Source organism: Mesoplodon bidens (genome assembly GCF_964165515.1).
Source record: "Mesoplodon bidens genome assembly, chromosome: 4".
Lineage (NCBI taxonomy): Eukaryota > Metazoa > Chordata > Mammalia > Artiodactyla > Ziphiidae > Mesoplodon > Mesoplodon bidens.
The window spans coordinates 144,683,150-144,750,347 of record NC_138160.1 but is presented as its reverse complement, the minus strand read 5'-3'; the positions used below and the strand labels follow the sequence as shown (position 1 = coordinate 144,750,347).

At 52.2% G+C, this 67,198-nt stretch overlaps 5 protein-coding genes across 14 annotated transcripts in view; 2 read left to right on the top strand and 3 right to left on the bottom strand.

Moving 5' to 3' along the window:
• The window catches only part of ATG4D (autophagy related 4D cysteine peptidase), a 6,175-nt gene extending 3,370 nt beyond the window's left edge, over positions 1-2,805 (top strand). For 2 of the 4 annotated variants that reach the window (XM_081232199.1, XM_081232198.1), the window contains 5 exons: positions 51-181; positions 1,249-1,327; positions 1,404-1,480; positions 1,558-1,677; positions 2,266-2,805. In XM_081232199.1, coding sequence (XP_081088325.1) covers positions 51-181; positions 1,249-1,327; positions 1,404-1,480; positions 1,558-1,677; positions 2,266-2,448 — 590 coding nt within the window. In that variant the 3' untranslated portion in view covers positions 2,449-2,805. The remainder of the gene's footprint in view (positions 1-50; positions 182-1,248; positions 1,328-1,403; positions 1,481-1,557; positions 1,678-2,265) is intronic. The other 2 variants (XM_081232200.1, XM_081232201.1) reach the window with 2 other exon arrangements.
• On the bottom strand, positions 2,476-11,259 carry KRI1 (KRI1 homolog). Of its 2 annotated transcripts, none has more exons than XM_081232158.1 (19): positions 11,153-11,259; positions 10,982-11,055; positions 10,112-10,217; positions 9,280-9,388; positions 8,973-9,027; positions 8,837-8,886; positions 8,444-8,540; positions 8,276-8,353; positions 7,857-7,984; positions 7,274-7,400; positions 7,093-7,188; positions 6,820-6,990; positions 5,909-5,984; positions 5,725-5,813; positions 5,513-5,639; positions 5,297-5,427; positions 4,316-4,380; positions 4,122-4,220; positions 2,476-3,370 (listed from the first exon to the last, which is right to left on the bottom strand). In XM_081232158.1, the coding sequence occupies exons 1-19, from the start codon at positions 11,244-11,246 to the stop codon at positions 3,031-3,033; spliced, it is 2,112 nt and encodes a 703-aa protein (XP_081088284.1). In that variant the 5' UTR covers positions 11,247-11,259; the 3' UTR covers positions 2,476-3,030. The 2 variants fall into 2 exon arrangements, with proteins under 2 accessions (XP_081088284.1, XP_081088285.1); XM_081232159.1 differs by having other exon boundaries at positions 8,837-8,883.
• A 454-nt stretch (positions 11,260-11,713) lies between these two features.
• Positions 11,714-14,221, bottom strand: CDKN2D (cyclin dependent kinase inhibitor 2D). The gene is made up of 3 exons (XM_081232261.1): positions 14,124-14,221; positions 13,711-13,866; positions 11,714-12,673 (listed from the first exon to the last, which is right to left on the bottom strand). The coding sequence occupies exons 2-3, from the start codon at positions 13,849-13,851 to the stop codon at positions 12,314-12,316; spliced, it is 501 nt and encodes a 166-aa protein (XP_081088387.1). The 5' UTR covers positions 13,852-13,866; positions 14,124-14,221; the 3' UTR covers positions 11,714-12,313.
• A 1,202-nt stretch (positions 14,222-15,423) lies between these two features.
• Positions 15,424-25,594, bottom strand: AP1M2 (adaptor related protein complex 1 subunit mu 2). Of its 3 annotated transcripts, none has more exons than XR_014015695.1 (12): positions 25,484-25,594; positions 24,183-24,339; positions 23,930-23,997; positions 21,588-21,718; positions 21,330-21,477; positions 21,109-21,235; positions 20,467-20,615; positions 20,315-20,386; positions 18,041-18,199; positions 17,407-17,488; positions 16,465-16,540; positions 15,424-16,033 (listed from the first exon to the last, which is right to left on the bottom strand). XR_014015695.1 is itself a non-coding variant. In XM_081232214.1 (12 exons), the coding sequence occupies exons 1-12, from the start codon at positions 25,523-25,525 to the stop codon at positions 16,011-16,013; spliced, it is 1,278 nt and encodes a 425-aa protein (XP_081088340.1). In that variant the 5' UTR covers positions 25,526-25,594; the 3' UTR covers positions 15,424-16,010. The 3 variants fall into 3 exon arrangements, 2 of the variants coding, with proteins under 2 accessions (XP_081088340.1, XP_081088341.1); XM_081232214.1 differs by having other exon boundaries at positions 17,407-17,532; XM_081232215.1 differs by having other exon boundaries at positions 17,407-17,532; positions 20,467-20,609.
• Positions 25,595-34,695: 9,101 nt separating this feature from the next.
• Positions 34,696-64,739, top strand: SLC44A2 (solute carrier family 44 member 2 (CTL2 blood group)). 4 transcript variants are annotated; one of them, XM_081232153.1, is made up of 22 exons: positions 34,696-34,824; positions 49,901-49,949; positions 54,050-54,123; positions 54,247-54,331; positions 54,915-54,999; positions 55,194-55,304; positions 55,384-55,444; positions 55,532-55,655; positions 55,775-55,858; positions 55,952-56,064; positions 57,710-57,841; positions 57,944-58,043; positions 58,128-58,220; positions 58,398-58,482; positions 59,094-59,356; positions 59,442-59,536; positions 60,108-60,211; positions 60,317-60,390; positions 60,479-60,549; positions 60,727-60,815; positions 62,550-62,634; positions 63,509-64,739. In XM_081232153.1, the coding sequence occupies exons 1-22, from the start codon at positions 34,794-34,796 to the stop codon at positions 63,613-63,615; spliced, it is 2,115 nt and encodes a 704-aa protein (XP_081088279.1). In that variant the 5' UTR covers positions 34,696-34,793; the 3' UTR covers positions 63,616-64,739. The 4 variants fall into 4 exon arrangements, with proteins under 4 accessions (XP_081088279.1, XP_081088277.1, XP_081088276.1 ...); XM_081232151.1 differs by lacking the exon at positions 63,509-64,739 and adding an exon at positions 63,100-63,491; XM_081232150.1 differs by lacking the exons at positions 34,696-34,824; positions 63,509-64,739 and adding exons at positions 49,277-49,429; positions 63,100-63,491.
• The last annotated feature ends 2,459 nt before the right edge of the window (positions 64,740-67,198 follow it).

The window sequence follows — 67,198 nt, the reverse complement described above, 5'->3', positions numbered from 1 at the left end:
TGAGGCTTGAAGGGCCGGAGAGAATGTGACCTGCTGCCCTGTCCTTCCAGTGTACAAGGCGGATGTGGCACGCCTGGTGGCCAGGCCAGACCCCACAGCTGAGTGGAAGTCCGTGGTCATCCTGGTGCCAGTGCGGCTGGGTGGTGAGACTCTCAACCCCGTGTACGTGCCCTGCATGAAGGTAGGTTCTACCAGATTCTACCATGCCTCCTCCCAGGAGCCCTGCAGACTTTTTCAGCTTGGGTTAGGTGTTTATGCTTCCTTCATCTCTTCATCGGTTTATCCAGTAGTTATGGAGCACCAATTATGTGCCAAGAACTGTCCCAGCTGCTGGGGATTCAGAGGTGGACAGGCAACAACTGATGCCCTCTGGGAACAGACGTTATAATGGGGGAATAACAGGCAGTGTATGTGGAACCAAATTGACAGCTGTGGTGTTACAACTCAGACTCTAAAGGAACCAAAATTAACACGATGAAGGGCAGATGTGGGTGGCTGCACAGCCTAGGAAAGCCCCTCTCTAGCCAGAAGCAAGAGAGAAGCCAGAGGAGGAGTGTTCCAGGCAAAAGAAACAGCAAGGCTGGAAAGACCCTGATGTGTTTATACCCAGAATAAAGGCCAAAGATCTCTCCACAGCCCACAAGGCCCTGTACCATCTGCCCACATTCTACAACTCACTTCATTCTGCTCCAGCCACACAGGCCTCTTCACTGTTCTCAGAGGACACCTGCCTCAGAGCCTTTGCACTTGCTGTTCCCATCACTTGGAGCACTCTTTCCCGAGATGCACTCTTTATTTTTTTTAACATCTTTATTGGAGTATAACTGCTTTACAATGGTGTGTTAGTTTCTGCTCTATAACAAAGTGAATCAGCTATATGTATCCCAAGATGCACTCTTAACTCCCTTAACTCTTTGCTAAAACATCATCTCTCAATGAGGCCTTTTCCTGATTCCCCTATTTAAAATTGCAAAGCCTTCTTCCCGCCTTTATTCTTTCTCCAGAGTGTCACCGCCTTGTGACATGTGACCTAACTTGCTCATCTTGTTCCTTGTTCTCCCGCACTAGAACATCAGTTGCTTAAGGGCAGGGTTTTGTCTATCTTGGTCACTGCTACCCCCCAGGGCCTAGCACAGGCTTGGGTTTGCACACACTGGGCCTTTGCTATGCATTTGTTGACAGTGCTTACAGTGCTCACTGACAGCACCTGCTGTGGTTCCTTACCTTCACCCGCTTTCTTCCCTGCAGGAGCTCCTGCGTTCAGAGCTGTGCCTTGGCATCATGGGGGGCAAGCCACGCCACTCGCTGTACTTCATTGGCTATCAGGGTAGGCCCACCCCGTCCTGCTTCATCCCATCCCACCTTACCCTCTTCCACCCCTGCTCATGCTTCCTCCCCTGCAGATGACTTCCTCCTCTACCTGGACCCTCACTACTGCCAGCCCACTGTGGATGTCAGCCAGGCTGACTTCCCCCTAGAGGTGAGCTGGGATCCCCAGGGTGGGGTTGGAGGCCTGTGGAGGGTTCCCCCCGAGCCCCCCTTGTTTGTCTGCCCCAGTCCTTCCATTGCACCTCACCCCGCAAGATGGCCTTTGCCAAGATGGACCCGAGCTGTACTGTGGGGTTCTATGCTGGAGACAGGAAGGAGTTTGAGACGCTCTGCTCAGAGCTGACCAGGGTGAGCAAGGCATGCTGGAGGGTGGGAGGCAAAGGGCAGGGCTAGGGTAGAAGAGGAACAGAGGCTTTGAGGCCAGCAGGCCTGGCAACGCCACGTCCAGGCTATGTTGTTAAGATTATTATCCTGACCACAAGCTGCAAGAGCCCAGCTCTAATTAGAGCAAAAAGAGGCATGAAATGAAAAATTTAAGGGGACAGCTGCTTCCAGGGGGTCAAGTGGTAGGACCCTGCCTTGTCCTTTGGCTCTGTTTTCCTATCAAGGCTTTACCCTTATGGTGGCAAGAAGTGGCCACCAGGCTCTCTGGGCACCTACTATTTAGTTGAGTGGAAAGGGAGCCCCACCTTCTCAGCAGATAGAGAAAATCCCACAGCTGTGGTTCATTGGCTGCAGAGGGTCATGTGCTCATCACTGAGCCAATCACTATAGCCAGGGCACAGAAGGTGCTGATTGGCTGGCCTACATCACTGCCCTGGAGGGATGGAAGTTGAGTTCAGGAAGCACCTGATAAACATACCTGTTAAGACAATTATACCTACTAGGATAATTAACATGGCTTGGGGCCTGAGCTGTTCTCTCTCCTCCCACCAGGTCCTCAGCTCCTCCTCAGCCACAGAGCGATACCCCATGTTCACCCTGGTTGAGGGCCATGCTCAGGACCACAGCCTGGACGACCTCTGCTCCCAGCCCTCCCAGCCGACACTGCGGCTCCCTCGCACAGGCCGGCTCCTCAAGGCTAAACGCCCAAGCTCTGAGGACTTTGTGTTTTTATAAAGGGAGGGGATGAGGGAGAAGACATGACCCTATTTATTTTTTTATTTATGTCACTCTGGGTGTGGGAGCTTGAACTCCCCCCCTGACAAGTGCAGCTGAGAGCAGTCCAGGAAGCCTCCGGGCCGGGGCCATTCAGCCAGGAACAGAGCCTGCACACCTGCCTCCCACCAGCCAGGCCCTCCTCACTGGGCAGGGAGGGAGGGCCCCCGGGCACCCACTCAGGGCCTGACTCAGTACTGTAGTTTGCACTGGACCGTCCATGCCCCTCACCGGTCCCAACGCCCCCATCCTGCCAAGGGCTGGTGGGAGGGAGGAGGGGCTGTGACCAATGGGGGCTAATAAAGCCGTTTGACTTGACCTTGGCTATGGCTGGGCCCAGCATTTGAGGGATGGGGCTCAGGGTATGTCTCGAGGTGAGGTTCCAAGTCATCTGGAGAAGCTTATTGAGTAGGCCTCAGGTTTCACATCTCTAAGATGGGAAGACTCCCTTGCCCACAGGTAGATTAGAGGGTCTATACAGTCGATAAGAGGGGGCTTGATTGAAGGGGAGGAGCCCCAAGGCCCCTGCAGGCTCCCTTGAGCTCAGGGGTGGCTCTTAGGCCTCTGCTGCTTCCTCCGTTGCCGGCCCAGCTGGCGGAAGTGCAGCCGTTTGGGGTTGAGGCCAAAGGCCTGCAGTCTCTGGCGGCTGAACTCACATCCACCAAGTGTTACTGTGGGGCCCAGGAGACGTGCCTTCTTGCCCCTCCTCTGCCTCTGGGGGGCCGGCTTCTCGGTGGGTGTCACAGGGGCTGCCTCTTCCTGTACTGGGGGGCTCTCAGGCTGGGGCCACTTCCCACAGGCCCCATCGGGTGCCAGCAGCTGCCCCTGTGGGCCAGCTTTGTCTCTTTGTGGCTTCCCTGTGGCTTCTGTGGGCATCTCAGTCCTGGAGGAGGAAGGCGTGGCTCAGCCCAGGCCAGTCACAGGCTTTCCATCCCCCATTTTTACAGATGTGAAAAGGGGAGGCTCAGAATTCGGGGGGCCTGGACTTCCTTGGTGGTCCAGTGGTTAAGACTCCGTGCCTCCACTGCAGGGGGCGCGGGTTCAATCCCTGGTCGGGGAACTGAGATCCCACATGCCGCATGGCGCGGCCAAAACTAAAAAAAACACAATTCAGGGGCCTGCCTGGGACTCAAACGTGGGTCTGATGCAATACCAAACTGGGATTTTTCTATTGAACTCTGAGGCTGGATTGTGTCACTGATAATTTTGATTGTTGAGCCTGAGCCTGCACTAAGCTCTTCACACAAATTAACTCATTTTAGCTTTACATCAACTCCATGAGCTTTTATCACTCCTGATTTATAGATCAGGAAATAACAGGCATAATAACAAGAGCTAATACCTATCCAGAACTTGCACTGTACCTGAATTAACTTAATCCTCAAAAAAAAGAAAAACCCAACAAGAAGTGAGCCATCTTTATCTCCATTTTATAAATAAGGAAGCAGGCCCAGAGAGGGAAAGTGACTTGCCCAACATCACACAGCTACAGCCCAGCCAGGACTTGATACGCAGGTATCAGAGAAGAGAAACCCCATTCCCAAGGTCATGTGACAGATGGCTGACAGCATGACTCAAACCTGGGCCTGGCAGGCTCCCAAGCCCACCCACCCCCTACAACCAGCAATACTTACTCCTCTGGGCAGAGTGACTTGAAGATCTGCCTCTTTTTCCATACGTTCTGGGCCTTCTGGCTGTACGCCCTCCTGTCAAGCAGCTCCTCCTGCTCCGACCTGCAGGCAGCTGGGTGCTCTGGGTGGTGCCCATGCTTGCCTTCAGCCTGCCCGCCCCTCCCCCCGGGGCACCTGGCCCAGTCCCACCCCATCACCTGTACATGCAGGTCTTCTTCAAGGAGCACCACCGGTTCAGCTCCTTGTCATCGGCAGTGAGGATCTGCAAGGTCAGGGAGAGTGGGGTCCTGCTCGTGAGCCCCATGGGGCCCTGACCCTTAAGCCTTAGTCACCTCATGGGTCAAAGCAGGGTAATGCTAGTTCCACCCAGCAGAAATGTCATGATGGTGAGAAAGAACTGATTTCTGCAGAAGCTAATTGATTTTTTTGTTGTTGGGGGCATCAGATGGGGAAACTGCGGCTCAAAGAGGGGATCCTTGCCCCAAGTCACATGGCCAGGAAGTGGCTACTCTCAGATTACAATTTGGGCCCTTGAGCCCTGACCCCATGCACTGTGGTCCCAGCAGCCTCAGACCAGGGCAGGGGTCTCCATGCCAATGACTGGGTTTGCTAATTACAGATGAGGCCCAGGTTCCTCACTTATGAGTTGGGCACCCCCTTAGAACCTACTGGAAGGTCATCAGGAAGATGAAGTGAATGCAGATGTTATAAGCTCAATAAACATCGTCTATTTTTACTGTCAAGCATCCATAACCATTGTGGCTAAGGCGCAAATGACATTCAAAGCATATGTTTTTCACATCCACATCCATGAGGTGGGGCTCTTATGAGGCCCATTTTACAGACGGGGAAACCCAGGCACAGAGGCTCTAGTCACATGTCCAAGGTTATACAGCTGGTGAGCGGCTGAGCCAGGATTTGAACCTGTGTCAAGTCTTAATGGTCACCCTGCTGCCGATATACGGTAACAGAATTAAAACTAATATTTACTGGGGCCTGCTGTGGGCAAAGCACTGTTTCAGCCCCTGCCTCACAGAAACCCCTTGAGGCAGGTAATATTATTAGTACTGTCATTAGCACTATCATTCCTATTGTTTTCGAGATGAAAAAACAGGCCATGTCACAGCACAGATGGCTCCAGGCTCCCCCTTGCCTAGCGGGTGCCCCCAGGGTCCCACCTCCTCGGTGCTGAGCCCGAAGTCACAGGGCACCACCATGCGGTACTTGAAGCGACAGGGCAGGTCATCGATGATGTCCTCGTAGTCCAGCCGGTAATACTCGTCCAGGTACTCCTCAAATGTCTTGTCCCCTGAGCGGGGACAGAGCCAGGCTGCCAGGGTGTGCCGGGCCCTGTGGAGCCCCTGCCTGCCCACGGCCACCCACCCGGGCCTCACCAGGGTCAAACACGGGCTTCTCCTGCCCCACGGCTGTGGCGAAAGGCGACTTTCGCTTCTTCTTGCCCAACGAAGGAGCCTTGCGCTGCTTCTTCTGAGGCTGGCTGGGGTCATAGTCGGCATCCATCTGTCGGGATGCGCAGGTCAGGCCTGCCCTTGCGGTCCTCGGGACCCTCTGAGGACCCCCAGAGCCCCGCGCCCAGGGCACCTACATTGAAGTCGGGGTCCTCGCAGTGCGGCTCCTGCTGGCTCCAAGCTCCACCCTGCTCCGGCCCAGCCCACGTGTCCCAGTTCCAGTCGTCTGATTCCAGAGGACAGGCAGGCAGGGGTGGGCCGGGGGGGTCAGGTCAGGCCAAGCAGTCCCCGCCCCCAGCCCACTGCCCCAGGTGACCTCACCTTCAAGCCCTTCCTCTTCCTCAAACTGTGGCTTCTCCTCCTCCATGGTTCCATAGAACTTGTCCCCGAAGCACTTCTGCAGGGTTGGGGCCGCGAGGGTGAGCAGGGCCCACTCCCCCCAGATGGCAGTACTCCTGCACCTTACATGGCCTCGCAGCACTCCCCTCAGCTCCTGATGTCGGGGGAACCCTGTGTGTCTGGGCCCCTCCACACCCACTTTTGGCTCATCTTGTCCCCTTGACCCCCGTGCTCTCTGCCCCCTGTTCCACTGGCTGGCAAAGGCAGATATTGCTAACCATGCCATTTATAAGCACCTACTACATGCTGGACGCTGGGCTGCATCTCACTATGTTCTCACAAGCTCCCCAAGAGACAGAAACTACTGCCAAATATTGAGAAGCTGAAGCTCAGGACTGAGAAGCTTCTAGAAAGTGAAGGCTGAACTCCAACCACACAGCACTCACACACTCCAGTTTTCACCTGGCCCACCTATGCATCCTTAGTCTCCTTCCTTGACCTCCCAGGCTTAGTCAGGGGCAGCTTTGCGGTGCCTGTGATCCCCAGTGCTCTCCCATCCAGCCCTCATCGCCTGTTCCAATGGCCTGAAGCTGTGTTTCCCCAAATCCAACAACAAACACTAACGGCTCAATGAATGAGTTTAAAGGAAATACCATAACCCACAGTTCCTTGAGCATTTACCAAGTTAATTAACATTTACTATTCCTCTCAGGCTATCTTTACAACAGCCCTGACGTAAATGCTGCAGTTAGACTCACTTTATAGACAGAGACACAGGGTCAGAGAGGTCAAGTCACTTTTCTGAGGCCACACAGCCAGGAAGGGACTGCTGATTCCAGAGCCACGCTCTGAGCACTCGGCTGCACAGCCGGGCTGGGGCTCTGGGGCCACACCTGCATGAGCTGGTCGTGCTGGGCGGGGTCAAAGTCGTCCTCGAGGTCCTGCTCCTCAAAGCCCAGTGTCTCGTTGCCTGTGACCTGCCGCAGCCTCTCCAGCTTGGCCAGAATCTCCTTCCTCTTCAGGTTCTTCAGCTGCTTGAGTTCCTCCTGCTTCTTCGCTTTCTCCTGCAGGCGGCAGTTCACGGGAGAGGGAGGGAATGGGCTCCCCCCTCCCCCCGCAGGCTGGGCCCCGCCTCCTCACAGCGCACCACCCCAACAGACACTCACCCTCCTCTTTCGCTCCCGTGTCTCTTCCCTCCTCTCCTTCCTGCGCTCGTCCTTTTGGCGCACGGAGGATGCGATGTTCCGAGGATAGGTCTTGACCTGTGGGCAGCAGAGATGATTCCAGGCTCTCCCGGCCTGGACCCTGCGGGCCAGGTCCTCCCCGGAGCTGGCACTGGCCACCCACCGAGGCAGCGTCTGGCTCCTCGAAGCGGAAGTTGTACTTGTGCTCAAAGTCCTCCTGTTTCTTCAGGAACAGCTCACCCTCGTCTGAGGAGTCGTCCACGGCCAGCTGGACCGGGGGGCCAGGGACCCTGAGGGACGAGATGGGATGGGACTGGGGGCGTCAGCCGAGCTCCTGCACTCCTGTGTACCAGCATATTAACTCATTTAATCCTCACAAGAACCCTCTGCTAGGGTGCCGCTGTTACCCCCATTTACAGATGGGAAAACCGAAGCATGGAAATCCAGTGGCAGGGCCCCCTGGCTCCAGAGCCCACACTCGGCAGCTTTTCCTCAAGAAAGGCTAACTCTGGGGAATTCCCTGGTGGTCCAGTGGTTAAGACTCACACTTCCACTGCAGGGGCCACAGGTTCAATCCCTGGTTGGGGAACTAAGATCCTGCATGCCACACAGCGCAGCCAAAAAGAAAAAGAAAAGAAAAGAAAGGCTAACTCTGCTACCATCTATGTGAAAAAGTGTAAACGCCTGGTGCCTTTTCCCTTCTGGCCAGTGCTGGCTCCAGGCCCCTGGGGGACATGGCTACTCACCCTTCTTCTCCTTCCTCCTCTTCCTCCTCATCTCCCTCCTCCTCATAGCGTTTGTTGAGGATGTAATCCCGCAGGAAGCGCTCCCCCTCATCCAGCTCTGGGTTGTTCCAATATTCCTTGAGGTGAGTCTAAGGGTAAAGGGGGGGTAATAGGACCCGGATCAGGGACTCGGGGACAGGGAAGGAGCACAGATGTGGGCACCCAGTGGATTTGAGTGACTGCAGCTTCACAGCCGGCCTATGAAGTAGGTGGGCTAATCCTCGTTTTATAGATGTAGAAGCTGAGGCCCAGAGAGGGACACACCCCATCTTTGGAGAATGTGCTCCTGGCTACCCTCTCAAGGGCCGGTTTCCAGGGAAAGGTTGGATGGAGGCAGACCAGGTAGTTCAGTGGGTCAGGGACCAAGAATGGGAGCTCACCAGTTCTTTCAGGGTGTCGGGGTTCTGAATCTCCTTCTGCCCCTTCAGCCACTCGATGTAATCAGCATCCTCCTGGGCCTGGGGGGAAGGCCAGCGCTGAGGGTCTGTGGGAGCCCTGGGGCCCCCTCTCTGCCACCAGCCCCCGTCTAGCTGGGCCCCAGCACCCACCTTCTCCTCTCTGCTTTTAGCGCGTTTCTGCAGCAACCCGGAGCCACCTTCCCCGGCACTGTCCTCGTCCTCACTGTCCTCCACAAATGCCCGGAAGCTGCCCATGCGAGAGAACAAGCCTCAGAACGGGTGGGCTGGCCCTGCCCGTTGCCCCAAGACAAGCCCCGTCTACTAATCCCTGAGCTCGTCCTGACAAGCCCAGAGCTGTGCTGTGACATAGAGCCCATGACCAACCCCATATCACAGATGCAGAAACTGAGGCCCAGAGCTAGCAAACGATGTGCCCAAGGGCACACAGCCATTAAGGGACAGAGCTGATTTGAACCCAGGCCCACCCAACCTCAGAGCCTCAACTCCTTTCCATCTGGCCACTCAGCCAGCCCCAGGGCTCACCTTTCCTTCAGCTGTTTCTGTTCTTCCACATAACTTTTCGATGAGGTCTGCTGCAGAGAGAGTGACATGGGCCTCAGGCCCAGCCCTGAGGCTCCAAGCGCCCCCAAGCCCCCCACCCAGCCTCCACCCCACTCACTTGGAGTCTCTGATTGGAGGCCTCCCCGTCTGAATTCTCCTCATCGACATATTTGCTGTGTGAAGAAGGAAGAAGGCTTCAGAATAGACGCCCCATGGCCTGTCTGTCCCCATGGGGTAGGGGGCTGTTAAGAGCAACAGCTGGTGGAGGGGGCAGTGGGGTGCAGGCAGGTCACCAAGGCTCCTGCTCTCCAGGGTTCCCTCAACTCTGGTGAGTCACCAGCTTCTTCCCACCCCTGCCCCTAAGTGCTTGATGTGTCCACCTACCCTAGGAAGGTGGGAGCTGAGGGGTCAGGCTTTCTCCTTACCCTCCCTTCTCCAAGATAACCTTCCTCTCGTAGTCCTTCAGGTACATGGGCTGCACCTTCTTTTGCTTCTCTTCAGCTGCTGGCTCCTCCTTACTGTCCGAGGACGATGCTGCGGGGACACCAGAAGACACCTGCCATCACCCACATCCACAAACCCCTTCCTCCCCCAGGCAGAGAGTAAGACTATGCTGGGCCAGAGTCAGACCGAGGTTTCAAATCCCCGAGCCACTAGTTCCCAGCTATCAAAGAGGCATCATACTTACTACTACCTGGAAGTACTTGGCAGTGATCATTCAGTGAATAATTCACACTCAGAACAGGGCCAAGCACACAGCCGTTATTAATAACAACAGGTCTTAACCTAAGACACTCTGCTAAGTGTTTTTTTTTTTTTTTTTTTTTTTTTGCGGTAGGCGGGCCTCTCACTGTTGTGGCCTCTCCCCTTGCGGAGCACAGGCTCCGGACGCACAGGCTCAGCGGCCATGGCTCACGGGCCTAGCCGCTCTGCGGCATGTGGGATCTTCCCAGACCGGGGCATGAACCCGTGTCCCCTGCATCGGCAGGCGGACTCTCAACCACTGCGCCACCAGGGAAGCCCTAAGTGGTTTTTTTGTTTTGTTTTTTTTGCCTTGCCGCGTGGCATGCCGGATCTTAGTTCCCCACCAGGGATTGAACCCGTTCCCCCTGCAGTAGAAGAATGGAGTCTTAACCAGTGGACTGCCAGGGAAGTCCCTTTGCTAATCAGTTTTGATGTGTGTGGAGATCCATTAAACAGTCACAACCGCCTATAAAGCAATGAGGAATCTGGGCCTCAGGAGAAGTAGTCCCAGACCTGTTCTCTGATAGAAGGTGGCATCTTTCTGATAGATGCGCGGATCCTTCTTCTTCAGTAAGGAGAGGGTCTTGTAAAAGTCACGCTCCTGCTGAGTGTCAAATTCCTAGGGCAGGAAACGGGGTGGGGACAGACTTCAGAAAGGGGCTGTGACGGGGGCAGTAAGCAACCGGGGCAGGTGGGCTGAGAGTGTGTGGGAATTAGTGTGCATAGAGGGGTATATATTAGGAGAAAGGGGGGGAATCCGGCTGGGTAGAGGCAGGTGGGGGTGGAGGGCTGGATGTGAATTAGGGTGAGTGATCAGTTAGGTGGAGGAAGGAGAGGGGACCTCTTGGGGGTGGGCCACACATAGGTAACGGATATGAGACAGAGGAAGGTAGCAGGCAAGGGGGTGGGTGGTACTTTCTGGTATCAACAAGGGATAGACAACCTAGGGGCAAGTGGACAGAGGGCACATAAGAACAGAGAGGAAGGGCTGGACTGCTCAGTGAGGCTGGGAAGATCAGGGCTGATATGGGGAAAAGCTGGGTGCCCCATGTGGCAGAGGGATGCCCCACTCTGGGAACAGAGGCAGACACGGAGAAACGGTTAAACTGGTAGGGACGAAAATGTGGACACAGGGTTCACACCTCACAGATCAAGATGGGCAGGTAGATCCGAGGTAGGGGAGGGGAAGTAGGGGAGATCTGCCCACTCCCTGGGGATGGGGAGGGCGCTGTCGGTCCCTCATGGAAATGGGGGGTGGGAGATGGACGCTCCCGTTCGGCGCGATGGGGTTGGGGGCTAGCCGCCCCATATAAGTCGGGGCCGGGATGCGGTGGGGGGCTTGGACACCTCCCGCAAGTCCGGGAGGGAGGCGGGGAAGCTCACCACGCGCTCGTCGCCGGAGTCAGACTCGGAGCTGGAGTCGCCGCAGCTGTCCCTATTCCCATAGCGATCTTTCACTGTGGGGCACAGATGGGATCCCCCCAGCTCAGCCTGGGGGACCAGATCAACCCCCACTTCCCGACCGCCCTGCACGCGCCGGCGCCCCGCACTCACGCCGCTGCAGCTCCTCGCGCTCCCGGTAGCGGCCGTACCGCGCGGCGAACGCCGCGTTCACCCGCAGGGGTGACGACCCGCGCGGCTCCGGCATGGCGGCTCTACGACCCACTGCGCACGCGTGTGGAGAGGCCCCACCCCCCAGAAGGCGGGGCTACTCACTAGCTAGCTTTAAATGGGGCGGAGCCTCATGGGCCGCACCTAACCCCGCCCCGGGTCCTTCCGGGATCCCTAGCCCGGTGACCGCAGTCCCCGCCCATGGGCCACGCCTCTGCGGGGAAGGCTGCAGCCACCGCCCACCCCACTCCCCCACCCGCCGGGGCTCCCGGCACCCAGCTGACATCTGGGGGCCCTTTCTCCACTCGCGGTTTCCTGCCTCCCTTCCGTTCCGACAGCGCAAACCGCTGCCCCACCCAGCTCACTCACGGTGGCGCCCTGGGAATTACCACTCTCTCCCCTCCCCCAAAGCATCCAGGATCCGCGACCCCGGTGCCCACCCCCACAAACATCCTGAACACGCGACATCGCAGCCTCAAAAATCAGAAGCCACCGGCGCTGTGATCATGCACAAGTCTTAATTTAATGGGTAAAAACATTAAATTACACACACAACAATTTCTTCCATAAATCATAATAAATAGACTTTTTTTTTTTCTTTAACGCTGTACAAGGGACTGGAAACCAAGCTTTCAACGAAATATGAATGAACTCATACTACCCTTTTATTGATTTGGAACACTCCCCCCTCCCCCATGCCGGAAAGCAGTGTGCACACTTGAGGTCTCTCTCTGGGTACAGCCAGCCAAGGTCGACAGGTTCCAGGAGCCTTGGAAGCGATGACCTCACTCTAGGGCTGGGGCTTTAAACGCTCTGCCCTTGGGACTCGTCTGTAGCCCCAGCAGTCGGGGCGTGGAGGAAACCGAACCGTTTAGGTGGCTGTTGCCTGCAGGAGCCCTTCTCTGCCCAACACACCAAAAGGGGTGAGAAAAAAAAAATGAGAAATGTACCTCGAACACACACACCCCAGAAATCAACACCAACAAGCCACAAACTGGTGCCCCTCGGCAGTGGGCAGGAGGAAGAAAGGGAGAAAGTGTTTCTTCCCTCCTCTTCTGACACAGAACCCAGCCGGGTCCTGCTGCCGGAGTGGGTGGCCCCAGGTCACAGTGGTGCCACCGTGTGCCACTGCAGTATGTCCATGAGATCCTTAGCGCCTCTTCCCCTTGCCAGCTCCAGAGGTGTGAGCCCCCTGGCGTCCCTGTGATGAAGATCGGACTCGGCAGCCAGGAAGCCGACCACAGCCGTGTGGCCTTCTCTCACTGCCAGATGGATGGGGAGGGCCCCGGTGCCATCAGGTGCATTGACATCAGCGCCATGCTCCACCAACACTTTCAGGGTGTCAAGGAATCCAGTGCGGGCTGCATCATGGGCTGGAGTGGTGCCGGAGGCATCCTGGACGTTGGGGCTGGCACCTTGCTTCAGGAGCTCCAGGGCGATGGTGGGGCTGCCAAACATCATGACCTGTTCGGGGGGTAGAGGGTCAGGGGGTCTCCAAAGGAGGAGGTCCAGGAAAATGGGTGACTGCAGAGAGGGGTCATTCAGGAGTAGAGAATGCCAGAGACGAGGTCCTCTAGCGAACGAGAAACTTCAGGGAACATAAACTCCCAGGCAGCTGTTGAGACCCCACAGAAGAAGATCTGGGAATAAGGACCCTCAAAAAACTGGTCACCCCCCCAAGGATAATACACTCCCCCTAGGGTATAGCCCCATGGACACTTTCAAGGAACCTGAGACCCTCCCCCAAGGAACCAGAGACACTTCTCTCCACAGATGGGAAATCATCAGGAAATATGAAACTCCCGCCAGGAAACAGACCTCAGAGAATAGCCCCCTCAAGGGAAAGTAGATGGCCAGGGAATTTGAAACTCCATCTCCATGGAATTTCCCCCTCCCATATAGTGAGGATGCTCCCAAAGGTACCTGACCCTCTCAAGAAATGGGGTTCCCCTTTTGTAAATGTCCCCAAGAGAAGAGGGACTCCCATGCAATCTGTAACTATTCCCTTACTGGGATCCCCCCAATAATATGCCAATATGAAAATCCCGCGGGAATGGAGATTCCCCGCCCCCCCCAGAAACTGGATACCTCTCAGAGAACCCCCCAGAAAATGAGGACACCCTGGAAACATGAATCTTTTCTTCCTGCGGTCGGATCCTCCATGCAAGCTCCAAGAAACCAGAGCCGTCCTCATGAAACCGGGATCCAAAGAAGCTGAACGCTCACCCAAGGAATACGAACTTCTCTAGGGAAACTGAATCCTCCGCAATCAGAGAACGAGGAATACTCCAAAGATGGAAAGTTCTCCCCTCCCCCAACCTAACCCCATCCACCACCCACCTAAGAAAGGGGACATCAGGGAGCCAAGTCAGCCCAGCGATGGAGGAACAGACCCCAGTCGGCTACCAACGGGAACAAGGGGAGAAGAGGGAAAGTGTCTGGGGTCCCGGTCCTCGCCCCGCTCCCCTCCTCGCCCTCGCTGCGGGCGGGCCGGGCCTCACCTGCAGCGCCGTCTTGCCAAAGCGGTTCAGGGCGTCGGGGTGCACCAGCTCGCGGTGCAGAAGGCGGCGCACCTCCTGCACGTCTCCCCGGGCCGCCGCCCCGCTCAGCCGGTCGCCGGCGCGGACCTCCTCCAGCAGCATGTCGATATTTGCGGCCTGCGAAGCCCCCCGCCCCACCCCGACGCGGTCAGTGCGGGGGAGCCCACCGGCGCTGGCCCGAACAACCCTCCCACAGCGTCCCCGGCCTGCGCGAGGCTCCTGGTCCGACTCGCCAGTCCGGGGCTCCTGCGCGACCCCCGCCCTCTCAGCCGGCTCCTCCCCCTGTCGGCCGGTGGGCCCGGGCCCAACCCTCCGAGGCCCGCAGCGCCCGGCCCGGCGCCCGCCCCTTGGGGGCCGGGTCACCCCCAACTCACCCTCCCTCCTCCTCGACGGGCGGGGTCTGTTCTGAGCAGACGCCGACGCCGCAGCCGAGCCGGCCGCCAGGGGGCGGAGCCAGCGCGCTTGGGGTCCCGCCCCCGGACGCCGCGGATTCGTTTTCTTAAGAACTCTCTAGGTTGTAGCCCAGCTGCATTGCCCAGCTCTGGACCCTGTAGTGCCCCGCCCACTCGGCCAGCGCAGCCAATGGCCACGCATCGCCAGGGAGGCTGTGCGCGCCGGCGTGGGCGGGTCCACTTCTGATTGGACGAACTGCGGCGACCGGTAGACCGCCGGCAATGGCGGGGTTTTCGGTTTTTCAAATGCGCCGGGCGGGCGGGAAAGAGGGCCGGTTTAACTGACCCAGGGGAGAAAGGTCAGGAGCAGAGTAGCGCGGGCCGCTCCGGGACCTCGGCACCTCCGAGGGAAAGGGAGGCAGGGCTGCGGCCGCCCTGTTCGGAGTTCTACCGTGCGATAAGTATTTATTAGCTCTTACTGTGCTGAGCGCTTTATTTGATTCATTCACTCTCTGTGCAGGAACCGTTCTCTGTGTGCAGGAACCCGGCGCTGGGGAGCGCACATTCAAGCAACTAAATAATTTTAGATAGTCTTAAGCACGGTGAAGAAAATAAAACGTGGAAATAGGGTGGGTGAGGAAGGAATCACATTCGGCTCAGATGGGGCCAGCCGGGGCACAGCAAGTGCAAGGGCGTGGAGGAAAGTTCACGCTGCAGGTGCCACGTGGGTGAGCCTGGGAGGCGAGAGTCGCGGTTGGAGGCTCTTAACAGAGACCTTCAAACATTTACGGAGCACCTACTGTGTACTAGGCGGCCAAGTGGAGAGCAAGCTGGGTGCCTCCTGCTGCAGGACGCCTACGGTTTAAGGGCTGGAGAAGACAATAATTACATATTTTCAGAATGGTATACACTGTGGAGCTGACAAAACGGGATAAGTAATAGTCTTTTGGGAAAAGAAGGCAGTTGAAAGAGAGAGGTCGGAGAGGGCCACCCTGAGGAGGTGACATTTGATTTGAGACCGGAAGGTGAGGGAAGGAGCCATGTGGATATCTGGGGGAAAGCATACCAGGTGGAGACGCTGCAGATGTAAAGGCCCTAAGGTAGGAGCACGCCTAGTAAGTCCAGGAGGAGTGAGGTATAGAGGGAGAGAGGGGGCAGGAGGTGAGGGCAGGTAGGTGAGGGGGAGGGGTAATGTTGATCAGGCCTGTGGGCTGCTGCGAGCGCTTGACTTTTACTTTTTAAAAAGAATTGAGCCATGATCTGATTTAGGAGTTAACGGGCGCCCTCTGGCGGCTATGATGGTAACTGGCTGTCGTGGGGGAGGGAAGCCCAGAGCCCTGGGAACCAAAGTGGGGGCAACTGCGAGGGCCCAGATGAATGACCATCGGGAAGAGAAATGGATATGTGTTGCTCACGCTTATCCCAGCACTTCAGGGACAGCCCTGGCACCCCCAGCCCCCAGCCAAGAAACACATAACAGCAGCTAGATTCATTTTTAATGCCATCCTAAAACTCAGAATGGGCCAGCGGGGCCTCTGGGCTCAGCAGCTGTGGAGGGGGGCCTCCCCACACCTCTTAAGGCAGGTCACTGCAAGAAGGCACTCGTGAGGGGGACTTCAAGCCCTTTTTCTATTTCTTCATATAAAATGGGAGGGAGGAGGGGCGGGAGCCTGGAGACAGGGAGAACATCCCTCCCAGCCTATGGGTAAAGGAAAAGGCTGGGAGGGAGCCAGCCAGCCCTTAAGAAACTGCTAATTCAGGGACTGCCATCACACACACGCATCCCATCTTCCCTCTCTCTCTCTAGAGTTCGCAGTCGGGGCCTGGGGAGAGGACGGCCTGTGTTCAAGCCCCCACTTCTTCTCCCTTCTAGCTGGTACGAAGTTGATAATCTGCAGGGAAACAATGAGCGGGGACCATCTCAGAACTGGGGAAAGGAGACAAAGGGACAGGCCCCCCACCCAAATCCAGCCCCTTCCCCAGTACTCATGATCAACCCTACAGGTATGTAACAAGGCTATGGACTGGCTCAAACATGGGGATTGTAACCACAGAAACAAGCCTGCTTCCAGGCAGTAGATGGGGGTGCTATGTGTTCAGCCCCTCATCCAAACCCCACCACCACTACCCTGGAGCTGGCAACTGTCCCCATTTTAAAGATAAGCAAACCGAGGCCCAGGATGGCACACTGACAGAGACAGGATAGACTTGGGGCCAGGCCTGTTGAGTTTTGGAGTCCTCTGAGACAGGATGTATTAAAGCCCCAAGACCATCCCCTTTCATCTCCTTGTCTCCATCATCCCAGGGAGCTGGGCTGCCTTACCGCCACTCTGGGTGATATAGCGGACCCAGGGCAGGGCCTGGTAACCACTCTTCTCGATGATCTTCATGTATCGGACCTGAAAAGGGATGAAAGGAGGTGGCCCAGGCTAGGGGGAGAGAGCTGGCTGGGGCCAGGGGAAAATATACAACACAACTTCAGGGAATAAGAAAGCACAGGCTTAGGGACTTCCCTGGTGGTACAGTGGTTAAGACTCTGAGCTCCCAATGCAGGGGACCTGGGGTTCGATCCCTGGTCAGGGAACTTGATCCCACATGCATGCTGCAACTAAGAGTTCGCATGCCACAACTAAGGAGCCTGCCGGCCGCAACTAAGACCCAGTGCAACCAAATAAATAAATATTTTATTTTATTTTATTTTTTTTGCGGTAGGCGGGCCTCTCACTGTTGTGGCCTCTCCCCTTGCAGAGCACAGGCTCCGGATGCGCAGGCTCAGCAGCCATGGCTCACAGGCCTAGCCGCTCTGCGGCATGTGGGATCTTCCCAGACCGGGGCACGAACCCGTGTCCCCTGCATCGGCAGGCGGACTCTCAACCACTGCGCCACCAGGGAAGCCCTAAATAAATATTTAAAAAAAATAGGAAGCACAGGCTGGGAGAAATGAAGTAACATGGCTCAGGGCAAAGATGTGGCAAGGACAGTGTGTGGGGGAGTTAGGGGAGAGGTGGTCCAGGACAGTGGGAAAGATGGCCCAGTATAAGGGAATAGACACAGCACAGTTTAGGCACAGGGCAAAGTAAGAGGGGGAGGGGGAGGGGACCCAGGCTGAGAGCAGAAGAGGCAACACTGTTCCAGGAAAAGACAAGGATGATTGCAAAGGAGAGATGAGCCAGGCCAGGGAACGGAGGTGATCCAAGCTAAGAGACAGGAGAGCAGGGAACCCACTGAGGTCAAGAAGAGGAGCCACTCTGCCCACTTCTCTCACCTGGATCCCGGAGACGGTGAAATAGGGGATCTCAAACTTGACCCCGATGGGGGGCCGGCCCTCTACCTCCTCCTTCTCCACGCTGGGGAGGCCAAAGTGGGCGCGCATCAGGTACTCCTTGCCCCCCTGAGGGCACATGGAAGTATCAGACATACTGAGGGGCCCCTCTATACCCCAGACCATCCTCATGGCAGCCCCTAGGGGTAGGCTCTGCTCTCAGCCCATTTTACAAACCAGAAAGTAAAGGCTCCTGGCCAAGACTCACAGCCAAAGCTTCTGACTGCAAAGCCTGGTCAGGAACCTTCTAATGATCACCTCCCATTTTCCAGGCCCCGATGAACAGCCCCACCAATATCCCAGGGACAGACCAATCCTCCAGCAGCCCAAGGATGTGGGTAACATGATATTGCCTATTTTACAGATGGGCAAACTGAGGCTCCATGAGAGGAAGTGGGATTCCCAAGGCTGTCTGGGATTGGGAGAATTTAACTATTATGCTGGTCTGGTTTCCAGCTTTATCATCCCCGAAGGATGGCCATGTGCACACGTAGGTGGCTCTCTGATTTATTCTCTGCCTTGCCCTCAAGAAGCACGGGTAGGTCCCCCAGATCCCCCGCCCATCCACGGTGCTCACCGGGAAAGACTTGATACTCCAGATAACGACGTTCTTCTCTGGCATGTACTTGGCACTGCCCACGCTGGTCTTGAAGCGTGGGGAGTCGGCATCGCTGGGTACTGGCACAGATATCTCCACGCTGTTGGCCACCGACTGCTTCTTAAACTGCCCCTTAGCCTGTCAGTGGAGAGAACATGGGGCATGAGGAATTCACTCAGGCAAATATTCACCAAGGCCTTTTCATGTGCCAGCTCATCAAGAGCCCTGAAGTGGGGACCATAATCCAGCCTATTTTCCAGATGAGGAAACAGAGGCACAGAGAAGTTAAAGCATTTGCCTGGAGACACACAGCCAACAAGTGGCAGAGCTGGGATCCACACCCAGGAGAGACTCCAGAGGTCCTGATTTTGTTTTTTTGTTTTGTTTTTTGGCTGCACACAGAGCGTGCAAGATCTTAGTTCCCCGACCAGGGATGGAACCCACGCCCACTGCAGTGGAAGCTCAAAGTCTTAACCACTGGACCGCCAGGGAGGTCCCCCAGAGGCCCTGCTTTTGGTGCCTTCCGTTTGGAAAGTGTCATACACCTTTGCCTCGTTCAAAAGATCCCTCATTTGAGCAGTCCCTAGGGCAGGCTCTGCTCTCAGCCCACTTCACAGACAAGAAAGTAAAGGCTCCTGGCCAAGACTCGCAGCCGAAGCTTCTGACTGCAAAGCCTGATGGGTCCTCAGCCCGTCACAGAGTTTTCATTTGAAAGCTGACATTTACTGACCCCCTACGATGTGCTGGGCCCTGTGCCAAGCAGTTAGCCCTCTCACTAATTCTCTAAAGTAGGAGCCATTCCTAAGGCCCATTTTACAGAGGAGGAGACTGAGGCCCACAGAGAAAGAGCATTTTGCCCGAGTCATATAGTTGATAACCGGCACAGCAGAGATTTGACCCAAGCCTGTGTTCTCAATCCTCACATGTTCTCCTTACAGATAAGTTACAACATTATAGGCAGATCTAGATCTGTGTGACTTGGGACAAGCTTTTAACACAAGGACTCTAAGTGTCCATGTGCAGTAGCTAGCATTATGATGACTGCTCTTATTTATGAATTTGGTGGTGGGGGGGAACATATGAGAGGTGGGATTGGGGGCAGAGGACCTGGAGGTAAAACAAGGCAGGGGTTGTTCTTTCTGGAAGACACCAGCTTTAAGACCCTTTCCACTTTCCCTGCCTGCAGAGATGGGGACACTGGGGATGTCAACACCCCCGCCCCGTGACCGTCCACTCCACAACCCAGCTCCCCGAAGACTCTAAGATTGGGGAACAAAGTTAAATCTGATAACACAGACTCTTGAGCCAGGCAGACCCCTCCCTTCCTAGATGAATGACATCTTAATTCTTCTGGGCCTCAGTTTCCCCATCTGTAAATGGGGCTAACTATACGCTCTGGAGGAGCTCTTGCTTGGGGCACTGGGAGACAAGCACAGGGCTATTCATGGGAAGGTGAACCGGAGTAGCCAGGAACTGAAAACAACCCGTGCAAGAGATGGGACAGAAGATTCTCACGGTGGAATATTCTACAGCCACAGAAATGGAGGCACTAAGCTCTGGCTGCTGGGATTCCTCTTAAAAATCCACATTACCTGAACAAAGCAAATTATACAAAAAGTCATACAGCTCCAGTCCATGGATGTAAAGGTCAGAAACCAGAAGAATGAAATATTTGTGGTTATAAATGCAGGTGGCAAAACTATAAAGAAAAGCAAAGAAATTATTTACAGGAAATTCAGAATTTTGATTACCTGCGGGCAGAGGAGGAGCAGTAATTGGGGGAGGGGCAGACGGGGGTTCAGAGGAGCTGGTGGAGCCAGGCACGTTCAAATAAGCTGTGTGGTTTATTATTAATCTTTAAATCATATAAATACACTATATGGTTTATATACTTGTATGAAAGTAAATAAGTAAAACAGATCATGTGTCAGATGCTGGTAAGTAATAAGGGGAAAACTACAGCAAAGAAGGGATGTGGGAAAGTCAGGGAGGGCTTCTCTGAGGAGGTGACATTTAAGCAAAGAACTGAAGGAGGTGAAGGAGCAAGCTATGTGGATATATGGGTGACTGGGGGCAGAACGATCCAGGGAATAGCCAGGGACCATGCCTGGTATGTTTGAGAACCAGCCAGAAGACTCACATGGCTGGAAGGAAGTGAGGAGCGGGGAGGAAGGTAGATGAGGTTACACTGATGTGGGGGGTGGGTATGAAGGGGTGGATCAGCATTGTGAGTAATTATTCCCCAGGGCCCACCTTGACCATGATCTCCACGCGGCTGTGGGAGAATTTCTCAATGACAGATTCAATCCAGATCAGCGGCTTGACCTACAGACAGAGGAAGAGGGAGTTCTCCGAGGCTCTGGGGTCAATTCTCACCCCTTGCCAGGGGCTTGACCCTGCCTTACCTGGGTGCTGAGGCGGTAGGACATGAGCTCGAAGTCACCGTCGGGCGGAATGAAGGAGATGGTACGGTCGTTGTCGAAGCGAGATAGCCGCACACACTGGTGGAATTTCACATCCTCCAGTTCCACGGACTTGTTCTTGCTCCCTGAAACTCGGAGCCGAGTTAGCAGTGTGATCCTGGAGCCTGGGGCGACCCTGGAGCCCGGGGCATGGTACCTATCCTTGTCTTCCCTTTCTACCGCTACGATCATCCCCATTTAACAGATGAGGAAACTGAGGCCCGGAGTGAATGAGTAACTTGCCCAGGGTCACCCAGCTAGCCAGGAGCGGAGCTAGGATCTGAACTCCGGGAATCAGGCTCTTGCTGCCAGGTTGTTAAATATGATGCTATTCTGTCTCTTACTCCCGCTAGAATGTCAGATCCATGAGGACAGGGATTTTTTTCTTCACTGTGGTGTCCTTGCGCCTGGCACTCAATGATGAAGCAGTTGTTTGCGCAATGAACCAGCAGCTGCAGTACTGGTCACAACCAGAAGAGGGCGGGCGAGTGCTATTTCAGAACTGACTGCAAGTCTCTCGGTACCACCCACCCGTGACGGGACGAAGTCTCAAGCTCCCGCTTGCACCCCCTTCCAGAAACTTACGGCCAGTGAGCTCGAAGAGCACGCGGTCATTGAGGCCCAGCCTCAGCTCCGGCATTCCTGACAGAAACACCTTGAGCTTGATGGTGCCCACGATCTCACTCAGCAGGACACTGCCGTTGGCGTTGACCTGAAGATGCACACATGGGCGGGTCAACAGGCATAGGACACACTCTCCTGCCCTAAGGCCGTGGCAGGGGTGGGGCAGAGGTATGGGGGCTCACCAGTAGGTTGACGGACTCTATGACATCGATGAAGACTTCGTTCTTCTTGTATTTGATGCCCTCCGAGCGCCAGGACACAGCATTGGTGACAGTGGGTGGCACTCGCGACTTGCCCGTCTCCAGCTTGTTGCCCTGCTGCGTGATGTATCTGGCAGGAGGGCAGGGAGATGAGCAGGTAGGCCCAGGGACAGTTCCCCAGCCCTCCCCAACTTTCTTCTACCCATGGCCCACCCTGTGGTTGACCCATGGCCCACTCACTCCTGCAGGATTTTGCTGTCCGTGGTCTGTGGGAAGCCGAAGTCCATGAGCTCATCCAGCAGCTCGTAGACGATGACAAAGTTGTCTCGAATGCTTTCCTCCTCCAGCTCCTTGAAGTATTCAGAGAATACCTGCGGGTGCAGGGAGACCGACATCCACAGAGGTGTGGCTGGTGTGGCTGGTGTAACTGTGGGCTGAGTCCCCACTCACCCAGCCAGCCACCCAACAAGCAACTATTGAGCGCCTACGATATACCACTGTCGGTATATTAATGGTGAACAAAGCCAGCAGGGTCTCTGCCCTCCTGGAATGGACCCACCTCAGAACAAGGTTTGTAAATGCATGAAATAAAATACACAAGATGGGAATTCCCTGGTGGTCCAGTGGTTAGGACTCTGCACTTTCACTGCCAAGGGCCCAGGTTTCATCCCTGGTTAGGGAACTAAGATCTCACAAGCCAAGACGTGATGCACAGCAAAAAACAAAAAGAACCGCAAGATGGCAAAGGAAAACTGTTACACAGAAATACGTCTCAGTTCATGGACTCCCTGAATTCTATCCAGAGGCCCTTGGGACTTGGGGGACCCCAAGATGGGAGTCCCTGGGATTAATAGGTATCACCACAGCAGAGAACCTGTCAGTCACCCAGCATTGGAAACCCCATCCTTCATCCTGCTCCAGCCTCTCTGGCCTTTTTTCTGTTCCCATCTCAGGGCCTTTGCACATGCTATGCCCACTGCTTAGGACACTCTCCTCACAGCAGCCTCCTTGTGACAGGCCTCAGCTCCTCAGTGAGGCCACCACTATCCCTTGACCCCTGTGAGTATCAGGGTGAGACTAGCACCCCAGTGACTGGTTATCACAATGTCCCTTTGAATCTCCTTCTTGCCATTCATTCATTCATTCATTCATTTATTTATTTATTTAGCTAGCTAGCGGTATGCGGGCCTCTCACTGTTGTGGCTTCTCCCGTTGTGGAGCACAGGCTCCGGACATGCAGGCTCAGCAGCCATGGCTCACGGGCCCAGCCGCTCCGCGGCATGTGGGATCTTCCCGGACCGGGGCATGAACCTGTGTCCCCTGCATCGGCAGGTGGACTCTCTACCACTGAGGCACCAGGGAAGCCCTTGCCCTTTATTTTTTGATATACATATTTATTTTTTTTTTGGGTCTTTGTTGCTGCACACGGGCTTTCTCTAGTTGAGGCGAGTAGGAGCGGGGGCTATTCTTTGTTGCGGTGCACGGGCTTCTCTTTGCAGTGGCTTCTCTTGTTGCGGAGCATGGGCCCTAGAACGTGAGGGCTTCAGTAGTTGTGGCGCATGGGTTTAGTAGTTGTGGCTCATGGGCTCTAGAGCACAGGCTCGGGGGTTGTGGCACACAGCCTTAGTTGCTCTGTGGCATGTGGGATCTTCCTGGACCAGGGCTCGAACCTGTGTCCCCTGCATTGGCAGGCGGATTCTTAACCACTGCGCCACCAGGGAAGTCCCTCCTTCTTGCCCTTTAACTCCTCAGCATAGGCAGGGACCGTGCCTGTCTTATGCACAGCTGTGTCCCCACCTCTGCCTGGCAGAGAGGAGACAACTCAATACAGATGTCTTGTTTGTCAAAGTATATTATATTTACTAGGAAATTTTTTTTGGCTGCACCGTGCGGTATGCGAGATCTTAGGTCCCTGACCAGGGATCAAACCCGTGTGCCCTGCAGTGGAAGCACGAAGTCTTAACCACTGGATGGCCAGGGAAGTCCAGGACTCTGTGCTTCCACTGCTGAGGGTGTGGGTTCGATCCCTGGTTGGGAACTAAAATCCCATAAGCCACATGGTGGCCAAAGGAAAAAAAAAGTATTTACTGAGCACTTTCTCAGTCATTGAGAATGGCATATAGTAAGGGCTCAATAAATTACTATATGATAGTATGATACAACATTAGTGGTAATGCTAACAATAATACCAAACCTTTATTGAGCACTTACTGTATACTGAGCACTGTTTTAGGCGCTTTAGAGGTACAAATTTGATTAATTCATACAACAACCCTGCAGCAGGACTAAACCCAGTTTAGAGGCACAGAGAGAAGTGACTTGTTCAGGGTCACACAGCCAGGAAGTGGGGGAGCTGGGTCTGGAACCCAGTTCCCTCTGGTTCAGATTTGAGCACCGGAGACCTCCTTGGTTCCTACCCTATAGGGAGAGATGATCCCACAGCAGCTAATGAGAACCCAGGGTGATGGGGCTTTGATGGTGACACCCCCAGGGAAAGCTTCCTAGGAGAGATGGATTCCGAAAGAGGTGGGCAAGACAGGTAGACAGACAGACCAGCCGGCCAATGGAAGGCCAGGACCTACCTCCACTGTCTTGTAGAGGAACGAGTACACGAGGGAGGCATTGGCGTTCTTCAGTGTGGTGGCCACCACTGCGGGCAACGAGGTTAAGGAAAAGGTGCCGTTTTGGAGGGTTCCAATGGAGCACAGACCCTGAACCCTCACCCTCCAGCCTGAGCCACTGCTGTATTGTGCACCTCTTGTCCCAGCCCACCACCTCTGGGCCTGGGCTGCCACCACTGCGGGCCCCCAGGGATCCTCCCGTGGCCTCGGATACAGTAGAGGTTGCTGTATTTGATCCACAGAAAGTGGACCCGGCCGTGGCTCATCAGTGGGGCCAGGGCGCCCTCCTCCTCCCGCTGCATGAGCAGAGGCATGAAGTGCTCAATCTCACTCATGGCCACATCGCCCTTGTAGTTGCGGCTGATCAAGGGCTGAGGGTGGGCAGAGAAGGTCTGGTCACTGCTGGGATCCAGGGAGGGACTCTCCGCCCGGGGGCATCAGGTTGCCAAGCTCTGACCCTACTTGCTGGCTGAGGGGGCATGGGCAAGGCTCTGCCTCTCTGCATCTCAGTTTCCTCCTCTGAAAAATGGGCACGTGATAACGACAGCTAGAGCGTCTAGAGCCCTCATTGACATCTACTGAAGCCTGGTTGTTTGCTAATTTATTCTGTTGTCACCACAACCCTATGAGGTAGGTGGTATCACCATCTCCATTTTACAGACGGGGAAACTGAGGTATGAACCACGCCCATAGTAAGTGAGGAAGCTGGGAATTGAACGAAGATGCCCCGGCTCCAGAATTCCTGCTCTCAAGCCAGGCTCCATATGCACCAACTCGGTGAGGTAAGGACGATGAAAGGAAAGAAAGAGAGAAAAAAAGAAAAGAAACAATTATATCTATATATCTCTCATATATCTCTCATAGTTCATATAGCTCTGCCCGGCAGGCAGCAAGCGGTCAATAATAATAATACCTACTTGGTGAGGTTGTTTAGTCCAGTGTTTAGAACAGAGGGGGCACCCGCAGGACCTCACACACCTTACCTCCCACTATGATTATTATCAGAAATATTATTTTCACCGCAAATGTTATTATTGCTCCTGAGTGACAAGACGAATGGGAGGGGGGCACCAGAAAGGGAAAAGACAGACCCAAAGGGGAATTAGGGTCTCCGGCCCCTGCTGTCTTTCCCAAATATTAGTACTGTGGATGATGATGGTGACAGAAATAATCATTTCAATTCATTGAACGCCTAATGTTTGCAGCAGGGCTACTGGGCTAGGTGGTATACACGCATGAGGTTGTATTCGTTCTTCTTGGGTGGGGACTTCTGTTATTCCCATTTGTACGGACAGGGAGACTGAGGCCCAGGGAGGAAAAGCCCCTTGCCTCAGACACGCGGCTAGTGAACAGTGGAGGTCGGATTCGACGCGGGACTCCCAAGGATTGGGGGAGGGGTGTCCACACGCCCCCAGAGCTTTCCGGGGCCTCGCTGCCTGCAAGGAGGGGCCGCCCCTGGGTCCGGGAGGGTGCAGCCTCACCTATCCGTTCCCCACTCCCTGCGCCCAGCCTCACCTTGCCCTTGACATCGAGGATGAAGACAGCCGAGGCGGACATGGTGGCGGCCGGCGGACCTGGCTGGTGGGGAGGGAGGGCCGGGAGGCGACGGTGGCGCCGCTTCCTTCTTCCTGCGGAAGCGCCCGCGCGCAGGTGAGCACCCAGGTGAGCGCGTCTTAAAGGGGAGGCCACCAGGTGAGCGGCGCAGTCTGCCGACGAGAAGACGCTGCGGGGGCGGGGAGGGGCGGAGCTTCGGATGGGACAGCTGCCCCGCCTCACTTTCCCTTTGCGCCCTGGAGGGCTGATGGGTGGAGACCCCAGACCAACCAACTGTGCATCCAACCAACCATCCACCCATCCATCCATCCATCCATGCATCCATCCATCCATTCATCCATCTATTCATCTATCCATCCAACCAATCAACCATTCATCCACCCACCCATCCACTCTTTTTTTAAAATTAATTGATTAATTAATTTTTTTAAATTTTATTGTTTTGGCTGCGTTGAGTCTTTGTTCGTTGCTGTGCGCAAGCTTTCTCTAGTTGCGGCGAGCAGGGGCTACTCTTCGGTGCGGTGCACGGGCTTCTCGTTGTGGTGGCTTCTCTTGTTGCGGAGCATGGGCTCTAAGCGCGTGGGCTTCAGTAGTTGTGGCACGCGGGCTCAGCAGTTGTGGCTCGAGGGCTCTCGAGTGCAGGCTCAGTAGTTGTGGCTTAGTTGCTCCGCGGCATGTGGGATCTTCCTGGACCAGGGCTCGAACCCACGTCCCCTGCACTGGCAGGCGGATTCTTGACCATTGTGTCACCAAGGAAGTCCCCAACCACTCACCTTGTTTCTTCTGTCACTCCCACATGCATGTGCACCCCAATAGAGCAGGGACTTTGTCATTTTCATGTCTGTGTCCCCAGGGCCCAGTGCTGGGTGCTCAATATGTGTCAATTAATTAATTATTACCATAAATATTTACTAAATAATTTATTCTTTCACTCAGTTACAGGAACTGTGAGTTACACTCTTAGCAGGACAAATGTAGCTGCCTTTTTTTTTTTTTTTTTTTTGGCCACAGCCATGTGGGATCTTAGTTCCCCGACCAGGGATCAAACAAGTGGCCCCTGCCGTGGAAGCTCAGAGTCTTTTTTTTTTTTAATTTATTTTATTTTTATTTATTTTTGGCTGCGTTGGGTCTTTGTTGCTGCGCGCGGGCTTTCTCTAGTTGTGGTGAGCGGGGGCTACTCTTGAAGCGCAGAGCCTTAATCACTGGACCTCCAGGGAATTCCCCAAGTAGCTGCTTTTATTGTTATTCCTAATGTTACTCTTTAAAATTTTTAATTAAAAAAATTTTTTATACCGTTTTTAAAGGTCACACTCCATTTGCAATTATTACAAAATATTGGCTATATTCCCCGTGTCATACAATACGTGCTGTAGCCTATCTTACACCTAATAGTTTGTGCCTCACCCCCCATCCCTATATTGCCCCTCCCCCTGCCACTGGTAACCATTAGTTTATCCTCTATATCTGTGAGTCTGGTTCTTTTTTGTTGTATTCACTGGTTTGTCGTATTTTTTAGATTCCACATATAAGTGATATAATACAGTATTTGTCATTCTCTGTCTGACTTATTTCACTTAACAATGCCCTCCAAGTCCATCCATGTTGCTGCAAATAGCAAAATTTTGTTCTTTTTTACAGCTGACTAGTATTCCATTGTGTATATATACTACATCTTCTTTTTTTTTTTTTTTTTTTTGCGGTACACGGACCTCTCACTGTCGTGGCCTCTCCCGTTGCATAGCACAGGCTCCGGACGCGCAGGCTCAGCGGCCATGGCTCACGGGCCCAGCCGCTCCGCGGCATGTGGGATCTTCCCAGACTGGGGCACGAACCCGTGTCCCCTGCATCGGCAAGCGGACTCTCTCTCAACCACTGTGCCACCAGGGAAGCCCTACATCTTCTTTATCCATTCATCTGTTGACGGACACTCTAATGTTACTCTTTTTTTTTTAAATTTATTTTATTGGGGAATTCCCTGGAAGTCCAGTGGTTAAGACTCCATGCTTTCACTGCCGAGGGTGTGGGTTCGATCCTTAGTTAGGGAACTAAGATCCCACAAGTCACAGGGCGTGGCCAAAAATAAATAAATAAATACATACATAAAATAAAATTTATCTTATTGAAGTATAGTTGATTTACAATGTTGTGTTAATTTCTGCTGTACAGCAAAGTGATTCAGTTATACATATATATACATTCTTTTTCATATTCTTTTCCATTATGAGTTTATCACAGGATATTGAATATAGTTCCCTGTGCTATACAGTAGGACCTTGGTTTTTTTTAATTAATTAATTAATTTATTTTATTTTTGGCTGCATTGGGTTTTCGTTGCTGGGCGCAGGCTTTCTCTAGTTGCAGTGAGCCAGGGCTACTTTTCATTGCGGTGCGCGGTCTTCTCATTGCGGTGGCTTCTCTTGTTGCGGAGCTCGGGCTCTAGGCATGCAGGCTTCAGTAGTGTGGCTTACCGGCTCTAGAGCGCAGACTCAGTAGTTGTGGCACAGGGGCTTAGTTGCTCCACGGCATGTGGGATCTTCCTGGACCAGGGCTCGAACCCATGTGCCCTGCATTGGCAGGTGGATTCTTAACCACTGTGTTACCAGGGAAGGCCAGGACCTTGTTGTTTATCTATACTATATATAATAGTTTGGTTCTGCTAATCCCAAACTCCCAGTCCATCCCTCTCCCACCCCCCTCCCCCTTGGCAACCACAAGTCTGTTCTATGTGTCTGTGAGTCTGTTTCTGTTTTGTAGATAAATTCATTTGTGTCATATTTTAGATTCCATATGTGATATCATATGATCTTTGTCTGACTTATTTCACTTAGTATGATAATCTCTAGATTCATCCATGTTGCTGCAAATGGCATTATTTCATTCATTTTTTATAGCTGAGTGGTATTCCATTGCATATATGTACCACATCTTCTTTATCCCCTAATGTTAACTCTTTTTTTTTGTTGTTTTGGCCGTACCATGCGACTTGTGGGATGCTAGTTCCCTGACCAAGGATGGAACCTGGGCCCTCAGCAGTGACAGCGTGGAGTCCTAACCACTGGACCGCCAGGGAATTGCCTCCCCTGATGTTACTCTTATTCATTCCCAACGTATTTATAAGGTCCTACTATGTGACATTAGGATGTTGATAGAATGTTGAAAAGATAAATGGTCATCATTAGTATGACTATAATTATTATATTATTCACTCAACCAACATTTATTGAGCACCTACTGTGTGCTAGACTGGATATATGGAAGCCATTTTCATTATGGTGATGATGGTTCATTCAGTGAGTGAATATTTATTGAGTGCTCCTGTGACACTATGGATGGTGACGCAGACAAAGCCACTCCACTGCTCTCCTCCTAGGGAGGGCAAGAGGTATGCAACTTGAAAACCAAAAAATAAGGTGACCCTTGGGAATTCTCTGGCAGTCCAGTGGTTAGGACTCCACGCTTTCACTGCTGAGGGCCCAGGTTCCATCCTTGGTCAGGGTACTAGGATCCCACAAGCTGTGAGGCTGGCAGAAAAAAAATAAAAAATCCCTGATAAAGTTGGGAGTCCTGAAGGCAGGGAGTTGGGGTGTGTGTGTGTGTGTGTGTGTGTGTGTGTGTGTGTGTGTGTTGGAGAATAAATGGGGGGATGTGAGGCAGGGAGATCAGAGAAGGAGCTGACATTTGAGAAAGTCCTGAGGGTAAATGGTGAGAGATCCATTATTGCCAGGGACTATTTGCCGATCCCTTAACTGTGTTGAGGTTCATGGGCTTCCCATCCCTGAATTTCTACCATGATCTTCAGAGCAGGGGCAACCCAAGAGAAAGTCCCACTGCAGAGCCTGGCACAAAGCTGGTAGTAGCATTGTTTTTGTTGTTCGTGTGTGTGCTGGTTGAGTGCATGGGTTCTGGACCCTACTGCTTGGGCTCAAGTCCTGGGTATGCAAGCAGACAGCTGGATGGCCTCAGGCACCTGGCTTCCCCTCCCTGGATCTCGGTTTGCACATCTGTGAAATACAGTTAAAACTGCACTTTCCTATAACCAACAAGAACCTACCGTACAACACAGAGAATATATTCAATATTATGTAGTAACCTATAAGGGAAAAGAATCTGAAAAATAATGTGTATATATATATATATATATATATATATAGTATAACTGAATCACTGGGCTGTACATCTTAAACTAATATGATATTGTAAATCAACTATACTTCAATTAAAACACACACACAAATAAAATTTTAAAAATAGGGAGGGATCAATCAGGAACTTGGGATTACATACACACACTACTATATATAATAAGGTAGATAACCAACAAGAACCTACTGTATAGCACAGGGAACTCTACTCAATATTCTGTGATAACCTACAAGAGAAATGAATCTGAAAAAGAATGAATGTCTGCATATGTATAACTGAATCACTTTGCTGTACACCTGAAACTAACACAACATTGTAAATCAATTTTACTGCAATAAAATTTTTTTTAAAACCTTGCAAAATGAAAAAAAAAGAGAAAAAAAGAAAAAAAAAGAACAAAATAAAAACAAACACAGTAAAAAAAAACTGCTCTATCCTAATTAGGTTACAGTGCAGCTCAACTGAGTTATGACATGCAACATGATGCTTGGAACTGTGCCTGGGATGGAGCCTCCCAGCTCATCAGCTACTGTGGACCCTGGGTTGCACCCCAAGATTGTTGGCAGGGAAGTTTGTGGTGGGGAGGGGAAAGGAAAGGGAAAAAAAATCTCAGCCTGCCTGAGAATGATCGTGCTCCACAGAGGGAGGGAGGGTCCTGCAGGGCCTCTAGGGGGAGACACTCAGCTCTCCCATGCTGAGTTCCTCCTCACCAAACCCAGCCCCAGGTCTTTATCAGCCTCTGAAGGGGGGATGGGCATCCCCACAGGGGACTTGAGGAAGGAAGGATCTATCAGAACCATCTATCAGAAACATCTATCAGAACCACCCACTGCTTCTAACATCATTCACTGAGCACTTATCTTCATGTCCTCTTACAGAGAAAGAAACAGAAGCATAGAGAGGTGAAGCCACTTGCCCAAGACCACACAGCAATTGAGCCAGAATTTGAACCTGAGTTGTGGGGTTTGAGAGCTGGGTCCCAGCCCTCTTCTGTCTCATTACAGGATACAAGCATTACTATTACTAACAAGAGCTAACCCCTATTTGGTGCTCACTACACTCAGGGGCTCCCCTAAAAGTCTCCCATGTGGGAGACAATGTTCTGAGTTAGGAAACCTGTTATCTCCATTTGACAGATAGGAAAACTGAGGCTCAGAAAGAGTGAATGATTTGTACAAAAATCACCCACCCAGCGGAGGCAGAGCTGGAAATTCTAGCCCTGCACAGCCCAAGGTTTTAGGTTGCTTCTGCCCAAAAGAGGGGTGTCCTTCGTGCCTCGACCAGCCCCTTGCTCAGAAGGTAAACTGGGTGGATTGAGGACACTGCCAGTACCTCGCCCCAGCCCCAGCATCATTGAACATTGCAAGGGCCCTTCTCCTGGGGCCCTCAGATGTTTTCAGGCGGTAAACAGAACCTAAAAGCCTGGGCCCAGCGCCCTGGAATCTGAAACTCAAGGTCTGTTTGGCTGAAAAATTCATGAGCCCAAAAGCTTCAGTGGAATCAGAGAACAGAGCAGCTCTGTGTGCCCAGCTGCCCCACTGCAGCTGCAACCTCCCCCGTCCCTAGAGGCTGAGGCCCTGCCCCAGTTCCTCCTAGATGCCTACAGGGACCTTGCCTCTAGACACCCCCCTTAATCTCTTCTCCACACCACTAAAGGCATCTCCCTGAAACTCACAGTCCTATGGCCCTCCCTCACCCTCACATAGCCCAGGGCTCCCCAATGCCCTCAAGCTGCCCTGCTTGGCAAAGTTTGACCCCTGATGACCTCTCCCACGAGGCACGCTTGAACCCATTGACTCAGAGACACTGACTCCACCTGGTTCTCACTCAGCTCTCAGGCCTCCTCTTCAGAAGCCCTTTCTGACCTCCCACCCCCTGTCTAGGTCAGATCCCTCCTCTTTGCTTTCCCAAGTCTCCTGTGCCCCCATCACAACTGTGTTGCACCGTGTTTTTAAAAAGCTATTTTAAAAACTTTTAGTGTGCTAATATATATTTACCACATAAAATCTTCCATTTTATCCATTTTAAGTGTCCAGTCCAGTAGCATTAAGTACATTCACATTGTTGCACAACCAACACTGCCACCCATTTCCTGAACTCTTTTTCTCTTTTGAAATGGAAACTCTGTCCCCAGTAAGCAGTAACTCCCCATCCCCCTCCCTCCATCCGATGCGCGGCATGCGGGGTCTTAGTTCTCCAACCAGGGATCGAAACTTTGCCCCCTGCAGTGCAAAGGCAGAGTCCTCACCACTGGACCGCCAGGGGATTTCCACGGAATCTACTTTTTGTTTTTTTAAATTTAATTTTATTTATTTATTTTTGGCTGTGTTGGGTCTTTGTTGCTGTGTGCGGGCTTTCTCTAGCTGCAGTGAGCTGGCTTCTCATTGCGGTGGCTTCTCTTGTTGCGGAACACGGGCTCTAGGTGCCCAGGCTTCAGCAGTTGTGGCTCGCGGGCTCTAGAGCGCAGGCTCAGTAGTTGTGGCGCACAGGCTTAGTTGCTCTGGGCATGTGGGATCTTCCCGGACTAGGGCTCGAACCCGTGTTCCCTGCATTGGCTGGCAGATTCTTTTTTTTTTTTTTTTTTTTTTTTGCTGTACGCAGGCCTCTCACTGTTGTGGCCTCTCCTGTTGCGAGGCACAGGCTCCAGACGCGCAGGCTCAGCGGCCACGGCTCACAGGCCCAGCCGCTCCGCGGCATGTGGGATCTTCCCAGACCGGGGCACGAACCCATGTCCCCTGCATCGGCAGGCGGACTCTCAACCACTGCGCCACCAGGGAAGCCCTGGCTGGCAGATTCTTAACCACTGCGCCACCAGGGAAGCCCCGGAATCTGTTTTTTTTTTTTTTTTTGCGGTACGCGGGCCTCACTGTTGTGGCCTCTCCCGTTGCGCAGCACAGGCTCCAGACGCGCATGCTCAGCGGCCATTGCTCACGGGCCCAGCCGCTCCACGGCATGCGGGATCTTCCCGGACCCGGGCACGAACCTGCGTCTCCTGCATCGGCAGGCGGACTCTCAACCACTGCGCCACCAGGGAAGCCCTGGAGACTGTTTTTTGAAATAGAGTTTTCATTACCCAAGAAACCCATGAATACTTTCTTCCACTAAAGATACAGAGAGAAAGACAGATAGAACATGATAGATTAGGAAAAAGTCCCCTTTGCCTCCCCTCCCCCATCCTGGTCCTTCTGACATCCCCTATAAAGTTGAAATCTTTTTCTGTTGTTATGTGCAGATGTGTGTGTGTGTCTGTTTCCTGTATCTCTCTCTCTTTCTCCTTCTCATACCAAACGTAACCGACTAAAAACAAATTGCTATTTTTACTCACCAATAGGACCTGAAAGCCTAGCTGAGCTACTCTGCAGGGTTATGGCTGAGGGGTGTGGAATGTATGTGGAATGTGAAGTTAGCCTTCACAGTTCAAATTCTTGTTCAGCTCAGTGCTCACTAACTGTGTGTTTGTGGGTAAATTAGTTACCCTCTCTGTGTCACTTTCTGCAGCTGGAAAATGGTTGCAAGGAGTAACACAAAATACTTAATAAATTGCTTAATCTCCCTGTGTCATTTTCCCCAATGGGAAAAAGGTGATAAAGATTTAATGAAAAGCACTTAATACCTCACCTGATGCTGACTAATCTCCCTAAACATTTACTCTTGTACTAACCTGCAGGGCCACCTCCTTCTTTCTTAAACTATTAAGATATTTCCCACTTTTAAAATGTAACATATATTAAGAAAGGGCAGAAGTCAAGTAACTGTGACAAACTGAAACCATCTATTTAACCACAGTCCTGTTTCTGCCCCCCCAGGAAGTCACCCTATGGCCTTTCCTGCCAATCACTACCAACAGCAAAGGCCACCTCTGATCCATGTTCCATAGGTTGATTAGCTATGCCTGTTCTAGAACTTCTTATCAAAGTCTCTGGCCTTTTTCACTGGGCATAATGTCTTTTTTTTTCTTTTTTTTTTTAAGATTCATCCATGCTGTGGCACTTACCAATAATAGTTCATTCCTTCTTCTTGCCGAGGAGTATTCCATGGTATGGATGGACCATAGATTGACGAACCATTCACCCATTGATGGACACTGGACACTTGGGTGCTTCAAGCTAGGAGCCATTATGAATAAAGCTATTATAGAGCTGCTATGAACATTTGCATACACATCTTTGTGGGTTTCTTTTCTATTCTTTCTTTTTTTAGTGGTTTTGGTTTTATTTTTCTTGGGTAAATACTTAGGAGTAGAATGTCTGGGTCGTATGGTTGATGCTCGTTTATAAGAAACTACCAGATCTTTTTTCCAAGTAGTTGTACCATTTTACATTCCCACCAGCAGTGTAGGAGAACCCCATTTGGTCCAGATACTAACTAACACTTGGTACCCTCAGTATTTTGAGTTTTAGCTATTCCAGTGGGTATGTAGTGGTGTTATTATCAAGTTTTAATTTGCATTTCCCTGATGACTTCATTCTTTTCATACATTGTATGGTGTTCTCTTCTGTTGTATTGTGTTGTATGCACCCCTCAATTGGTGGACATACATGTTCTCCACCATTTTTTACAAGAACTCTCAAAACTGCAGGTAACACCTTTTGGCACGTACTCGCCGTGCATATGGTTTCTCCAGGATCAGTGGCAGAGAGGAATCGTATAGGGTGAAACGGTTTGGATTTAATCTTTCTGCCAGAGAACATTCTGACCCACAGCATCAACTCACCCCGCTTGATGTTACCAAACTCTAAAATTCTTGCCAATCTGATGAATGAAAAATAGCATCTTTTTGTCTGTTCACCGGCACACAGTCGACACTCAATATCTATCTGGCGAATGAGTGGATGGATAGATGATTGAATGAATGACGACTGCTCCTTGCCCACTAAACGAACCTAGAGGGTCTCTCGAGAGCCCAGATAGGAAACAAAGGTTGGGGCTCCACCCATTCTCGAGCCCGACCCCGCCCCTGGGTCCCGCCCCCACCCGCTCGGGACTCCCATTGGTGGGGTCGCGAGGGGATGACCAGGTGGGAGGGGCGGGCCCGGGCCAGGGGCGGGGCGCTGTAGCCCGCGGAGCCTCTCGCCCTGCCGGGCTGGGGTCGCGCTGGCTCAGACTCCCCTCCCCGCCCGCCGCGGCCATGGTGGACGAGCGGAAGGACGGAGCCTACGGTAGGAGCCGCCCCTGGCCCGCGGCCGCCTCTGCTGAGTTCGGGGGCCTTGGTGGGGGGAAACATCCGAGATCTTAAACACCCGCGCTGCAGCTGGGGGCCTCCTGCTTCCCGGCCTTGCATCCTGCTCTGCGCCGAGCCCACTCCCACCTGCTCCCGCCAGATCGCCCTGCATCCCCTCTCGGGAGCCCCTGCTCCCCCTCCGGCTGATGGGCCGGAACACACGGCGCATGCTCCGCCCGGGGAGGTCCCGTTATCTGGGCGGCTCGATGCAGGGCGGGGGAGGGGAGGCACGGCGACCGGGGCTCGGAAAAGGGCCAGGGCCCCAACCTCCGCAAATCCTCCTCTTCCAACTCCCTTTATCCACTTCTTCCTCCTGCTCACATTCCCCTAGAAGTAGCCGTCCCGGGCTTTCGGCCAGATGGGGAAACTGAGGCAAGACTAGGCAGACCCAATGCTGGGGTGGGAGGCGATCGGGTCTCGCCCGCCGTCCGGGAAGGGCGGAAACAAGGGCGCCACCGGCGAAGGGACAGGAAGGAAACAGGAAACAATTGAGAAACTTTCCCCGCCCTGTGCAAGGAGCCGGGGTGCTCGCTCCCATTTCGAGGGGTCCCAGCGACAGGGACCCCCTCCCGCGAACCTCTGAGGGCGGCCTTCGCCTCTGGGCCTATGGGATGGGGCAAAGATGAGGCTTCCTCCCCACCCATGCCCTGCAGAGCTTCCCTTCCCAGGGTTCCACGGAGGGGTGTGCGGTCCTCAGTTTCTCTTTTCTCCTCCATTTTGGGTCCCCGGGGCTCAGGTGGGCACACGGCCCACGTGGCACTGCCTTGGGCTAAAGAGGCTCTGCCACCCCTCCTTGTGTGCCTGAAACTTCTTGGAAACTGTGAGACCGAAGGGCCTTGGGGTGGGGGCCGGAAACCGCTCAAAAATAATCAAGAAAAAAGAGCTGGCTAGAGCTGTGCCTCCCTCCCCTCAGGGACTGTGGCCTTCAGAGGCTGCAAAGAGAGACAGATAGGGGAGGCTGGGCTCTCCCTGCCCAGCCCAGCCAAGGGCCTGGCAACTGCACAGCCTCTCCCCTCTCTGCTTGAAGCTGCCAGCCCAGATCTCCTGCTCTTGGTTTTGGCCCAAGCTCCAGACCCTGTGGCTGCCCGTGCTGTGCATCCCTTCGGCATGGCTGGCTGTTTCTGATCTGGGATTCTCTGCCTGGGGTCCTGCCTGCCTGTGGGCAGCACCTGAGGGATCTTTGGTCTCCCTGAGGCAAGCCTGGGGGCAGAGTGGACAGTGATATGATTCACCCAGCCTTGAATTTGGCCAGAGGGAGCCAGCCATGCATGGTCTTGCCAGGAACACACTGGAGACAGGGGACCTATGAGCCCAACAGACCTTGTGCTGGGCACTAGAAGCACATTCCATCAACAAATATGTATTGAGCATCCTTCAGGCAGTGTCTAGACACGGAGAACACAGCAGTCAACAGAGTGGAAAAATTCTTGAATAAATAGGTAATTTTAGGTAGGAGTGTGCATGTGTGTGTGTGTGTGGTGGGGGGAGGATCATCTGGGATTATTTTAGGCGACCAAGGGCTGGAGGTTGAGCCAGCCATGGGAAGATTTAAGCAAAATGTGGCAGAGGGAACAGCAAACAAACCACACAGTTGCTTAATTATTTCTCTCTGTGAGGCCGGAGAGTGTGAGATGGAGACTTCAGCTGGGTCTTGCAGCCAGGCCCTCACCTCCTCCAGAGGGGCCACATGGCTTGAAACCTTAGAGTGGGCGGGGGGGGGGGTGGCTTGCTTAGTTTGTAAGTAGTCCATTCTCATTAGAACCAAAAACCTAGGGCCCTTACTCTGCCCTGTGAAGTCCCTGCCAGATAACGAGATTTCCTTTGGGAACAGTGTGCTTTGGAAAGAGTGGCTCACAAATCCTCCCCTGTACCCCAGTGCCTTCCCACCAGTTATTGTGAATTTAGTGGGTGATATCAGACAGACATAGGCTCAAATCCTGGTTGGTTCTGATACATACAAGCTTTGTGGCCATGTGCGAGCTGGAGACCTCTCTGAGACTCTGTATCCTCATCTGTAGGGCTGGGCAGACTGTACTGGCTGGTGGGAAGTGTTTTGCACAGTGCCTGGTAAACTGTACGTGCTCAGCAGGGCTCTGGGACTGGTGATACTGGGGACATGGATTTTTCTATGAGCTGCTGGAGAAGCAGCCCTATCTGTTGAGGCACATATTTGGACAAGACTGGGCAGGACAGAAAGCTCCTTCCCTATCAGACACCATATCTAGAGGAAGGCAGCATCTCTGAGGAAGCCAGGAAATGGCTCCTGACCCCGACGGATGTCAGCAAAGGGCACTGCCATCCTTCCCAGCCCACTCCTGGCATGAGCAGCATGGAAAAAGATTCTAGAACCTAAAACAATAGACTCTGATGGGGTTCGGGGCCTGGGAAAAAAGTCATGGTGCTTGTTTTAAAAGCAGATTCCATGGCTCATTCGCTAGAGGTTCAACTCAGCCAGCAGTAGGGCTCTGGCATCTGAATTGTTAAAAATATTGTGGAAGAGGGTATTGTTAATTGTAACTTTTTTCAGGGGAAGAGATAATACATTCACATGCTTCAAAAAACAAAAGATACAAACTTTATCATGAAAAATCTCCCTCTTGCTCCCTCTCCCAACATCACAGTGCCTGGTAAACTGTACGTGCTCAGGAGGGCTCTGGGACTGGTGATACTGGGGACATGGATTTTTCTATGAGCTGCTGGAGAAGCAGCCCTATCTGTTGAGGCACATATTTGGACAAGACTGGGCAGGACAGAAAGCTCCTTCCCTATCAGACACCATATCTAGAGGAAGGCAGCATCTTAGGATGCCTCAGTATTACAACATCTTGTGTTTTCTTCCAAACAAAGTCTAGGCCTTAGACCTTTGCATGTAATTATATACATATTCTTTATTTAGTGGCTTTTTTCCCCTTTTACAAAAATGTCAGCAAATCCCTAGAGTACTAGCTTCATGAGGCAAGAAGGCATGTCTGTTTGGTTTGAAGGTGTATCCACAGTGCCTGGCACATAGCACATAGTAGGTGCTCAACAAATATTTGTTGAATGAAAAGGTGTATGTTTCACATAGTGTTGCTTTTTTTTCCTTTTTCTTAATATATGTCGGAGATGATCCCTTTCTCACATCAGCACCTGGAAACCCTCCTCAATCTTTGCTGATGGTTGCATTAAGCTGTGCATTTGTGGGTGGACCCTCTTATATTGAACCAATCAAGGGCAGTATTTTAAACATTTTTTTAAGATGAAATTTCATTTTATTTATTTAATATATTTTGGCCCTGCTGTGCAGCTTGCAGGATCTCAGTTCCCCGACCAGGGATCACATCTGGGCCATGGCAGTGACATCACCAAATCCTAACCACTAGGCCACCAGAGAACTCCCTAAAGTGTTTTTTTTTTTTTTTTTTTTTTTTGCGGTACATGGGCCTCTCACTGTTGTGGCCTCTCCTGTTGTGGAGCACAGGCTCTGGACGTGCAGGCTCAGCGGCCATGGCTCACGGGCCCAGCCGCTCCACGGCATGTGGGATCTTCCTGTACCGGGGCACGAACCCGTGTCCCCTGCATCGGCAGGCAGACTCAACCACTGCGCCACCAGGGAAGCCCCTCCCTAAAGTTTTTATTGAAGTAGAAAATTCATACCTAAAAGGGTATAGATTCTAAATGTTTGAGGCAACCAGCACCTAGATCAGGTAAAAAATATTACCAGCTTCCTGAATCCCCTCATGCCCAAGGAGAGCCTATCATTATTATTATTTTTTTTTAATTTTATTTTTGGCTGCATATGGTATTTGTTTTTCTCTTTTTGGCTGCATTTGTTCTTCGTTGCTGCACTCGGGCTTTCTTTAGTTGCAGCGAGTGGGGGCTACTCTTCGTTGCAGTGCATGGGTTTCTCATTGCGGTGGCTTTTCTTGTTGAGGAGCATGGGCTCTAAGCACGCAGGCTCAGTAGTTGTGGCTCGCAGGCTCTAGAGTGCAGGCTCAGTAGTTGTGGTGCACAGGCTTCACTGCTCAGCGGCATGTGGGATCTTACCGGACCAGGGCTTGAACCCATGTCTGCTGCATTGGCAGGCGGATTCTTAACCACTGTGCCACCAGGGAAGCCCGAGGGCCTATCATTATTAATATATTTTTAAAAATTTTTGTGGTAAAATACATAACATAAAATTTACCATTTAAACCATTTTTAAGGGTACAGCTCAGTAGCATAAGGTATTGTTATTACATTGTTGCACTGTGGCCTGTTTTTGTAAAGCCAATGGACTAAGAATGGCTCTTGTATTTTTAAAGTGTTCTTAGAAGAAGAATATGTGATAGAGGTGACATTTGAACCAGAAAGCTTAAAATTTTTAATACCTGGCCCTCAGAAAAAAATTGTAGATCTCTGGTAAGAACCTTCTCATCACTCCAGAAAGTTCTCTCCTGCCCCTTCCCAGTCAATCCCCAATGGGAGAATAATAATAATTATTATAATTATTATTTTGACCACACCACGCAGCTTGCGGGATCTTATTTCCCCCACCAGGGATTGAACCTGGGCCACGGCAGTGAAAGTGCCAAGTCCTAACCACTGGACCACCAGGGAATTCCCAGGGAGGATTATTTTTTTTTTTTTTTTTTTTTTTTTTTTTTTTCTTTTTGCGGTATGTGGGCCTCTCACTGCTGTGGCCTCTCCCGTTGCGGAGCACAGGCTCTGGACGCGCAGGCCCAGCGGCCATGGCTCACGGGCCCAGCCGCTCCGCGGCATGTGGGATCCTCCCAGACTGGGGCACGAACCCGTATCCCCTGCATCGGCAGGCGGACTCTCAACCACTGCGCCACCAGGGAGGCCCCCGAGGGAGGATTATTTTTAAACAGGATTTGAAGTTCTTTTATAACAAAATTAATATATTCTCTCTGCTGGGCTGGGGGTAGGGGCTGAAAATTAAAAATAAGCCCTCAACCGCACAGAAGATTTTAGCTTTCCAAGTGAAAGAACCCTTCACATACCCTCAGCTAGCTGTCCTCACCCCAGAGGTAAGACAGTCAAGAAGACTCTTTCCAGAGCTTAGACTATTTATTTCTGTGTGTATGTGTGGCATCTGTATCTTTTTAAAGCTCCTCAGGCTGGTTTAATGAGAAAGGGTACTGTTCCTAGGGTGGGCTACTATGTTACCTTGTGAGATGAAGAAACTTGCAGATGCAAAACAATGTCTAATTATGTTAGTTTGTGAAATAGGCAAGTGAGGAACAGGGTGTGTAACAAAACAGGGGGGATGAGGGATAAACATCTAGAAATCTGCTTAGGTATGTGCCCTGTGGACAGTGTCTAGAAGGGAAACCAGTGAGAGGAACTGCCCCCAGGGAGAGGAAGTGAGGGCTCTGGGCCAGGGGTGAGAGGGAGAGGTATTTTTCTTAGTCCAAAGGCTTGTTCTGCCTGAAGTTGTTTTTTTCTTTTAATTTGATAAGCATACAGGTTACTTAACATAAGCAAGTTCATTCATAACTTCCTTCAGCAAATATTTATTGTGCAGGTAACTTGTGCCAGGTTCTGTCCTAGACCCTGGAGATCCAGCACTTGTCAAGCTGAAATGTAGAAAGGAACCCAGACAAGATACTAAGATGAATGGGGAAAATTCTCACAATGTCAGAGAAGTGCTCTGGAGAAAAGTTTAGCAGGAAGGAGGGATAGGAGTGATATAGGGCCTGGAAGCAGGGTTTAAAATTTCAAACAGGATCAGAGAAGGTCATCCTGAGGTGACCAGAGGAGTGAGAGAGGGAGCTGTATAGAATGTTTCAGGCAGTGGGCAAGGCATGTGCAAAGGCCCTGGGGCTGGAGCATGTCTGGTGTATTTGAGGAGCAGCCAAGAGGCGCATGTGGCTGGAGTGGAGAGATCAAGGGGGTAGAATGGGAGGAGGTGGGGGCAGAGAGGGGATGGGCAGATGTACAGGGCTTTGTGGATCATGGGAGGACTTGGGCTTCTGTTCTTTTTTTTTTGGCCGTGCCACGTGGCTTACAGAATCTTAGTTCTCCAACCAGGGATTGAACCTGGACAGTGAAAGCACGGAGTCCTAACCACTGGAACACTGGACTGCCACGGAATTCCCTGGGCTTCTGTTCTGAGAGAGGTGGGAGTCATTGAGTTCTGAGCAGAGGAGGGACCTATCCTGACTCAGGGGTTCACAGGTACCCCCTGGCCTTTCTGGGGCGCAATGGCAGAAGCCAGGAAACCAGACCAGAGGGGATAGCACTGGTCAAGGGACATGAATCGCCTTGTAGCAAAGGTGCTAAATACATGAACACATCGACAAAAAAGTTAAACAGAGTTCTGACTCTTAGCCAGGTTCTGGAACCCAGGATTGGCCCCCTTCCAGTCCCAGCTCCATTCTTCTAGCTCTGTACTAGCAGAGACCTTTAGTATCCCTGAACCTTTCATATCTGTACCTTTTGCATATCTGAGCCTCAATTTCTCCATCCAGAAAATGGGGTTAATGACAGTATCAGCTTCCTCTCGGGGCTGCCTCAAGGGTTCAGTGAACTCATGTGGGTATAGCACTTAGCTCAGAGCTGGGTCTACAGTAAATCCCTAGTTAATCGGAGTTATTCACAGAACACACAGTTCAAGAGCATGGTATAGATAACCAACAAGGACGTACTGTATAGCACAGGGAACTCTGCTCAATACTGTGCAATAACCTAAATGGGAAAATAATTTGAAAAAGAATAGGTACGTGTATATGTATAATGGAATCACTCCGCTGTACACCTGAAACTAACACAACATTGTTAATCAACTATACTCCAATATAAAATAAAAATTGAGGGAATTCCCTGGCAGTCCAGTGGTTAGGACTCTGCACTCTCACTGCCAAGGGAGGGCCTGGGTTCGACCCCTGGTCAGGGAACTAAGATCCCACAAGCCTCGCAGTGCGACCAAAAAAAATTGAAAAAATTTTTGGAAAAAAAAAAAAGAGAGAGCATGGTGTCAGGACCAGAGTTCAAAATCTCAGCTCCTGCCGGCTGTGTGATTTCAGACAAGTCACAAAGCATCTCTGTGCCTCCATTTCTTTATCGTGCCATCTGCCCTCAAAGCCTCATTGAAAGGATAAAATGGATTCCTAGAAGGAAATATCTGCTTTGGTTCCCAGCACACAGCAGGTGCTCTATCTTTGGTCCTATCATGGTGGCCAGTAGAATCACTTCTAGCTTTCCTACCCCAACCTTTTGTCAAAGGGATTTTTCTGGGCAGCTGGGATGCCCATTACCCAGGCAGAGATTTCTGGGAAGGCAGTGGTGAGCTGGCCAGGCTGCGTGGGTGAGGCCTTTGGCCATTGTAGGCCTTGGGGACTTGGCCTGTATCCAGAAGCCTCAGGCTGGGTGGCACTTGATGTCCTGCTGGCACGAGCATTGTGACTGGGTAGCCTGTATCTGTTTCCTTATCTCCTACACCCACTGAACTGGGTGGGCTGGCCTTTGTACTCAGCAAGGCTGGGACCCAACGGCCGCCTCCCCTCCCCAATGCTGGTCTAACGGTCCGGCTTTCCCGTGCCTTCTCCCCCACCATTGTCACATCTTTAGCTCTGCCTCTCCCAGTATCTGCCCACAAAAGGCCTGGGTTGGAGCCAGAGGGACCTTGGTTTGATTCAGAGCTCCATCCCTCACCAGCTATGTGGTCTGAGCACGTGGCCTCAGTTTGCCCCCTCTGTCAAATGGTACCATGCTCCTGGTTAGCATTTCTTTTTTCTTATTTTTTTGTTTTCTTTTGGCCGTGCTGTGGCTTGCGGGATTTTAGTTCCCTGATCAGGGATCAAACCCGAGCCCTCGGCAGCGAAAGCGAGTCCCAACCACTGGACCACCAGGGAATTCCCCTGGTTACCATTTCTTAAAGCCTTGTACCCCAGACCTGTGCTAAGTGCTTTTTGAGCACCAAGCCCTGGCAACAGCTACCAGTAAATGCAAGGATGAGTCCCATTCTCCACACAGGAAAACGTTAGCCTGGAGAGGGAAAGGGCTTGTCAATTTCCCCACCCACATTGCCGGGAATGGATGACATGCCTTTACCACTGCCGGTTGTTATAAGCAGAGCACATGAAACAGGCTGGCACAGACTTGGCCTCAACACCTGTGGGTTCATGGCTTAGAGACCAGGGGGCAGCGAACTTCTGTAAAGGGCCAGAGAGTCAATATTTTCACATACGATCTATGCCTGCTACTCGAGTCTGCCATAGACCACAGACAACATGAAAGCAAGCAGCCATCAACAATATGAAAACGGGGACTTCCCTGGTGGTGCAGTGGTTAAGAATCCGCCTGCCAATGCAGGGGACATGGGTTCGAGCCCTGGTCTGAGAAGATCCCACACACCACGGAGCAACTAAGCCCGTGCGCCACAACTACTGAGCCCTTGTGCCACAGCTACTGAAGCCCGCGTGCTTAGAGCCCATGCTCTGCAACAAGAGAAGCCACCGCAATGAGAAGCATGTGCACTGCAATGAAGAGTAGCCCCTGCTTGCCACAATTAGAGAAAGCCCGGGCACAGCAACGAAGACACAATGCAGCCAAAAATAAACAAAATAAATAAATTTATTAAAAAAAATATGAAAACGAGTGAGCATGGCTGTGTGCCAAGCAAACTTGATTTATAGCCACTGACATTTGAGTTTCACATGATAAAATAGTCTTCCTTTGGTGTTTTTCAGCCACTTAATGGAAAGACCATTCCTAGTGCTGAGCCATATGAAAACATGGTGTATGGATTTGCCCCACAGGGGACAGATGGTTTGTCAACCCCTGGCCTAAATGGTTAAGACACCGTGGTAGGGACTTCCCTGGCTGTCCAGTGGTTAAGACTTCACCTTCCAGTGCAGGGGGTGTGGGTTCGATCCCTGGTCGGGGAGCTAAGATCCCACATGCTTTGCAGCCAGAAAACGAAAACAAAACAGAAGCAATATTGTAACAAGTTCAATAAAGACTTTAAAAATGGTCCACGTCAAAAGAAAAAAAAATCTTAAAAAAAAAAGACACTGTGGTAGGCAGGATAATGGTCCCCCCAAAAGACCTCCATGTCCTAATTCCTGGAACCTATGAATATGTTACCATGCACGGCATAAGGCACTTTGCAGATGGGACTAAATTTAGCATCTTGAGATGGGGAGATTATTCTGGATTATCCAGGTGGCCCCAAGGACAAGGGTCCATATAAAGAAAAGATGGGGACTTCCCTGGCTGTCCAGTGGTTAAGTCTCTGCGCTTCCACTGCAGGGGGCATGGGTTTGATCTCTGGTCAGGGAACTAAGATCCTGCATGCCACGTGGTGTGGCCAAAAAGAAGAAGAAGAAAAGAGGGAGGCAGGGGAGTCAGAGGAGAAGATGTAGCAATGGAAGAGGATGTGGGCTTAATGAGAATCCTGGCTTTGAGGATGGAGGAGGAGGCCATGAGCCAAGGAATGAGGGAGGCTTCTAGAAGCTGGAATAGGCAAGGAAACACAGCCTGGCCAGCACCCTGATTTTAGCCTAGTGAGATTCACTTTGGACATCTGATCTCTAGAACCATAAGATAATAAATTTGTGTTTTGAACCACCAAGTTGGTGTTAATTAATTACAGCAGCCATAGAAAACACTAACTCAGGAGCTGGGTGGCCCAGCTCTGTTGCTCACCATCTTTGTGGCCACCAGCATGTGTTTCTGCCTGGGCCTCAGTTTCTGCATCTGTCAAATGGGGGTAATGATGGGATCAACCTCACAAAGTTGCTATAAGGGTGAGCTGAGGTAAACCGTGTAACGTTTTAGAAAAGTGCCTGGCACACAGTAAACGGGTCAGAAATATGGAGGCACTGGGGCATTCCACTGTTATTATTTTGCAGCATTTTTGCAGAGATTCAGCAAGTTTCCATCCTCAGGCTCAATTATCAAACCATTAGTATTTGCCTTGCCCCTCCCCCCACCCCCACTTGGCTAGTGTTAAAATGAGAGCTAATGGAACCCATCAGATGACAGTACCATTGTTCTCTCTTATATTTCCTGAGCCACCCACAAGGCAATGCCCTGAGCCAAGGCTACACCAGGTGCCTCTCTCTGCTTCTTTAGTTCCATCTCAAAGAGGGATAACTCAAGTTTACACAGGAAGGCCATAGCCCATCTGTCCCATCCACGGCCACCAATCTCCCTGAGAGCTGTCTGAGACTTCCCCATGTGTCTTCCCCTCCCCAGCCCAGCCTCATCATGCTCCTGTTCAGACACCCTCAGTGGCTCCCACTCATTCATCAAAACTGGAGTAGGGACTGACCACTTGTTGCTAGGTGACTGGGGGAGCCACTTCCTCTCCGTGAACATCAGTTTCCTCCGCTGTAAAATTGATTGTTGTGTTTTGGCTGCACCGTGCGGCTTGTGGGATCTTAGATCCCCGACCAGGGATTGAACCTGGGCCCTCGGCAGTGAAAGCCCTGAGTCCTAACCACTGGACCGCCAGGCAGTTCCCTAAAATGGGTTGTTGATAGGATCACCTGTATTGTAAAGAGCTCTGCGCCAGTGTCTGAAAGATATTCCTTGGTTCTTAACTGCCGGACTGCCAGGGAAGTCCCAGCCCCAGCTGTTCTTATCTGCCAGTTTGGCCGACATAAGAAACTTCCAGCGCTCCTTTCTCTCTTCCCCCACCCACCTTACCCGTCTCACCTGCTATCAGATGGTAGAAATATGCTCTTGTGTTTTCCCATCCTACTTGTCATAGTTTTGAGTTTTATATATTTGCATGATTAATCCATGTGGAATTTGTTTTGCTATGTGGTGGGAGTGGTGTTAACTTTATCTTCTTCCAAATGAGCAGTCAAGGCTACTGACTGATTTATCCTTTCCCTGCCACTGGGGAAATTCCACATTTATCATGTATTCAATTCTTATATGTATAAAATTCGAAAATTATTTTTTTAAATATGTGCACCCGGAAAACTCAAAGCTGCATTTTTATTTTCAGTTTTAGCTATATTATACATGGATTATATATCGTGGTTATTCATTTAACAAACTCTGACTGAGCGCCTGTCTTGTGCCAGATGCTATGCTGGGCGCTGGGGGCAAAGTTATGAACAAAACAGACATAAATCCCTGCCCTTGTACAGCAAACAGACATGGGGGCAGACAATAGTCAATGTGTAAATGAGTCAGAAACAAAATAAAATAGGGTAACAGGAGAGAAGGGGGAAGGGTGCTGTTTTATTTTATTTTATTTTTTAAAATTATTTATTTTATTTATTTTTATTTTTGCCTGCATTGGGTCTTCGCTGCTGTGCGCAGGCTTTCTCTAGTTGCGGCGAGCGAGGGCTACTCTTTTTTGTGGTGCGCGGGCTTCTCATTTTGGTGGCTTCTCTTGTTGCCGGGCACGGGCTCCAGGCTCGTGGGCTCAGTAGATGTGGCACGTGGGCTCTAGAGTGCAGGCTCAGTAGTTGTAGTGCACGGGCTTAGTTGCTCCGCAGCATGTGGGATCTTCCCAGACCGGGGCTTGAAACCGTGTCCCCTTCATTGGCAGGAGGATTCTTAACCTCTTCCCCCGAAGGATGCTGTTTTAGACAGGATGGTCAGAGAAAGCCTCTCTGAGGAGGTGATGTTTGAGCTTGAAGGAGGTGGAGCCAAATGGCTGTCTCAGGGAAGAGCTGTCTGGGGAGAGGGAACAGTCAGAGCAAAGGTCCTGAGGTGAGCCTGTGTCTGGTGAGTTTATAGTCTAATCAGGGGGGACATGGGCTGGTGGTGGCCTGGGTGAGGGCAAGTCCACCATCCTCCTGGGCAACAGATGCCCATTGAAGGAGACCCAGCCCAACCTCCCCTGATTTTTTTGTGGGAATATTTTGGGGGTTGAAATTCAAAAAGGAAAAATATATATATATACATCATTCTTTTCTCAAAAAATTTAAAAATTTTTCCACATTAAAATAGTTGCTATACTAGTGTTTGTCTCCTATTTAGAAGTAGACGGTTAGATGGCAAATAGAATTTCATGACATTTTATGAAGCCCTCATTATCAAAACCTTTAATAAATGTGAAAAAGTTTAAAAAACGGTATACAGTGTAACCAGTATAACCTACAGTATAACCAGGGTGCCAGTGAGGCTGGAACAGAGCAAGGAAAGGGGAGAGTGGGAGGGGGTGAAGGCAGGGAGGAGGGGACAGGGCAGAGCAGGCAGGGCCTTGTGGGAATGGTGAGGGGTTGGGCTTATGGGAGCCATAGAGGGTTCAGGGCAGAGGAGGGAGTGCCCTGACTCGGGTGTTCACAGGCTCCTTTGGCCCCTGTTGGGGAATGGACAGTGGGGGACAAGTGTGGGAGCTGAGAGACCAGGGTGGAGGCACCTGCACTGTCCAGGCAGGAGACGACAGCCGTGTGACAAGGGTGGGAGCCAAACGGGGTGAGAGTGGTTGGATCCTGAATAGATTCTGAAGGCAAAGCTGATGTGAAGCAGAGAGGTGTCCCAGGTTTCCAGCCTGAGCACTCAGGAGGACAGAGCAGCTTGGGGGACAATGGGGGCTCGATGTGGTCATGCTGAGTGGGAGGTGCCCATGAGACCCCCATGTAGGGTGCTGGGGGGCAGGTGTCCCAGGGTCGTGCTGCTCAGGAGTGAGGCCCTCCCCAGGGACCCATATTTGAGCATCAGCAGGGCGGAGCTGGTGGCTGAAGGCTGGAGTTTGCAAGAGTGTCCCCAGGGGACCTAGCGTATCTGGGAAGAGAGAGGCTGTGGCCTGGGCACTGCTTGCACTGGGTGGGGTGGGACCAGCCGGCCTTTGGGCTGGCAGGGAACGTGGCAACTACAGGCCTACTTTGGGAGGCCTGGTCACCCAAGGGCATGGCTTGGAGCCTTGGGCCTCGCCTGTTTGCTGAAGCCTGTGGGCCAGGGGGCAGGTGGGGCCTCCACAGCTAGAAGCCACTGGGGGGGGTGGTGTGACATTTCTCTAGGGACAAGCTGAGTTGGTGACCAGAGTCCCATCAGGGGGTGCCTGACTCTGTGGCAGCAGGTACGATTATTGAGCACCAACTGTCCTCTTATAACCCCATGCTGGCTGTATGCTCCACACTGGATATCTCTTCCTGCTGACTACACCCTGACGCCGACTGTATCATGCCATGTCACCTGTAGAGCTCGTTGTACTATGAAGTATACAACTGGCCCAAAGGGCTGTTGGGAGATGCAGTTTGAACAGGCACATGATCAAGAGAGTATACACCTGGTGCAGGGGTGGATGGTTGGTGTAGGGGGTGTAGCCAGCTGACTGGGAATGCTATGCTGACTGTGTACCCTCACACCAGCTGTACAACTCCCCGCTGGCTGTATACCTCCCACCAGCTGTATACTGCTACCCCTACTGTACACCCCACACTTATTAAACACCCCGAATTGTATACTTCCATGTGGGCCATATACCCCATGCTGGCAGTACCCCCATACCTACTGTATACATCCATATCAGCTGAGTATTCTTACACTGGCAATATACTACATCCATGCCAACTGTATACTTCTTGGTATCCCATGCCTGGTCTTTGACTGGTCTTGGTTTTATGCTTTAGACCCATTTCACAGTTGAGGAAGCTGAGGCTCAGAGAAGGCAAGGCCCTGGCCTGAGTATCCTCGGGCTCAGATGGGGCAGGAACATTCAAATCCAGGGCCACCTGGTAGGATATCAGCTCCACAAGAGCAGACCCACAAGACTGGGTCTCTCACATGCCACTGTACCCGGTAGGCGCTCAATAAATACGTGTTCTTCAAAGCAGTGGCTTCAGGATTATCGACTGTGAGAGTGTGCAAGGGTGGCAAGCTGAGGTGTGTAGCCTTGGGGGCCACAAAGGGACCAGCTGGGGGCAATGCCAGAAAGGGATGTGGCATTGGGGGCTGTCAGTCCTAATCTGGCAGTTTTCCAGAGACAGGGATGTGGATTTTTATATGGACTGTCCCAATATTTAACTGTTGGCATTTACTTTTTTAAAAAATGCATCCACAGGTTGGAGAGTTTTCAGCCCAAATACTCTGTCATTGGTTGTTCGGGTTAAGCCATCTGCCCGTTTTGCTGTACCTGGCTAGACATTGACCTCCCTATGCCTCAATTTCCATACCTGGAGAATGGGACAGTAATTAGGCGCCTTCCAGTGTTGAGAGATGTTCTAGGGCGGTGTCGCCTGGTTAGGGGCAGGGAGCTAGCCCAGGCCGCAGGGTGAAGCCACAGAGTTCCCCGGGTGGGGGCTGGGCGGGGGTGGGGGCGGTGCGGAGAGGGCTAAATCGGGCGGCGGGTGACTGACTGGAGCAGCTGCTGCCCCGCCCGGCCCTCTCCTCCCTCCCTCTCTCCCTCCCTCCGTTCCGTGGTCCAGTCCGTCCGAGGCAGCAGCTCTGCTAAGGCCGGTCTGACCGGTTTGGGCCGCCCCGCCTGGCTCTGCTGGGAGGAGCCGCCGTCAGTCGGTCCCTCGGTCCCTCCCTCGGGACTCCCGCGCGTCCGGACCCGAGGGCAGAGAAGGAGCGCGAGCCGGCAGACGGCCGTCGGGGCAGGGCGCCCGCAGGGATGGGGGGCGAGAGTCAGCATTACTACGGGAAGCACGGTAGGCTGCGCCCCGCTCCCGCGCCCGGGCCTGGCAACTTGGAGGGGGAGGGGGCAGCGGGAGGACCCGGGATGGGGGGACGAGGGGGGAGCGGAATTGCAGATCTCGGCCTGTACCCCCACAACCCCCCATCGTCACCTGGCAGCACCCTTCACCCCAACGCCCGCCCAGAGGTCCCTGCAAACTCCCTCATCCGAAGGGTCTGTCCTCGCAGCCTCCCCAGGACTCCTGTGAGAACCATCTCCAGATCCCACCTTGGACTCTCCCCTCTCCACCGGGCTCGCTGGTAGCCCTTTTTCCAGCCCCCTCCCAGTGAGTGGTCGCCAGGTGATAAATCGGGCTGTTCACAGAAAATCCTCAGGATCTCTGAATCTTACTTCTCCGTGGCCAAGACACCCCTAGGAACATCTGGGGAAGGGTGGTCTGCCAGCCTCATCTTGGATCACTCAGCTCAATCTTGCTGAATTTCAGGAACACCACAGAAGTATGACCCCACCTTCAAAGGACCCATTTACAACAGGTAAGCCGTCTGGGTTCCTAAGAGGGGAGGGGTCTCTACTAACACTGCCTCTATCCCTGTTCCTTCCCCCCCTCCCCCTCCCCCTCCCCCTCCCCCTCCCCCTCCCCCTCCCCCTCCCTTTCCCTTACACGGGCCTCTCACTGTTGTGGCCTCTCCCGTTGCGGAGCACAGGCTCCGGACGTGCAGGCTCAGCGGCCATGGCTCACGGGCCCAGCTGCTCCGCGGCATGTGGGATCTTCCCGGACCGGGGCACGAACCCGTGTCCCCTGCATTGGCAGGTGGACTCTCAACCACTGCACTACCAGGGAAGCCCCACCCCTGTTTCTTTACACACCTCCACATCTGTACTCCAACAACCTGGTGATAAATATTTGCAACTTAACGATAAAAGAACTTAAAGATAAAAGTGATAAAAGAACGATAAAGGAATTTCCTCAATATACAAAGTCTTTACAAATGAATTTTTAAAATTCAGGCAAAAGACTGGAACAAACCATTTATAGAACAAGAAATACTTTAAACAGTGGAGTTATGGAGAAATGCTCAAACTCACTGGAAAGTAAAGGAATGTAATTTAAAACAGTAACCAAACAGAATTTCCCCATCACAGACTGGCAGAGGCTAAAAAGATTGACACACTAGGGTATACAGAAGTAGAAATATAATGCTGTACACATGAAACTTACATAATGTTATAAATCAATGTTACCTCAATTTAAAAAAAAAGATTGACACATATTCTGCTCTGAAACTAATTGATACAGTCTTTTTTGGAGGGAATTTGGAAATATGATTTTTTCTTTTTTTTTTTTTTTTGATGTACAGCTTTGTTCCAGAGATTAAAATTCTATGAAAAAAATTCTCCCAGTACACCTTGCATAGATGGGCAAAATTGTATGATAATGCTGCCTTTTTGAAAATGGCAAAAACCAACAATCTGAGTTGCATCTCTTGGAACTAGTTAGCTACATTACAGTGCATCCTAGGTTATTTTATTACACAGCTGTTAAAATGTACAAGAGCCTTTATAAAGTCACTTGGATCCCTGTCAATATATTAGTGAAAAAAATAAGACACAAACAGTGGGTGTATCATAATCATACTTGAGTTAACCAAACAAAGTTTTTTTGGAAAACATTTGTACCAGTGAATAAAGAACTCACTAGAAATCATTAACACAGGTTACTCCTGGAGAGGAGGGTTATGTGGGAGACAGTTCTTGGTTATGTACATTCCTGTATGGTTTAAATTCTATCATGTTCATATTTAATCTTATGATAATAACAATAGTTTAATTTTTTCTTTTTAGTAAGTGCTAACATGGTTGGTGAAACTTATGGGTTTTTTTTTTTTTTTTTATTCATTTATTTATCGCTGTGTTGGGTCTTCGTCTCTGTGCGAGGGCTTTCTCTAGTTGCGGCAAGCGGGGGCCACTCTTCATCGCGGTGCGCGGGCCTCTCACCATTGCGGCCTCTCCCGTTGCGGAGCACAGGCTCCAGACGCGCAGGCTCAGTAATTGTGGCTCACGGGGCCAGCCGCTCCGCGGCACGTGGGATCCTCCCAGACCAGGGCTCAAACCCGTGTCCCCTGCGTTGGCAGGCAGACTCCCAACCACTGCGCCACCAGGGAAGCCCAAAAACTTATGGGTTTTTGTTTTCATTTTTTCTTCCAGTTTTATTGAGATATAATTGATATACAGTACTGAATAAGTTTAAGGTGTACAGCATAATGATTTTTTAATTTAAAAAAATTTTTTTAAATTTTTGGCTGCGTTGGGTCTGTGTTGCTGCATGCGGACTTTCTCTAGTTCCCTCGAGCGGGGGCTACTCTTCATTGCAGCGCGCGGGCTTCTCATTGCGAGGGCTTCTCTTGTGGAGCACGGGCTCTAGGCGCTCAGGCTTCAGTAGTTGTGGCATGTGGGTCAGTAGTTGTGGCTCGCGGGCTCTAGAGCACAGGCTCAGTAGTCGTGGCACACGGGCTTACTTGCTCCGCGGCCTGTGGGATCTTCCCAGACCAGGGCTTGAACTTGTGTCCCTGCATTGGCAGGCGGATTCTCAACCACTGTGCCACCAGGGAAGCCCCAGCATAATGATTTGATTTACATATATCATGAAATGATTACCACAAAACGTTTAGTGAACATCCATGATCTCATACAGATATGAAAGAAAAGAAAAAGAAAAAAATAACTTTTCCTTGTGATGAGAACTCTTAAAATTTCCTCTCTTAACAACTTTCATATATATCATACAACATTATATTTACCGTGTGTACATTACATCACTTATTTACCTTATAACTGGAAGTTTGTACCTTTTGAATACTTTTATCCAATGCCCCCTTCCACTCCCCAACTGCCACCTCTGGTAGCCACAAATCTGATATCTTTTTCTATGAGTTAGTTTATTTTTGAAGTATAATTGACCTACATCACTATGTTAGTGTCTGGTGCACAGCATTATGATTCAGTATTTCCATATATTACAACCTGATCACCACAAAATAGCTTCACTTTTAAAAAACATTAATATGCTATGCTGGCAAGGATGTAGGGAAATGGGCATTTAATCAAAAGAGAGCTGAACATTGCTGCAACCTGCTTTGAGGACAGTGTAGCATGAGGTATTAAAATTTATTTTTTAGTTTTTAGGTTTTTTATTGAGTTATAATTAATATACGATGTTATATTAGTTTCAGGTGTGCAACATAGTAATTTGATTTTTTTTTTTTTCTGGCGGTACACGGGCCTCTCACTGTTGTGGCCTCTTCCGCTGCAGAGCACAGGCTCCGGACGTGCAGGCTCAGCGGCCATGGCTCACGGGCCCAGCCGCTCTGCAGTATGTGAGATCCTCCCAGACCAGGGCACGAACCCATGTCCCCTGCATCGGCAGGCAGACTCTCAACCACTGTGCCACCAGGGAAGCCCAATTTGATATTTTTATGCATCATGAAATGATCACTGCAATCAGACCAGTTACCACCCATCACCATACAAAGTTGTTACAATATATTTTTAAAAAATATTTATTGGGCTTCCCTGGTGGCGCAGTGGTTGAGAGTCCGCCTGCCGATGCAGGGGACACGGGTTCGTGCCCCTATCCCGGAAGATCCCACATGCCGCGGAGCGGCTGGGCCCGCGAGCCATGGCCGCGGAGCCTGTGTGTCCGGAGCCTGTGCTCCGCAACGGGAGAGGCCACAGCAGTGAGAGGCCCGCGTACAGCAAAAAAAAAAAAAAAAAAAAAAAAAAAAAAAAAAATATATATATTTATTTATTTATTTGGTTGTGCTGGGTCTTAGTTATGGCAGGTGGGCTCCTTAGTTGCAGCTCGTCGGCTCCTTAGTTGCAGCATGTGGGCTCCTTAGTTGTGGCTCCAGGGCTCCTTAGTTGTGGCATGCATGTGGGATCTAGTTTCCTGACCAGGGATCGAACCCGAGTCCCCTGTATTGGGAGCACGGAGTCTTATCCACTGCGCCGCAAGGGAAGTCCCCAAAGTTATTATAGTATTTCTGACTGTATTCCCTATGTGTATATTACATCCCTCTGACTTATTTATTATGTAGTTGGAAATTTGTACCTCTTAATCCCCTCTACCTGTTTCGTCCATCCCCCGCCCACCTCTAGTCTGACAAATGCCAGTTTGTTCTCTGCATCTATGAGTCTCTTTCTGTTTGTTTTGTTTGTTCATTTGTTTCATTTTTTAGATTCCACATATAAGTGAAAGCATACGTTATTTGTTTCTCTGTCTGACTTTTTTCACGTAGCAGAATATCCTCCAGATCTATTCCATGCTGCTGCAAATGGCAAGATTTCATCCTTTATGGGGGACTGAGTAATATTCTATTGTATACATATACTCCACATCTTTATCCATTGATCTATGGATGGGCACTTAGGTTGCTTCCATATCTTGGCTATTGTAAATAGTGCTGCAATGAAAGGTATTAATATTTAAAATGCACGTGCCCTTTGGCACAGCATTGGTACCACTCAGGAACATGTGTCCAAATAACACATACCTATATATGTGTACAAGGCAGGATGGGTCCATGATATCCAGGGCACCAGTACTCCTACCCTGACATGGTCTCTTGCTCCCCAGAGGCTGCACAGACGTCATTTGCTGTGTGTTCCTCCTCCTGGCCATTGTGGGCTATGTGGCTGTAGGCATCATAGGTGAGCAACGGAGGGGATGGGATTGGGGTTCCAGGGTGGAAGGGCAAGCCACCACCTCTGGGGCAGAAGTGGGGCTGGTGCTAAGGAGTGGCAGCCCCTCGGCATCTCTGGATCCCTCCACAGCTTGGACTCACGGGGACCCTCGAAAAGTGATCTACCCCACTGATAGCCGAGGCGAGTTCTGCGGGCAGAAGGGCACAAAAAATGAGTGAGTCTGACTCCTTGGGGCCTGCTGGGTCTGGGGAGGAGTGTGCGGGAGAGCTTCATGAGCACTGGGGAGAAGGTTCTAGGCTTTCCTCGCCTCCATCCATCCACTAGTCCAGTCAACAAGTATTTATAAAACTCCTGCCATCCCCAGCCTCTGTTCTAGGCCTTGGGGACACAGCACTAAATGAGACATTCAAAGGCTTGTCCTCTGGTGGCCCACATTTTAGGGGAGAGACAGAGAGGAGACAGTCCCATATCTGATGTCCGCGGGTGATGAATAGGTGAGGTAAAAGACCAAGTTCAATCCAAGCTGTGCCATTCCCTGGCTGTGTGACCTATGGCAAGTGTCTCAACCTCTCTGGGTCTCATTTTCCTTACCTCTGAAATGGGGATCATGACAGTCCCACTCTCATGGGGCTGTTGTGATGGTTAGATGAGCCAGCACATGTCCAGTGCTTAGAAGAGCACCTGGCATGGATTTGCTGCTGCTGCGGTTATTATTGTTGCTGTTGTTTTCATTAAGATAGTCTATATAGGCTGATTGAGAAGTCTTGACAGTTTCCATCTCCCTTCCTCAACCCCAGGAACAAACCCTTCCTGTTTTATTTCAACATTGTGAAGTGTGCCAGCCCCCTGGTCCTGCTGGAATTCCAGTGTCCCACGCCCCAGGTAACTTGTCCCCTCCCCACCTCTTTCCTGTCCCCCCCTTCCACCATCAGGTCCTTTTCCCCCTGTAGCGGCAGCTTCTCTCCCAGCCCTTTCTCCCTGGTGAATAGGGGGAAGGGGGTGGGACCTCTGTCTTGAGAGGCAATCAGGTGTCTGTCCAGACCCCACTCAACCCCTGCCTCCTGCCCACCCCCAAGATCTGCGTGGAGAAATGTCCTGACCGTTACCTCACCTACCTGAACGCTCACAGATCCCAGGACTTTGAGTACTACAAGCAGTTCTGTGTGCCTGGCTTCCAGAACAACAAGGTAAGCAGATAACTGCCCAGGCAGGGACAGGTCGAGAGTGCTGGCCTGCAGGACTGACCCCCTCCCTGTCTCTTGGCAGGGTGTGGCTGAGGTCCTCCGAGATGGCGACTGCCCCGCTGTCCTCACCCCCAGCAAACCCCGTGAGTCTGGGGTCCCATGAGCTTGGGAGGGGCATGGGGATGTTTCAGGGGCTCAGCCTGACTGGTCCTATCCCCTGCTCTGTGCAGTGGCCCGGCGGTGCTTCCCAGCCATCCACAGCCACAAGGGGGTCCTCATGGTGGGCAACGAGACAACCTATGAGGATGGGCATGGCTCTCGGAAAAACATCACAGAGCTGGTGGAAGGCGCCAAGTGAGGACCATGACCCACCATGCTGGCATCACATTTTCCTGGGTGGGATGGGGCATCCCCTGGGGCTGGCCCAATCAGGGAGCGGGGTCCGACCTAAAGCCTTGTCTGCCTTCCCCCAGGAAGGCCAATGGAGTCCTGGAGGCCCGACAGCTGGCCATGCGGATATTTGAAGATTATACAGTCTCCTGGTACTGGATTATCATGTAAGTTGAGAGGGAAGGTAGCCCTCATTGGGCTGCCCTGTCTGAGACTGGTGAGGGGATGGGGTCCGCTCATGCACCCATTTTATCCCCCAGAGGCCTGGTCATCGCCATGGTATTGAGCCTCCTGTTCATCGTCCTGCTCCGCTTCTTGGCTGGCATTATGGTCTGGGTGATGATCGTCATGGTGATTTTGGTCCTAGGCTACGGTACGTCTCTCCCTCCCTGTGTCCTCCCCTCCCCACAGTCTGCAAAACACCTATGCCCTTAGAGCTGTCATTGGCCTATCAAGAATCATCTGTCCCTGGTGGTCCAGTGGTTAGGACTTGGCGCTTCCACTGATGGGGCCTGGGTTTGATCCCTGGTTGGAGAACTAAGATCCTCCAAGCCGTGTGGCACAGCCGAAAAACAAAACAAAACAAAACTTCTCCTGAGCCATCAGACATCCTCTATCTTTTATTTGGAATATTTGTGAAGATATTCATCTCCACATTGTTTATGAGAGCAGGTACTTGGAAACAACCATTAAATCATAATCTTCCCAAGCAGGACTGGATCTGTATTTCATCGACAGCAAATTCATTCTAAAGCATACCATTTTGCACAGTGGTTAAGGCCACATGCTCTGGCACCAGAAAGCCCAGGGTTCAAATGCTGGCTCTGCCAATTCCTTGCTCTGTGACCTTGGGCAAGTGAATCAGCCTCCCCATGCCTCAATTTCCTTCTCTATAAATTGGGGATAATTAGTATTTACTAGTTAGGAGACTTAATGAGAAGACAGTCTGCGGATGAGATGCGGGAGGGAGGGCCTGAGGCCTGCGGAACTCAGAGGCAGTTCTCAGAAGCCAGTGCTTCATGTTCTGTTTATTCATTTAAACTTTCCAAGAGGAAAGATGCTGGATGTGCAACCTACACTGGAGACACAGATGTTAAAATATTCATTAAGAAAACATTTTTTTTTTATTTTGGCCATGCCGCGCAGCACGTGGGATCTTAGTTCCCCAACCAGGGATTGAACCCATGCCTCCTGCAGTGGAAGTATGGAGTCCTAACCAGTGGACTGCCAGGGAATTCCCAAAATATTCATTTATAGTCGTTTCTAGCTGGGTGCTGGCAGTTTTGGTGACTAGCTTTTTGTACTTTATCTGTACTTTATAACTTTCTTCTACCAGAGCTAAGGGGAATGGTGAAAACCCCTAATGCTACCCCACTGGATATTAGCACCCGTGTCCTCCCTCCCCACCCACGAATCATTGTTACGGGATGGCAGAGGGGTCAGGAAAGCCTCAGGCCACACAGCATATTGACACCTATTCACTCATTCATTCATCCATCATGTACTGAATGACTCCTATGTTCTGGGCAGTCTTCTAGGTCCTGGGCTTACAGCAGTGAATAAAACAGGACAAATCCTTACTTTTGTGGAGCTTATATTCCAGAGGGTATGGGCAAGATGGGCAAGAAACAAACAAGAAAACCTCTGGGATGTCAAAGCTGTGAAGGGGGATAAGAAATTGGAATGTAAGAGGGTATGATTCTAAATGGGGGAAGAGATCCCTTAAGAAATAGGAATGTAAGAGGGTATGATTCTAAATGGGGGAAGAGGTCCCAGAAGATCTCATGAGAAGGTGACATTTGAGCAGGGACTAGAGGATGTGAGGATCCAGTTGGGGAGAGACTGAACCAGGCAGCAGGAACAGCAAGTAAAGGCCCTGAAGCAGCAGCAAGCGATAGCAGCCCCTCTCAGCCTTGGTTCTTGTTTCTGTTAAATGGGTGTGGTTGTACATGCTTTGTAATGTTGGGGGAGCCGTCAGAGGGCTGAGGTCAGTCGTAGCACGGTGGTTCCCCATGCAGGAATATTTCATTGCTACATGGAGTACGCTCGACTGCGTGGCGAGGCCGGCTCTGACATCTCCCTGGTGGACCTTGGCTTCCAGACGGACCTCCGCGTGTACCTGCACTTGCGGCAGACCTGGATGGCCTTCAGTGAGTCCCAGCTCCCCATTCAGTGAGGCCTGGGTGGGAGGGGGGAGCCCAGGCAGGTGGCAGACTTGATTACTCTCTGCCCCCCCCCCCGCCCCCCTGCAGTGATCATTCTGAGCATCCTCGAGGTTATTATCATCTTACTGCTCATCTTTCTACGGAAGAGAATTCTCATCGCCATTGCACTCATTAAAGAAGCCAGCAGGTGGGTGCCGGGGTGCCAGGGGGTCAGGCTGGGGTGGTCCCAGGGCTGCTCGGGCCTTGATGTCTGTGTTTCTACTCTTCCCAGGGCTGTGGGATACGTGATGTGCTCCTTGCTGTACCCACTGGTCACCTTCTTCCTGCTGTGCCTTTGCATCGCCTACTGGGCTAGCACTGCTATGTATCCACCGTCAGACCCCGATCTCCGACCCCGGGGCTGGGGGCTAAGTGCCACACTTGCCTGGAGGTGACCTACATCTTGGGGGCAAAGCCTGAATCCTGGTGTGGGAATGGATTCTTTTCCACATGCCCCTGTGGTCCCTAATCCCAGACGTTGGGTTCCTTAATGAGCCTCTAGCTTTCTGTCCACTTCCAACGAAGCTGTCTATAAGATCTTCAATGACACCGCTTGCTCAGTTGCTGGGAAAACCTGCAACCCTGAGGTGGGTGTCTGGAAGTGGGGGGGTGGCTGTTTCCCTAGCAGCCCACAGTTGATCTGAAGGCCTCTCATCCCCACTTGGGGACCATTCAGCAAACATTTGGTGCATGCTGTATGTCCTGTGCCAGATGTGGGTGGCATGGAGAGGAAGAGATCCAGCCTGGCACCTACTCCCCCCCACCCATTAAGTGCTGATCTACCCACCTTCCCCCACCCCTTGACTTCATTTCCTGCCTCAACACCCCTCTCTTAACCCAGTGGTGGTCACTTCTTCCTTTAGAGCCCCGTCCTTGCCTTTCACAAGCCCCTAACCTGCCTTCTGTGGTCCTCATACTGATCTCTGCCACTTGTGATCTGTCCACATGGCCACTCCATTGATCCCCAAAATAGCTTATCCCGCCTCTCTGACACCCATTGGGATGATGATCCCTAATCTTGTTCCTAGAAGCCCTTTTGAAAGCCCCTATCCTAAACCCCCAATTCCTTGACTTAACTCTGTTTCCCATGACTCCTGTCCCATCTCGTGGCCTACCTGACAGGTCTGACCTGATGCCCAGAGCCCACTCTGAACCCCTAGCCCCTATGATGTGACCAGGCTCTGCGTCCCTTCCACAGACCTTCCCCTCCTCCAATGAATCCCGCCTGTGCCCTGAAGCCCACTGCCAGTTCGCCTTCTACGGTGGTGAGTCGACTTACCACCGGGCCCTGCTGGGCCTGCAGATATTCAATGCCTTCATGTTCTTCTGGCTGGCCAACTTCGTGCTGGCGCTGGGCCAGGTCACGCTAGCCGGCGCCTTCGCCTCCTACTACTGGGCCCTGAACAAGCCGGATGACCTGCCTGCCTTCCCACTCTTCTCTGCCTTCGGCCGGGCGCTCAGGTGGGGCCCCAGGTGGGCTGGGGGTAGGGGTGAGTTGGAGTGGAAGAGGCCTGGCTGGACCACTGACCACTCCCTCGGCCCAAAGGTATCACACAGGCTCTCTGGCCTTCGGCTCCCTCATTCTGGCCATCGTGCAGATCATCCGAGTGATACTCGAGTACTTGGATCAGCGCCTGAAAGGTATGGCCCACAGATGGTTGGCAGTAACTCCCGAGGTGGGTGGGGGGCTGAGGGGCAGGTTAGGATTGGTTCTTGTGGGGGGGTGGGGCTAAGGTGGTGGGACAGAGATTTGTTTCTGCCTATGGTGGGGAAAAGGTGGGGCTGAGGGTCTTGAGTGATTGGTTCCTGTGATGGAGGGGTGGCTGAAAGAGCCCACTGGGTGTTCTTACTGCTGAGGGGGTGGGAACAAGAGGACTGGGCCACCATTGGTTCCTGACGAGAGGGTTGGGCTGGGATTGGTTGTACTTTGGGGTGGAGCCAAGGAGGCATCAAGGATTGGCTTCTGCTCTGGAGGCGGGGCCAGGATAGCAGTGTGGGTTGTCACTGTTTGTCTTGGAGGCTGAGCTGAACGCCCGTTTTGTGGGTTGGGCCTGAGATCCTGGATCAAGTCTCCTCTCCCCATCTCTTTGAGAAGGTGGGCTCTAAGGGCCCTGGACTATGGCAAGTGTGTGTAACAAGGAGGTAGGGGACTCCTAACAGGCCGAGTGGGGTCTCCTCTCACCCACCTCTGCATCTCTCCCTCATCTACCAGCTGCGGAGAACAAGTTTGCAAAGTTCCTCATGACCTGTCTCAAATGCTGCTTCTGGTGCCTGGAGAAATTCATCAGATTCCTCAACAGGAATGCCTACATCATGGTGAGTAAGCCTGAGACCAGGCACTAACTCACCAGCTCCTGCTGGGTGGAGGAGCCCTCATTCCCCACCCACTGGGCCTGATCCGTCCCTCCCACCTCCCTCCAGATTGCCATCTACGGCACCAACTTCTGCACCTCAGCCAGAAACGCCTTCTTCCTGCTTATGAGAAACATCATCAGGTCAGGGAAAACACTGTCCTTTGGCCACCTCCCTCCTCCCCCAGGCCCTGAGCCAGCATTCACGCCTGTTTCCTACTGTCCCCTGCAGGGTGGCTGTCCTGGACAAAGTTACCGACTTCCTCTTACTGTTGGGCAAACTTCTGGTCGTGGGTAGTGTGGGTGAGTGTTGCTCACCCAGCCTGTCCAGCTGCGGGAGCCTGTTGGGGGCCACTTGTGAGCTGCTGTCAGGCCCCCACGTCTTCTCTGATAACTGTCTTCTTCTCTGGGATCTTCTTGAGGGGGGCTATTTCCTTTATCCAGAACCCTCAACCATCCCGGTTTCCTCCCCCTCTCCAGGGATCCTGGCTTTCTTCTTCTTCACCCACCGAATCAGGATCGTGCAGGACACAGCACCACCCCTCAATTATTACTGGGTCCCTATACTGGTATGAACTTTTGGGGACAGACAGGGGTTGGGGAGAAGATGTTGGGACTTGCCTAGCTTCCTTTGACTAGACAGATGTGGATGGGGCTCAGAGGTAGGGAGTTGTTAATTCAGGACACAAACATTAAGTACCGACCACGTTCCAGGCATGACCTTTAAAGGCCTTACAGTTTGGGACTTCACTGGCGGTCCAGCAGTTAGGACTCCGCTTTTCCACTGCAGGGGGCACAGGTTCGATCCCTGGTCGGGGAACTAAGATCCCACATGCCGTGCAGCCAAAAAAAAAAAAAAGAAAAAGGCCTTACAGTTTAGGAGTAAATCGACATTAACCAATGATGATCCGCACTGGATGCATGCTTGCAAACTTGTGCGTGCCACAGGGCAGAATTACAGGGAACCAATTGTTAGAGCTTGTGGTGGAGGATGTGGGCAGGTGTGGGAGTCCAGGGGGCTTCCCCGTGGAAGTGACGTCACACCTAAGATCTGAAGAAGATGCAGGCAACATCCTGGCAGAGGGAACAAGTACGGAAGCCCTGAAGCAGGACAATGCCAGGAACAGTGAGCAAATCAGTGTGGCTGGTGTGGAGGGAGTGAAGTGGCAAGGAGGTGGAGATAAGGGCAGGGAGGTGATGCGGCCATGGAGGGGTTAGGTCATCACCCTAAGAGCAGTACAGTATCTGAGTGCAGGCCTTGGAGCCCAGTGACCTCGATTTTTTTTTTTTTTTTTTTTATACAGCAGGTTCTTATTAGTTATCTATTTTATACACATTAGTGTATATATGTGACCTCGATTTTTATCTTAGTTCTTTATTTGCTAGTTCTGAGTGACTCTGGGCAAGTTATGTAATCTCTCTGAAGTCTGCTCACTTCAGTCAATAAATGCTTATCAGGTACCTACCAAGGCCCCGTGAGTTTCCAGATTGCTGGGGATATAGTTATTTTTAAATTAACAAAAAATTTTAAAATTATTTATATTTTTGGCCGCACCTCATGGCATGCGGGATCTTAGTTCCATGACCAGGGATCGAACCCGCATCCCCTGCAGTGGAAGCTCAGAGTCTTAACCACTGGACTGCCAGGGAAGTCCCAACTGGGGATATAGTTATAAATGGGATAGACACAGTCTAGTAGGGTTGTGAGCATTAAACCTGTCTTGCCCTGAAGATGCATAAAATTGCAGCCAGAGGAAGGCCTAAGAGGAGGGCCTTTTTTTTTTTCTTTTTTTTTTTGGCTGCACTGGGTCTTTGTTGCTGCGCGCAGGCTTTCTCTAGTTGCAGCGAGTGGCGGCTACTCTTCGTTGTGGTGTGCGGGCTTCTCATTGCGGTGGCTTCTCTTGTTGCTGAGCGCGGGTTCTAGGGTGTGCAAGCTTCAGTAGTTGTGGCACACGGGCTCAGTAGTTGTGGTGCGCGGGCTTCTCATTGCGGTGGCTTCTCTTGTTGCTGAGCGCGGGCTCTAGGACGTGCAGGCTTCAGTAGTTGTGGCACGCGGGCTCAGTAGTTGTGGTGCGCGGGCTCAGTTGCTCCGCGGCATGTGGGATCTTCCCGGACCAGGGATTGAACCCATGTCCCCTGCATTGGCAGGCAGATTCTTAACCACTGCACCACCGGGGAGGTCCAGAGGAGGGGCTTATCAGCAGGGAAATGCCATAACCCCAGCTGGGGAGGGACGTGGTGGTGAGTGGGGGGTTGCCCTGGGCAGGCACTGGGGTGGAAACAGCTTGTCTCTCCTTGCCTAGACGGTGATCATCGGCTCCTATCTGATTGCCCACGGCTTCTTCAGCGTCTACGGCATGTGTGTGGACACACTGTTCCTCTGTTTCTGTGAGTAACCCCTCATCCCCACCCTTCCTGGGCCCTGACTCCCTTCTCCCCTCTGGGCAGAACATCTCCCTCCGATGGGGGTACACACGCCAACCCAGTGTCCGCAGCCTCCCCTAGGGCCTGGCTGTCCCTTGTCGCAGGGCCCCGGCGCACCCCCTCTCAGCTTCCCCCTGCGCTCAGAGCTTTTCCATCCTGTTGTCCCCTGGTCCAGGCTGCAACTAGAACACTCTGTGCCCCTGGGCCCTCAGCTTCGGAGTTTCCGGCTTTGTTGCGGGGCGGGCGGGATCGGTGGCTGCCACTAACTCTGGTCTCTCCATCTGTCTGTGTTTTTTTGTTTTGTTTTTTTTCTCTTTTCTCTTCCTCTCCTCCATGCCTGCTGGCTTCCCTGTTCTTCCCTGCCTCCCTCTTTCCCTCCCTTCCTGACCACCCCCATTTCCCCCCTGCTGGTTCCTGGGGGGAGCCCAGGTGAGGACCTGGAAAGGAATGACGGCTCTCAGGAGCGACCCTACTTCATGTCGCCCGGGCTGAGAGACATCCTGTTGAAGGGGAGTGCGGAGGAGGAGGGGAAGCGGGGCGAAGTCGAGGAGTAGAGAGGGAGGCTGGCTTGGAGGCCACGCAGGCCTCCTTGTTTCCTCCCTGTAGATTGGGGGTGCACGCGGGGCTTCCTGGCCTGGGAGTGGGGAGCGTGTGTGTGGGCGTGTTTGTGTATGTCGAGTTCCCAGCCTGCTCCAGTCAGCCCCCTCCAGTCCCAGCATGTCTTGCTTCCTAACCCTCTGAGGCTTCTCTGTGGCCCCCGTCCGCCCACCCTGTCCCCTGAGGCCCCTGCCCGTGGGCTCCCCTCATGCCACCTGCTCTGGGGCCTCTCTCTCCGCAGTGGAGGACCTGGAGAGGAACGATGGCACCGCTGAGAGGCCTTACTTCATGTCTCTCACCCTCAAGAAGCTTCTGAACAAGACCAACAAGAAGCCAGCGGAGTCCTAAAGGCCCCGCCCTCCTACCCCTCCCCGGAAGTCTCACAATGGGTGCTTGGCAGCTGGGTCAGAACCCCCAGCCCATCGGGCTGACCTGAAGTCCTATCACTGCCACCCCCTTCCTGCCCCTCCCCATCATCCAGTTACCTCCCTATGCTAAGGCCAGTCCGCGTTTTCACGGCCGCCCACCCCCGCCAAGACTGTGCGATGAGTCTCTCCAGCCCCCACTGGCCCGGATGAGAAGCCCAGCGAGGCTTCTTGATGTCTGACATGCAAGGGCCCTCTGCGGGCTGCCCTCCGCTTCCTGTCCCCCTCTTATGACAGGACAGTGTTTGTGTCTGCAGCAGCGGTGGCCACAGGAAGGCCACCTTTCACTTGCGTCTGCTCCGGCCAGGATGCCAGGACCCTTCTCTGGGGCTGAACAACTGGCTACCGGCTGCTGCAGGCATTTATTATTATTTTTTTAACCTCGACGTGCGTTAAAAGGTCTGTTAGCTTTTTTTCTGTCTGTCATCACGGCTGAGATGGGGCCACTGAGGAATGCTTTCCAATGTCCCCTCCTCGGGTATGGCTGGGGTGGGGGTGGGGGTGTGCCAGGTAGGGGTGTCTCCTGGCACAGAAGGCAGGCTGTCCGGGGAGGGAGGCTGGGATCAAGCTGGTGTGGAACAGGGGGGAGGAGGTCGCTCATAGCGGCTTAATGGAAACCGGCTGGCTGGCAGGTTGGGCCGAATCCCGCCGCCCCCCGCCGCCCTTCTCTGCCAGTTACTGACACAGCTCTCTTTGTAAGAGAGAAAAGAAACTGAATCCACCCAAGGGATGATTTCAGAGGAAGTGGGGAGATGGACAGATGCCCTGGGCAAATGGGGGGCCCCTCCCCCTGCCCAGTCACCTCGCCTTGAGGATCCTTTTGCCAAATTTGTCGAACTCGGGGGGAACGGGTGTGCTGGTTCCCCCTTCGCCATATCCCAAGCCCTCCCCCCCGCAATCCAATCCAGGATCCCAATCCGGGATCTGGAGAAATCCCAGCCTGGGGTTTCTGTCTCCAGTGCCTGCCGCCCCCTCCCCCATTCTGTCCGTACACCCCTCTACTTGTAACTGCATTCCAACCACTAATAAAGTGCCTATTGTACAGAGCCGGAGCCTGGAGTGTTTGTGGGGCAAGTGGGAGGCTGGTAGGGGGAACCCCAGCTTCAACCGCCCTGGGATCCTCTGATCTGGGGCTACTCTCCCCAGGGAGAAGGAGGGAGGGCAGGAAGCCTCTGTCTGCTGGCCTCCGCCTGAATTCCACCATGCAGGCAGCTCAGGTTTCTCCTGAACAAATAGCCCTTATTAGGCTCTGATCCTCAGACCGCAGAAGGTGGCAGTTGACCTGCCTACCTCCTCATCACACAGCCTGGACATGTGCCCCCAGGCCTGCTTTGTCCCTGGCCGGGCACCTGGGCACCATAGTCTAGTCTGAAGGGCTTCAGACCTGCCAAGCTGCCCGACCCTGCTAACCTGGAGGCTCACCACTGCCCCCTTGGTGCCAGCTCGCTTACTGTCACCTCTGGGCCAACTGCTCCACCATGTTAACTGCCTTTCTCCCTCCTACATTCCTGCCTCCGGAATTGTTTCTTAAATAACTACCATATTTGGAGTACTTCTCATCTGCTTATGTACTGTCGCCATTCACTAATTAAGGCAGGTAAGTTGGGCGACGTGTCTGAAGGTGACCCCAGCAGGAAAGGGGCTGAGAAGGTCAGGTCTCCAAAGCCCTCACCCGCTATCCTGTCCAGATGTTCTTTGGGTTTCCTTGTTCGTTTCGATCTTTTAGGTTTGTTCCTTTCTTACCCCTCAGCTCCTGTTAAGCCCGCCTCCAAAACAGCTCCTAAACCTGCTCACTTCTCCCCCCATACTTTCAGCTTCCAGCCTTCATTATCAACTCATCCTTCCCCACTCCTTCACTGTTTCCCCCACAGGTGCGGAAGGGCGCCGGGAGTGGGTTCACACCCCTCCTCTGCTCAAGAACTCTCCATTGCTCCCTTTTACTGAGTGAAAGCCAAAGTCTTCATGGCAGCCCACAGGCCCTGCCCCATCCGCCCCATTAACACCCTCTTGCTGACTCATCCAGACGCCCTGGCCCCAGGGCTTGTGCCTGAAATGCTCTCCACCTGGCTCTTTCTACAGCTTGCTCCTCATTCTCCTGCCTTCAGCTCAGCGCTTAACTCCAGGAAGCCTTCCCTGCTCATCAAGAGTTGGCCTCGGGGGCTTCCCTGGTGGCGCAGTGGCTGAGAGTCTGCCTGCCGATGCAGGGGACACGGGTTCGTGCCCCAGTCCGGGAAGATCCCACATGCCGCGGAGCGGCTGGGCCCGTGAGCCATGGCCGCTGAGCCTGCACGTCTGGAGCCTGTGCTCTGCAACGGGAGAGGCCACAACAGTGAGAGGCCCGCGTACCGCAAAAAAAAAAAAAAAAAAAAAAAAAACAACGCAGGGGGCACGGGTTCGAGCCCTGGTCTGGCAGAATCCCACATGCCACAGAGCAACTAAGCCCGTGCGCCACACCTACTAAGCCTGCGCTCTAGAGCCCGCGAGCCACAACTACAGAAACATGCGCGCCTAGAGCCCGTGCTCCGCGACAAGAGAAGCCACCGCAATGAGAAGCCTGCGCACCGTAGCGAAGAGTAGGCCTTGCTTGCCGCAACTAGAGAAAGCCCACATGCAGCAATGAAGAACAGCACAGCCAAAAATTAATTAATTAATTAATTAAAAAAAAAAGTTGGCCTCTCTTAGCGATGACCACATCACCCTGCTTCCTCATGGCACTTGTCACAGTCCGCAATTACTTCTTTGTATTTTCACTTGCTAATTGTCAGTCTCCCCACCCAGAATGTCAGATCTTGCCTATTCTTTAGTATTGAGACTTTATCGCAGGGCTGGGCGGAGTGCCTGGGATGGAGCAGGCACTCAGTATAGAGGCATGAAACAGCTGAATGAATGTAAAGGGTTTAGCACAGTGCCTGATCTGGAAAGTGCCCAGTGTTAGCAAAAGTAGAAGCAGGGAGACCAAAGAGGAGGCTACTGCTCTAGTCCCAGCACATGCTCTGATGTGTCTTGGTGATAAAAAGTGTGCATTTTGGATATCATCTGAAGAGGAGCTGACCTGATTGATTACATGTGGAATGTGAAAGAAAGGAGCTGGGACTTCCCTGGTGGTCCAGTGGTTAAGACTCTGAGCTCCCAATGCAGTGGGCCTGGGGTCGACCCCTGGTTAGGGAACTAGATAGAGCCTGCATGCCGCAACTAAAAGATCCGGCACGCAGCAACAAATATCCCACGTGCCTCAACTAAGACCTGGCGCAGCCAAATAAATAAATAAATAAATATTTTTTAAAAAAGGAAAAGAGCCAAAGAAGCAGGAGGAAGCACAGCACTGAGTGGAAGCAAGCCCAGGCAGAGTCCTGCAGAGGGCACATGTCGCCTGATTGCCCGGGAGCTCTGGAGGCTGAGTTACAGCCTGCACTGGTAAGTCATTGATTAAAGGTGGCCCCCGGGGGAAGGTAAGCTCCCAGGCACTTCTGATTCTCTGAATGTGCTAGCAAAGGTGCATTGGCAAT

What these genes read in the sequence shown, in the direction of transcription:
- KRI1 (XM_081232158.1), bottom strand. Translation starts at nt 11,246, where the DNA reads ATGCCGGAGCCGCGCGGGTCGTCACCCCTGCGGGTGAACGCGGCGTTC. An exon ending in CCGACACCCTGAAAGAACTG is followed by an intron (nt 7,985 to 8,275) that starts GTGAGCTCCCAT and finishes CTTTACCCTTAG; the next exon opens with ACTCACCTCAAGGAATATTG. An exon ending in TCGGGCTCAGCACCGAGGAG is followed by an intron (nt 4,381 to 5,296) that starts GTGGGACCCTGG and finishes CTGACCTTGCAG; the next exon opens with ATCCTCACTGCCGATGACAA.
- CDKN2D (XM_081232261.1), bottom strand. Translation starts at nt 13,851, where the DNA reads ATGCTGCTGGAGGAGGTCCGCGCCGGCGACCGGCTGAGCGGGGCGGCG. An exon ending in TTGGCAAGACGGCGCTGCAG is followed by an intron (nt 12,674 to 13,710) that starts GTGAGGCCCGGC and finishes CCCCCCGAACAG; the next exon opens with GTCATGATGTTTGGCAGCCC.
- AP1M2 (XM_081232214.1), bottom strand. Translation starts at nt 25,525, where the DNA reads ATGTCCGCCTCGGCTGTCTTCATCCTCGATGTCAAGGGCAAG. An exon ending in TAGAGTCCGTCAACCTACTG is followed by an intron (nt 21,236 to 21,329) that starts GTGAGCCCCCAT and finishes GTGCATCTTCAG; the next exon opens with GTCAACGCCAACGGCAGTGT. An exon ending in GCTCTTCGAGCTCACTGGCC is followed by an intron (nt 20,616 to 21,108) that starts GTAAGTTTCTGG and finishes CTCGGCTCCGAG; the next exon opens with TTTCAGGGAGCAAGAACAAG.
- SLC44A2 (XM_081232150.1), top strand. Translation starts at nt 49,393, where the DNA reads ATGGGGGGCGAGAGTCAGCATTACTACGGGAAGCACG. An exon ending in GCAGACCTGGATGGCCTTCA is followed by an intron (nt 57,842 to 57,943) that starts GTGAGTCCCAGC and finishes GCCCCCCTGCAG; the next exon opens with TGATCATTCTGAGCATCCTC. An exon ending in GCCTTCGGCCGGGCGCTCAG is followed by an intron (nt 59,357 to 59,441) that starts GTGGGGCCCCAG and finishes CTCGGCCCAAAG; the next exon opens with GTATCACACAGGCTCTCTGG.